Source organism: Chionomys nivalis, chromosome 17 (genome assembly GCF_950005125.1).
Source record: "Chionomys nivalis chromosome 17, mChiNiv1.1, whole genome shotgun sequence".
NCBI classification, from domain to species: Eukaryota; Metazoa; Chordata; class Mammalia; order Rodentia; family Cricetidae; genus Chionomys; species Chionomys nivalis.
In genome coordinates, this window is record NC_080102.1 from 25,901,461 (window position 1) to 25,973,288 (window position 71,828).

A 71,828-nucleotide genomic window follows, 5' to 3' on the forward strand; every position below is an offset into this window, starting at 1 on the left:
CAGATGTTTATGTCAGGGATTCTGGCATAGCCACAGAAAACTGACTGAAACTAACTACACATAGTCTATAGATTTTACAAGAACTACAAAATGCTTAATAAAGTGAGGAGTTAAAGCGTTTTCCTCTCATCACTATGGTGACCTGCTATGGGATGCCTAGTGTGGCCAGGCTGACTATACAGGGGGTTCCTTAGTACAGAAAAAGATGTGTCTGTCAGTTTGCATAGAAATGGTGATTGTTTAGATATATTGGGCTAAAGGGATGTAATATGTAAATTACCTTCACCTGTTTCTTCTTTCTTCAGTATTACTACCTGAAGTTTAGGAACCCGTATGACTGACAGTGCCATTTCTACTGGCCAGTACCAGTCTGTGGCAAAGAGCTCCAACAGTAAGGGGCACACAGGGGCTCTGAGTGTCAAGGGTAAAGCTCCACCCCTTCCTGTTTCACAGTGTCTCACACACCCTCACAGGGAAGGAAGGAAAAGACACAAGCCACTGCAAAGTTACAAATTTATTGGTCTGGAAATAAATACAAACATGTCATTAAGAAACTGCCCTGGAAAGACGTGTACAATGGTTTCTTGTCCTCTTTCAGGGACACTGTTCTGGATCCCCGATCTTCCTATACAAGGCTGGAGGAAGATTCCATGGTAGGAGTTGGTGGGTAAACTGGTCCTTGCCTCCCATGCCGCCTATAGAGTGTGACTACCTTCTTCTAGCAAGTCCAAGGTCCTGGAACTTGCCAGGCCTTGATAACTGACTCCCAACGGTCTGATCTGACCACATTTCCTATAGGGAAGTCCACGATTAGCCATGGTGAGAATCAAAAGACAGTAGTACAGGGCGTGGGCATTAGGCTGGCATTGCCACTAACCCGGTCAGCAGGAGGGGCAGGAAGAGGGGCAGCAGGAGAGGCAAGTGAGTTCCCATGGAATGTACAGCTTCTGGAACCACCTCTCAGCCCATCCCCCACCAGAGTACATGGTTTACCCTGAAGAACCAGCAATGGGCCAGTTGAGAGATATTTAGCTATTAAGCTTAGAGCCAACCCCCCAGATGTCAACAAAGGTAGATGAAGCTTGACTCGGTCACACAGAATTCCAGCTCACAGGCTGGCGTTCACTGAAATCACACCCACCAGATTCTAGCACTTGGGTTCTTCTATTAATCACCCAATCCTATACCTACTGCAACCCCAGCCCTTCCCAGTTTAGAGACTCATCCCAGACAAGGATCATTGTCACCTGTTGAGTTCTCTGTCTCAAGGAATGCAACTACAAATCAAAACCACCTTCCCCGGGGACAAAGGTGTTACCCACTCATTCACACTGTGCGATGGGAGCCAAGGACAGTGGGGCAGATAGGCTGTGGGGCAGGAGTCTTAAACCACTGTGGCGCCCAATATTTGCTGGATAGCTTTCTTTACATAGCCCTGTCTTTTTTTTTTGTTGTTTGTTTTAACCAGTCTCCCCTGCAAATTAAAAGGTTGTCAGAAAAACAGGCTGTGGGTTTTGGCATCCAGAACTTTAAATCCAATTCCTTCAAGTGAACTGTGTGGAGTTGGTTTCTTCTACCTGCTCTAGATCCCGCCTCTTTCCCTCCTCATCTTGTTTTTCCTTCTTAAAATAAGACTCCCAACTTCCCTGCCTCACTCCCCTTTCAAATCAGAAATAAGTCCTTGTTTCCAGGAATGAGTTTAGTGGGGGAGGAAACAGGAAGCAGGGGGGAGGGGCTGGCAAAATGCCCATGAACCAGGATGCTGCTGGTTCAGCCTGGGCTTGGGGCCAGGCAGTGTTACAGATCTACTTTTCTTAGTTTTGGCAGTTTGGTGTCTGAGGATAGAGAGAGGGGCCACCAGGGCCACTTGCTAGCAGAACAGAACTCTGAACTGCTTTTTCCTTTGTCCACCACCACCCACTCTGGTCCCGGGTAGCAGCCTGAACAGCTTGGGTCTGCCACCGCCAGAGTTCATTTGTAGAAAAGCAGCTTTGGATTAATACCGCATTAGCACAGGGTGGCGGGTGACAGGCAGGGGTTGAGTGCTAAGGGAGAGCCCACCAGTCCAGGACGACTGATGCGCAGACTGCCTAGCAGGACACTTCCATCGACTTGGGCCCGGCATTGTTTCCGGTGGCACCCGAGTTAGGGGTGATGTTGAGGCGGGCATCTTCACTGGTGTGGGAGCGGCTCCGGGACCCCTCGCTGGTGTGTGAGCGGCTGCGGGGGCCCTCGCTGGTATGGGAGCGACTGCGGGGGCCCTCCAGGGATGTAACGCTGGATCCAGAGGCTGTGCGGGACCGCATCAGGCGGGTCATGCTGGCAGAGGGCACTGGAAACATAGAACACAATGTGGTTAGGCTATGGGACGCCTCTACAGGTATGGGACCGTAGCCCTGTCTGAGCCATGGTGTCCTTCTAAGAACCCAAATGAGCTCCCTTTCCTTATTATTTTCATTCTTGGGGCTTCTATGCCACTAACAAAGAGCCTAGATGTGGGAAAGGCATACAATGATCACATGGCAAGAGACCAGAGCCATTATGCATATGAGCCACAGTTTGTTATGTGCTTCTTAGCCGGGTGGCTGCGGGAGAGTCACTTCTGAAGCTTTCCTGTGCCTGTCTGCAAAATGAAGACCTCCCTGTGGTCATAGAACCTTCTCTGCAACATACTGTTAGGAGGTAGAACTTGGAGGCCAGCAAGGCCTCTGCCCATCCCAGGGAGGACCCAAGGTCTCACCACATGGTTCCTGTGGAGACGTTAGCAGTCTGTCTACCTTCTAAGATCCTGCTAGCTCTCAAGCTCCAGCAAGACTCCAACTGCCCATGCCACAGCAGGGGACTGACAGAATAGGATAGAACAAAATGATCCTCACCCTGTCTGGACCAAATCCATGCCGGAATACACAACAAACAGGCTGTGATATACACCCAGCAAGGGAAACTGGACTACCCGACAGCTTTCACCCATTTCCACTAGGGAAAGCATGCTGGGTGGAGGAGGGGGTCCACAGGCAAATGTGTTCTGTTGGTGGATGGACAGCTGGGGACATGGACCTTATCTGAGGCACTCACATCAGGCTGCCTCACTGTGTCTTGCTGAGAAGCAAGTGTGGGTGAAGGCCCATGGGGAATTTATAGTGCTTCACCAAATAGGTCCATCTGTTTCTAAATGGGTGGGTGGTGTAGGGAAGAAACACGAGGTTAGACTTTTCCAGTTAAGAAGGTCGCATGGACGGTAACTCTAAGCAGCAGGCAGGAAGAGCCTCATGAACTGCTTTGGGCCAGAACCGGAACCAACACGTCAATCAACCAGTGTCAACCAAGGCAACCCAGCCAAACCTGTGTGTCCTGGTCACAGCTTGGCACTTCTGAAAAAAGAGGCCTCATGGATGACACACTCTAAGCTTGAAACGGGAAGAAAAAAGTCCCTAAAGCAGGCTGCTCAGTCCTTAAGTTCCCTAACTTAATGATCTAGCAAAAAGGTGTGATGCTTTTGGTCTCAGGCACTCTGGTCTCTGTTACATGGAGCTGGGGCTTCACCAGCTTTTGGGCCCTCCCATGTAGGATTATTGTGATGGTTAAAGGAAGGGAGTTGGAAGATGTACTTATCTTCCTCTCCACCTTTGCTATAACTCTGCTCTTTTGAGCAAGCATGTCAAAAATAGGGGCATTCCTTGTTCATCTGTTGGCCATTGTTTTTTGAAGGAGAGGGGGATTTAAAAGGATAGTCATAGCTTAGTATAGCGGTTCTTCTCTGTAATCCTAGTACTTGGAAAACTGAAGAAGGAAGATATTATGAGTTCAAGACCAGCCTGACCATTAGGGATATTCTGTCTCACTCCTGCCCCCAAATAATCATTAAATGATTCTCACGCAAAACTAAATAAATGTTGGATCCACTGTTCATGCATATATAATGGCGTCTCATTTAACGGTCTGGATACACGATGAGGTCTCCTGAGACCACACTGCTCAGAGACGCTGTCACCATCTTAGTTGTGTCAATGTCCTATGTGATGTGTGCTGCATGGAAACCAAATTGGTGACTGATTCATTCCTCATTCAGCCGTGTGTGGTTGTGATGGCTCCTTTCTCAGACCTGCCTAAATGCTTGAGAACTAAAGCCACCCTAGATGACAGAGCCCCCTCCACCCGCCCCATGCCGCTAGCTGTGACATTACCATCCCCACATCTGCCTGGTGCCCAAGGTGCCATACTCACTGTATCCCATGCCCTGCACAAAGTACTTGAAGGCCTCAGCAAGCTTGGCAGGCTGTAGGAAAAAGAGAATATGCGGTCAGTTTCTGGAGGTCAGTCATCATAGGCCACCTATTTCTGCAAGCCAGAGCTCTGTCCAAGACACAGCCACCACATTTTGGTGTCATAGTCTCTCTGTCCCTCTATTCTGGGCTTGAGCTCCCAGTAGCCCCTAGCTAGATGGAGCAAGACAACCAAGATTCTGACCCCACGGCCAAGCCAGGTTTATCTGGCAAATCTCTTAAGCCTGTGGACCTCAGAGTTACCCAATCCCCCAAAGCTGCTTGATAGAGATCTAGTAAATCCAGTTATAAAGCACATTTTATGAGACTATATGCATAAACTGCCATTAGATGCCACACAGAGGGAGTGGGGAAAAGGGAGTTCTTAGGTCACAAAGGTACACATGCCCCCACCAGTGGGAGGTGACAGGTGTTGAGTGAGAAAGTCACAGTTTCACTCACCTGAGAGATCTGCGGGAGGCCGCCACAGTCTGCCATCTAGAAGGGAGGGAGGCTGGTTAGCACTGAACACCTAGATCACAGTCTGTGCTCTGCCCCTGGATTACCCACCCGACTCTGCTCTGAGTAGGTTGACTGTGGTGGGGTGCTGCTGTTGACTGTAATCCATTATCTTCCTTGGGAACTACTCCTTGAAGCTTACACACAGCAACAAACCCCTACAGACCACTCCATGTAACCCCTAAAAGCATACCTGGCTCATCTACGTCATTTAGGAAGCCAGGGCAGCTTATGGAACTTTCAAGATCCTGGCCTCCAGAGTATACCAGTGGGGAGATCCTCAGGAAAGAGCCTGAGCCTGTGCCACAACCCAGGCACAGCTGCCACTCACAGGTGGCTTTAGGGGTGCAAACAGCCCTGACTGCATGCTGTGGGATTTCTGCCGAACTCTAACCCAGCGCAAGGTAGCAATCACACTGAACTCAGGAGACACTGCCAGAGGAGGCCGCCTGCCGAGCCTCGCACCCTCTCACTACACAGGGGTGTGGTGTATCCCCTGGTGCAGGGATGTCCTTGCCCCATCCTAGGAAAAGGAGTTCTGGTCCTGTGTCCCAGTCTATCTTCCCCCAGCTGCATGTACAGAAGTATGTAGCCCCCCTGCAGTATGGTCCCCCCTGCAGTATGGTCCCCCCTGCAGTATGGTCCCCCTGCAGTATGGTCCCCCCTGCAGTATGGTCCCCCTGCAGTATGGTCCCCCCTGCAGTATGGTCCCCCTGCAGTATGGTCCCCAGAATGAACCACTTTGTTTTGCAACCTCAAATTGGCTCCAAGCTTGCTTGCTTCCTTAACTAACTCCCTGTCTCCATGTATCCTTTCCTTCTTCCCTTTCAGAGGCAGGATCTCAAGTATGGTCTAGGCTAGCCTAGAAAAAAAAAAAAAGGTTGTGTCATCTGGGAGGGCCTCAAAGTTGAGATCCTCCTGCCTCTGCCTCTGGAGTGCTGGGAATACCGGGATATGCATGACACCCAACTTCAAATCCTTACTTTCAAGGTTCTAACAACAGTCCTGTGCTTCAACTAGCTCAGCTCAGGTCTGAAAACATTTGGAGGCCTCTAAACTATGCCAGCTGCAGACCCGCTGTTGCTCATACCTTGAGCAGGGTGGTCTTCGTAGGGTCCAACTTGGAGTTGCATTCCACCTGCACAAGAGGAAAGACTAGGTAAGTGCTTGACTCATAGCTGAAGTCAGGAGTACCCTGGTCTCCCCTGTACTCCGCCCCACCACCTGGAACACCCCTGTCCCCTCAGTCATGAAGAAAGAAGGTGGGCATTGGTTGGTTTGTTAAACACATGTGATTTTGGAGCCTGGCCCTGCCATGACTAGCTCTGCGACCGGGAGACAAGTCAAGCAGGTTGCATCCAGCTCTGTGGAGCACTGGAGAGGCAGAGCAACGGTCTGGACTCTTGAGTAACAACCTCATGTCACACATCTCCCCAGGTGTCAGGATATCAGAAAGCAGGCCATCCTCTCTGTGTCTCCCTAGCACTGCAGGTGGAAATTGGAGGGGAAACTGAGGCAGAAAGCTCTGTATAACCCAGCTGCCGGCATTGTTTTTCTGCTAAGGGAAAAGCCCACCTGTTGCCAAGACTGAGGGAGAACGCCTAGCCGTGAAACCTAGCCTTAATCCTGCCATGTAGATGAGGTGCCCATGGAAAGCAAGAGGGCAGGAGAGGCAGGTGGCAGGGCAGCCAGAACTGGGGGTCACGCTGAGAAGCTGACCTGAGCTCTGCTCCAAGGCTGGCATGGCATTTAAACAATATCCTTGCATTGGGAGGGAAAAACAGGGAGACTCATACAGATGAGCATCCAGGGTCTGCTGAACTGATACCTACCACAGCATCCACGGCAGGAGAGTTGTCCCCAACCACTAGCAGAGCAGGGCACCTGCACAGGAAAGGGAAAGAGGAGTCATCCCAGGATCCAGCTCCAGGTTCCCACATGCTAGACTCTGGGCTGCAGCAGGATTCTAAAAGGCTACTTAGGTTTCCTAGCACCTTTAGCATCTCGATGTCCCTACGCTACCATCCTCTGTTTTGAACTTTGAGTAGAGTGGGCTAGCAGGTTTTCTATCTTGGTAAAAAAAAAAAAATTCAGCCCAATAATTCCTGTGTCTTATTGCTTTCATTCCAATGCACCCTCTGTCTGGGGAAGGAGGAATAGGAATTTTCCAGGGATTAAGATGAACAAAAAAAAAAAAAAAAAAAAAAAACATCTGGCTGAATGACAAAGAAAATGACACATAGAAAGACACCATCACTGCCAGTAGAATGTGTCAGCTGCAACCACTGATTACAAGATACATAGAACTCTCTTATGCCAGGTCATGTATCTTTCATCTCTAGGCTTTGGGAAGCACAGCCTAACTCGGCCACTGGTGCTGAATGTGCTTAACAGAGGCAGTCAGCCTCCTGATTCAAAGGCTCCAGTTATGATCGCAAACTCCCTGCTCCAATGTTGACTCCAGCTACACAAGGAGAGGTTCAAGTCAGATCGCTTGGGTAAGAAATAGCCATCTCTCCCAAAGTGTTCTGCCCTACGAGGGCATTTCTGACACTCAGCAGAAGCCTGAACCAGCATCCCTGAGTGGAGCATGATTGTCTGGCCACAGAGGGGAAGGAAGCCACTCACTGCAGGGTGACGGTGTGGGTTCCAGGCATTGGCCTCTCAATCTCCAGGTCCCGTCGGCTGTAGACAACATGCACATTGTTAGCACTGGCAGACCTGTCCCAGGAGCCACTCCCACCATGCCAGTATTGGAGATCCCACCTGAGACCATTCTAGAAGAAGACCCACAGATCATCTTTATGAGGTCATGTAGCTCTCAAGACCCCAGGACCACTCAGTGTCCACAGAAGTAGTTAAGAGTCAGCAGGTCTCATCTGTTTCTAATGAAGCCTTCCTCATTTTTCCTGGAATTTATCGGTGTTAATATTATTTCTACAGGAAAACAAAGCAGGTCTAGGTGTCCCTGCCTCCCCTTCCCCCTAGCTAGAGCCCCCACCTACCACCCACCATTGCAAAATCTCCTCCTGGCATCCCTCCTCTCCCCTCCTAACTGGAGGCTGTCTCCAGCAGTTCTGAAGCCTCAACACAAGAAGCCATCTCTAAACTTAAATCTGCTCTCTATGTGTCCCACTGTGCTAGCAGAGGTCTAGGCTGGACCTGGTCCCTGCATGAGAACACTTGACCCCTCTGCCCTCTGAAGTTCTGAGACCAAAGCCAGCATTGCAGAATTCAAATCATACCATGCCATTTCCTAGCTGTGTGACCCTGAGAAGAACACTAAACCTTTCAGTGCTTTGCTTCCTCTCAGGAAATGGTCTCAGTAACAGCCCCTTTCCATTGGTTGCTGTGCAGGCACGAGTTCATTCCTGTGATTCCCACTGTCCAGCCCATCCCCCCTCTTCTTGGTACCAATTTGCATCTTCAGACAGCAGTGAGAATGCCACAGGTCTCCTGCACTGAGATGCTGACAGGATTGCAAAAAGGGCATCAAAGCCCATGAGAGATGCTAAGGTCATTGCAAATGCAAACTCACTGCGAGGAGGTTAAGTCCTAGGCCCTGTCCTAGGTTAGATGCATGCAAGGCTCACTCCTAGCCCCTGTGCTGGAAATGCAGCAGAGGTGCCTCTGCAGGCTGCATGAGTGCGCCTTCCAGAACCTGTCACTGATGCTAATAACCCTGTGTAGTCCCCTCCCCAGAAAAGCTCCGAACAAGGTCTTCAAGTTTCCCAGCAACCTCTAGAGTTCTACATGCCCACAGTATTTCGCTCTGTTGCCCAGGTCTACCCACAGCAGGTTTTACTCTTAGTCAGCCTTGGGCACAGGCTTCAACTCTCCACCCTGACTGCTCAGCTGGGTCCTATTCACCTCAGCTGGGTCCCACAGTCTGGATAGAAGCATCAGACAGATCCTGGCAGAGTCACTCAGTGCTAAGGATCAGGCAGCATCCACCCAGCCATCGTCCTCCTCGGACACCACTCTACTAACCTACAGCTGTACAGCCCTGACCTTCACTTCCACTGCAGGCCTGCTGCAGGAGGCAGATGAGGACCCCAGTTAGACATGGCCAAGGCACCCCTGCCCAAGGGCTCTTACCTGTTGTAGGCGCTGATGAACAGGTGTAGGTTGCTGGGGTTCATATCATTGAGGATGTGCTGGCGGTAAGTGTGCACCACCTCCACGTTGTTGTGCATCTCCTCCTGTAGGGACAGAGGGAAAGGCTTGTCATCGCTCAAGCCACAGCGGTAGGGAGGAAGAGCATGGCGGAGGCAGAGACAACTGTGATCTAGGTTCATGGCATGTCTGTGGTGGTCAGTGAAAACTATTGAGTGGCAGCAATGGGCACTCAGAGGATTCCACCAGGGAGGCCCAGCTTTCCCTCAGTAACCTCATCTAAACTCAGGATTCCTGCTTCACGGTAGACCTCTGAGCAACCTGTTCCTGTCACTTATAGGATCAGAAGGAACCTTTGTCAGCAAGGAGGCTAAGCCATGACAAAGACACCTGGGGGTCTGACCAAAATGAACAGCTCCAACTTGGAGGCATCAGCCAGCCTTCAGGGACTTGAGGACAGTCTGAACTGTGTGATGATACCCTCAGGTTGCTCTGAGTCATTTCAGTTACAAGCCCAGGGTGACACCAAAGCAAAGAGGGATGTTTTCTGCTGCCCTAAAACTCAGGGGGCATCAAAGTGTCATCACACTCATTACCTCAGCAGCAGAGAATGCCCCATTCAGTAAAGCGGTGCATCATGGAGTCTGGGCAACCAAGGGGCTTTCCAGACATTGAACTTGAATGTGAGCCAAAAGTATACATCCTCTCTCAGGGCTGCTGGCTCTGGGTGAGGCCAGCAATGTGACCCCAGACAGAGGCAAAGACCAGACCTCCTACCAGGACACTGCAAGGATGCCTGCTCTGTCTTCAGCCCATGAAAGAACTAAGCAAGGCCAGAGGCTTAGGAAGGCAGATGCTGCAGCCAAACCCACAAGTTCAAATCCCAGTCATGCGTCTCCTGGCTTGGGAGACCTTACACGAGTCACCCAGTGTCTGGTCTACATTTTCCCACCTCAAACTGGAATGAATGTATGGTCATGGAGCTTTGGAGCCAATTCTGTGAGCTAATCCCTGACAAATACTGGAGATGGGGCCCCACATAGACAAGAAGCTGATCCCAGAGCCATGGACACTGCAGACTTCATTCATAACAGCCCCAAACTATTACAAATAAAGGCCCAGCACAGGTCAATAGAAAAGCTACGGTATGTCCACTGAGTGAAGTATTACACAGTGCCAAATGGATGATGGCGTCCAAAAACGTAAGTAGCTTCTAACGTAATCATGCTACGGCCACAGAGAAGAGAGTATGGGACTCAAGAACAAATCTAGAGTGACAGAGAGCAAACCAAAGGTGCCTGGGAGGTGAAGAGGTTCAAGGATACAAGGGGGTGTGTGAAGGACACTTCTGCTGTCTTAGTCACTCTGAGGGCTGTCGGATTTGATCATATATATGTCGCACATTGTGCGTCAACAAAGACAGGTTATCAAGAAGCTCCACCCCGGCTGAGGAGCCATTGGCTGTTGATGGTTGCTGGAGGGAAGGAAGGGGATCAGTTTTCTTCAAGGATGGTGCCCCAGGTAGGCTGCCCATGCCAGCAAATAGCCCTATACTCTTGCTTATAATAGCAGCACCAGTAGGATTTAGTAATTTTTAAAAATGCACACATTAAATTGGGAGGAAAAGCTGAAGGGGAAAAACTCAGGGTACATTTGATCAAAAGACCTTGTACATATGTATGAAATTCTCCAAAGGGGGTCGGTAGAAAGCAGTGTGAATGGCTTGCTTACTGTGAGCCGATATTACACAATTCACAGACTCCAGCCTGGGTCACCCCTTGATTGTACCTTGTATGTGCCACCTGCCCATGTGGCCATCCTGTGCTGGGTGCCACATGGTTAACTGCTCATCGAGGACAGCAAGACACCCCCACCACTCACCTTGCCAAAGAGGTGGGACACGACCATGTCTGGCAGGGCTTGGGTCCATCCTGAGATCTGTGGAGGGAGAATGAAGAAAAATTGTTGGCATCTGGAACTCAGCAGTAGAGAAAGAAAGTCAGCCAGCCCAGGGCCCTCGGGACAGAGTAGCACCTGGCTCCCTGAGCCTCACCCAGGTCGCCATGACAGCCTGGCCAGAGCTTGGCTCTGGGATGGGTGCCACAGACCAATTTACTGCAGACCTGCTCACTAGCTTAGCACTATTGAGAGGTAAGGGGGAACTTTTAAAAGGTTGAGGCCCACAGTAGGCCTCCAGGGCAGTGAGGTAGTTTATTTTATTTCTGCCACCAGCCACAAGCTGGCCTGCTGCCATGACTTGGTCTTGCCACAGGGACCAAACCCTCCAAACCCGTGAGTCCACACAAACCTTCCCTCAGCAGAAGCTACAGAGCACCAGGCTGGCTGAAGGCCCTGAACCTCAGGTCTCTTGGCTATAACTGGAGGTGTAAAAAACCATGCCATCAGGACATAGCAAGGCTTCCACAGTAAGGATCCAATAAGGCAGCCTGGCATTTACTCCTGGCATACCAAAGCCCCTAGGTATGTCCGTCCCTCTGGCCTTGACAGGCATGGGGAATTCAATGAAACCACAGCCTGTCTCAGCTGGAGGTCAGTGCCCCAGCTGTCCTTGCTTGGCTCGGAACAGCTGAGCAGCAGTCAAGTGGGCACAAATGGAATGTCCCTCTCTCGGCTGGAAAATAAAATCAAAACCAGGGAGGAGGCTTTGTTTTTGGCTGCCCTACAGGCAGGGACAGGACTATCAATGCTTTAGGAAGACCCACAGTATCTAGTGGACAGGAAGGGGGGTGGGTACAGCTCATGCCCGCTTCCTCAACAGCTGCCCATACTAACAAAACCACCATCCCAATCAGAGACCAATCACTCCAGCCAGAGCAGCTTTATTCCACCCTGATTGGAAGCTCCTCCCTATCCTTGGAAATCACTGGGGACTTCACAGGAAAAAGAAAAGCAATCATTATTAAAAAAAAAAAGTCAACAGACTCAACAGGGACCCTTGGGACAGCAGCCAGGGCAGAGTTACTTAGCTCATCTGAGCAGCAGCAAATGGTTGCTAGCCTAAACAGGGCCAAGGAAGGTTTGCTCTCTTCGGCGGTGGGGAAAGGGACTAGTGGGGCCAACCTAAGGGGAGGCTGGGACCCCACCTGCCTGCCTTGCCCTGCCAAGTCTCACCTTGGAGGCAGCCCAGTCCATCCAGCCTTCCGCACAGGGGTTCACATTCATGAGCACGAGGCCCTCCACCATCTCAGGGTTGTTGAGCTGCAATCAGAGACACAACGTGAGCTATAACACTAAAGAGAGAAAAACACTGAGGCTTTGAAGCCAACAACGGGGGGAACTTGGAGCAGGTGTGGATGGCCCCTGGCCTTGTCAGTGCAGAACGGAGGGACTAGCTCAGGCAAAAGTGGATCAGGTCCTCACAAGAGCAGAAGGAAGAAGCCGCAGAAGAAGAAAGAACGCACTTACACTTTGAGGACCTGTCAATCATGTCCCTTCACCTCACAGAGCCTCGGCTATCTCAGATGTCAGTGGTGCAACAACCCAGCCACACTAGAGTGAGAAGGGCCCAGGAATGCCCTCTGGCTCTGTTACCTGGAATGCGTATGTATTTAGGACTCTAAGACCCATCCAGCATCTACTCGAAGCTGAGGCCCAAGGTCTTTGCAGTTTGACAGTATGCCTGAGCACTATCGAGGTGCTGCACTTAGCAGGCATCAAAATACCTTGCGTTGGATGACATGAACCACTTTAAGGAAACTGGCAAAGTCACAAAGGCTACCCATAGTGCCAGTAGTGGGCATGCCACATTTATGTGTCTGACTCTTACGTAGACTCTATCAGGATCCCAGAGGACCTGGGTTACAAAACCCTGAGCTAACACAATGCAGGATCAGAGGAAGCTATGAGTGGGAAACCATCCATATTTCCTGCTCAGGAAAAAAGGCCAGTGACCCTGTCTACCAGTGGTATTTCATCTGTTAGCATGAAAGGATGAGGTGCAGGAACAGGTACCCATGTGGCACATGCCACAATGGCCCCAGTGGCTCTCCCTGGGGAAATGGAAGCACAGCTCATTTCCTTTTCCTGTTTGTTTTTTTAACACTTTTAAAATTTTATTCATTATTTATTTGTGGGTCTGTGTGTGGATCACATACATGAGTGTGCAGATAGATACACAGAGCATAACCATGCAGAAGCCAGGGCAAGGCACAGGAGTCTATCTCTGTTTCTCTCCACTGTGTTCCCTTGAGACAGTCTCTCATCAAATAGGAAGCTCACCTTTTAGGCTAGGCTGGCCAGCCAGAGACCTCTCCAGAGTCTACCTATCTCCAATCCACTTCATACTGAGGTTACAGGCACCCCAGGCCTCAAGTCTCTACACTTGCATGATAACACTCTTTCCTACTGAGCTAGCTCCCCGACACCTAAATAATTTTTTAAAATATAATTTTACAAACTGTAGAGAAACTTACTGCAAAGCGGGTCAGGATGTAGGCACCAGCTCCTGTCCCCATGCCAATGACACTCTTGAGTCTAGAAACCAAACAGACATTCAGGTTGCTGAAGGGAGACATGATAGAGCCCCTGCTTACCCCTATCAGTTTCCCTCGTTTGCTCTGAAGAGCTCTGCCCCTTAGATATCTTTGCTGAGGATGCCAACAAGCTAGCTCATGCCATGAAAGGCAGGCGGCCCTGATGGGCCCTCCAAGTCCAGAGCTGTGACCTAAGGAGCCTCATCCGTCTTGCTCCTTTCCCCCTTGCTGCAGCCAGGCTTAGAGATGCCAAGCGTTTACAGGAAGCCCCATGAAGAATTTGCCTCACCCCACTTCCATGCTTTATTCTGGACTCTGAAACTTGGAGTGAGAACAAATTGGGGAGCCATGGGGTTTAACCCTAGGAGAGGCTGCAATGAGAATGGAAAGGGAGCTTGCAGGGGCACAATGAGAGTCTGGAGACAGAAGCCAAGCTCTCGAGAATACTATTCCAGAAGGTTCTATGGGATAAGAAAGCAAGGATGGAGTGGGCATTGGGGCCACTCAAGAAGCAAGACTATGGTCATAGGACAAAGAGGGATGCTGAGCTGGGAGAAGCAGTGGGTACCAGCCGCAGCAAGCTTCTTTTTGGACTCATCTGAGAATTCCAACCTGTATTTTAGTGGTCAGGCTAAGGAAGAGAAGGAGGCCAGCAGCTTCCCTTCTGACCAAGTTGACACGCTTAGAAGAAAAGTCCCTGGCTCTTACCCAAACTGGTGAAGGACTCCAGGAAGCATTTCAGCCAGCTGGTCCATTGAGGGGTACATGTACCTGTGAGAGACACGGAGAGACAGATATTGAGAGCCCAGACCCTTGAAGAAACAAGTTATCCGCATCGGGATATTCTGAAAGCCCAGACACCAGGTGGCCCTTTCACGGAGCAATACAGGCATCCACTGTGTGAGGACACTCCCCCCTAACCCTGCAGCTTCCTCTGCCTCGGTCCTACATGAGTCTTATCAGCTACTTGTGAATCACTTGGCCATCTAGACTCAGAAGATGACAAGCTGGGAGATCTGTCCTATCTCTGATGAATTTCAGGGAAAAGATGCTGGGAACAGATACAACACAGATCACATGGCATCTCACAGCTGTGCGTGATGTCAGGAAGAAGGATCTGAACCCATCCAGTAGTTCTGGATGGGCACATAGGTCAGGCCCTCTGTGGGGAAAGGGGCTCATGGGAGCCTAGAAGACAGATAATACGAAGACTCGGGTCAACAGAAAAAAGTGTAATGGGTAACCTAAGTTAGGAAAGGACACCAGGGAGGACATGGATGCTGGGAGGATACGAGAGCAAAGGGAGCCACTCCGTTCAAATGGTCAGGAAGGGCTTCCTAGAGGAAATGATGTTGAGACAGTGTCAAGCCCAGTGGGGAAATGGATCCTCCACAGGGAATGCATGTGGAGGACTCAGAAAGAGCTGAAAGGAGCTCAAATGGTGTGACTTTACTTAACTGGAGCCAGTTTTAGGGAAAGGAGCAAGGACATGGGGGCTGCTTTGAGAGTGGTCATACCTCAGCTTGGACTCTCGCAAGTACAAAATGGAAAAGCCATCTAACTACGAAGGATTCCACTTCCTGTCAGCTTCCTGGGGCTGGATAGACAAGAGATGAGTGGCAGATTCCCAAACAGGAAGTAGATCCCAAAAGGGAGGAGACAGCCACTTATCCCCAATCCTGCTTTGGTGACAACCAAGACAGGGAGTGTCACCTAGTCTCAACTTCAGAGGGCAGGGGGAAGCCACTTCCTGTTCCAACATGTTCTTTCTACCTCAGGCACACTGAAGTCGCCTGGTAAACTTGGGGGGGCACACACCTTACATCTCAATCTGTAGATAAACTTCACATTTTTCTCTGAGAAAGGCAAGCCTAGGAGCATCATGAGGCTTCACTTGGGGAGTAAGAGCCTCCGCATGACACCCCCCACCCAATCTTGCAGACACTTGTCCAGGCTGACTTAGCGGAGAAAGCCCTGGTATTGTCAGCTGATTAAGAGTTCACTGTACCCCATTGTTGAACAAGTTCTTTAGGCCTGGGCCTGACCCTGAGGGGCTAGATGTCCCTTCCCTTTGCTGATAAAAGTTGAAAGAACTGGAATCAGTGACAAAAGAGGGCATCTGTACCCTGGACAAGGAGATTGACCAGAGACAGAAGCCTCCAGTGCAGACCAGAAGTGAAGCCCAACTTTCTATCTCTACTGTATGGCCTTTCATAAGCTCTGAAGCCCTCTCCATGCCTTAGCATCTTCACCAAGAATAAGCTAATAACTCCAGCCATAGACTACTGGCTGATAAAAATTTGTCATTGGGAAGCATGGCAGTGGTCATGTCCCTCCCTCCCCTTTTCCTTTTCCCTGTCTAGGGTTTCTCTACTGCCCCTTTGGGTCTGCACAGGAGAGACACAACTGTCTCAAGCCAGCCTAGCTCGTATGTGGAGTCAGGGTTTACTGGACACAGTATCTCCATCTTGACAGAGGAGGAATCCTGAAGAATGAGGGCAGCCACACCATGTTACAATGTATCCCATTAAATAGGGCTGGAGAGATTGCTCAGCAGTTGTTACAATGTATCCCATTAAATAGGACTGGAGAGATTGCTCAGCAGTTGTTACAATGTATCCCATTAAATAGGGCTGGAGAGATTGCTCAGCAGTTGTTACAATGTATCCCATCAAATAGGACTGGAGAGATTGCTCAGCGGTTGTTACAATGTATCCCACCAAATAGAGCTGGAGAGCTTGCTCAGCGGTTGTTACAATGTATCCCACCAAATAGGGCTGGAGAGATTGCTCAGCGGTTGTTACAATGTATCCCACCAAATAGGGCTGGAGAGATTGTTCAATGGTTAAAGCTCTTGCCCCACACCATGTTACAATATATCCCATCAAATAGGGCTAGAGAAATTGCTCAATGGTTAGAGCTCTTGCCACACAAGCATGAGAACCAGGGTTTGGATCCTGAGAAACTCTGCAAATCCTGAGAAAGCATGGTGGCCTGCCTGTAATTCCAGCCACAGAGGGTGGAGACAGGGCATCCGTAAAGCAAAGCAGCTAGGGAGATTAACCATTATTAGTGAACTCAGGTTTCTATCAAACCCTGACTCAATGAATAAAGTAGACTTGGGAGTGATTCCCCAAATCAACTTTGGTTATCTACACATAAATGTACATAAATGCACATGCACCCACACATATAAAAATGTATACGCACATAAGTGCACAGCACATATACACAAATGGAAAAAGGAACAAGTTAAAGGGTAAATGGCATGTTAAACACACGGTAGCCATAAAAAATTGTTGAAATAAGCTATATTGTTTTGGGTTTTCTTTCTTTCTTTTCTTTATAAAAAAACTTTTTTGGAGATGGTTTTGTAATGAGCCCAAACTAACTTCAAACTAGTGAACCTCTGCCTCAGCTTCTTAAGCACTACGATTCCATGTACGTGTCACCATGCTCAGCTTAGAAATAATAAATCTAGTATTTTTACCATAGCTAATTTTTATTTTATGTTGATTGACATTTCCCACTCCACCTGCACCCCCACCTGCTCCTAGGGTGAAGGTCTCTGCTCTTACCCCACTGGGAAGGAAGGGGCACCATCCTGTTGCCCAGGGGCATCCACATGGCAGACAGCAAAATGTTGTGTGATCTCCTGCATGTCCTCAGAGTTGAAGAGGGGGTTGTAGCAGGTCTTGTCTGCAGGACATGAGAAAGAAGTTAGGAGAGGGGGCTACAGCAAAGCACACTCAGTTACTCCTTCACTTAGCAGCCACAGGGCAGAGCTCCCAAGAATGTGTGCCTCTATGAGTTCGAGGCTAACCTGGTCTACACACAGTTCTAGACCACAGTTTCACATACTGAAACCCTGTCTCAAAGAAAGATACAATTCTTCCCACCTCACCCCCAGGTCTCCCTCTGGTAACAGAGGCAGGAAGAAGTCAGAGCTAAGATCTGGTATAGGGTAGAACTGAGTGGGCTTTAAGTTCCTTGATTCGTCCTCTAAGGCATGATCACCATGGGGCTAGTATAAGGAATAACGACTTCTCTGGGACTTCCAGGCTGTAGGATCTAGGACATCTTTTAAGGCACACATGATTTTCAAACAAGAAGTATCCACTTGAATCTCCCGGAATGACCCCTCCATACACACACTTGCTAGGGGTCTGATGCAAAAACAGCCAGCTGTGTAACTGAGACTGCCCTTGAATTCCTGATCTTTATGCCTCTACCCATAAGGACTGGGACTACAGAGAGCTGCACCACCACCACCACACCTGGCTTTTTGTTGTTTTCTGTAGCTCAGGTGGACCTGTAACTTACTATGTAGTCTAGGTTGTCTCCAACTCGCAATGATCCCTTGCCTCAGCTTCCCAAATGCTGGGATGACAAGCATAGGCCGTCAAGTCTGTTACTTCCTGTCATCTTAAAAGTCAATGAGCCAACACTCACTACAACACTGTGTATAACACAGTTAAGTTCAAAGAGCCCTAATACCCACCATCCAGTGTGGTGATTTGAATAAAAACGGCCCCCACATGCTCATGTAGTTGAATGCATAGTCATCAGGAAGTGGGACTATTTTAAAAGATTAGAAGAATTTGGGAGTGGTCTTGTTGGAGTAGGTGTGGCCTTAGGGGAAGCTTAGGGGAAGGAATGTGTCACTGGGGGTGGGCTTTGAGGTTTCAAAAGTGCTAGCCAGGCCAAGTCTCTCTCTCTCTCTCTCTCTCTCTCTCTCTCTCTCTCTCTCTCTCTCTCTCTCTCTCTTCCCTGCAGATCAGGATGTAGCACTCAGCTAATTCTCCAACACCACTCCTGCCTGCCTCCATGCTCCCTGCCATGACCATGGACCAAGTCTCTAAAACTGTAGGCAAGCTCTCAACTAAATGCTTTTTTTCCTAAGAGTTGCCTTGGTCATGGCATCTCTTCACAGCAATGGAACAGTGACTTGGACATAAGCTGGTGCTGGAAGTGGGGTATTGCTATACAGGCCTGACCATGATATTTGCTGAAGAAATACAGACTAACAAGTATTGTTTCTATTCAGTAGGATTCAGAAGTGAAGTACTGCCAAAGTCCACAGCACATAAAAATCTTGAAAGCATGGACAAGACCAGTCATGAGCCAATCGTAAAGGACCACACACTGAAGGGGTGTGCTTATGTGAGAGTCTAGAGACATATAGGAGACAGAGTGTCCTCAGCAGGGCTGGAGAGTGTGGGAGATCTGAGCAGGGGAGAGAGGGTTCAAGGCTTCTTCTCAGAGTCACTATAGTGTCCTAAAGATGTTTATGCTGATGGCTGCACAGCTCTGTGGTGATATCGAAGTTTGATGCACGCATTTTTTAAGTCACTATAACAGGTTGTTAGGTGGCAGAGTCACTTGCTTCCTATCTCCAGAGCATCCTGTACTAATAGCTTTGGACCACACACAGTGTGACTCAGGATTTTCCAGGCTAAGGCAGGAGTTCCTTCTGGAATAGCTCCAAGAAGTCCCAAAAGCTGAAAGAGAAGCTGACTACCACCAGCCCTCCCTCACTGGCATTTCCCTCCCCAGGTAACTGGGCTCGCCAAACTCACGGTTCATGCCAATGTCGTGATACGTGAGAATGACTGGACGGTTGCCCTTGGGGGTCCCACACAGTGTGACGTGCAGGGATCCATGGAGAGTCTCAATGTCCTGCTCCTGAGGAGAGATCACAGACAGAGGCTCATCAGGTGAGATTCACAGCAGCAGTGTGGCTGATGCATTGGCGGTGAACACCTGCTATGCTCCCAGCTGTTCTGAGGATGCCCCAAGTACACACTCCTTTGGTCACCCAGAGCTCTGCACTGGCAACGGGAGATGTCTGAGGCCAAACGAGGTAGGGAAGGGAAGAGAAAGGGAGGGGAGGGCATGGGAGGGGAGGAGAAGGGAAGGGAGGAGAAGAGGAGGGAAGGGAAGGGAAGGGAAGGGAAGGGAAGGGAAGGGAAGGGAAGGGAGTGCAAAGCAAAGTTGTGTCAGGAAGCAGAGGACAGGGCGCCTGGGAGGTTGTGTACCACTCTCCAGGGACAGGTGGCCCCAGCCACCCTCCCTGAAAAGGACTTTGTTTTCTGCATCTGGCATGAGCTTCCTTGATTTTCTGTTCCTGGGTCTCCTCTATCCAACAGGCAATAAATACTTGTTTATTTGAGGTTTCCTAGAAGTCACTCCCATTTCAAAGGACAACCTCAGTTTCCTGTGGGAACACACAATATGGTATTTTGAGTAAGAATGGACTCCATAGGCTCAAATATTTGAATGCTAAATCAGCAGGAAATGGAACTCATTAATAGGATTAGAATTAGGAAATTAGGAGGCATGGCCTTGTTGGAAAACCACTGGGGAGCCGGGCGATGGTGGTGCACACCTTTAATCCCAGCACTTGGGAGGCAGAGGCAGGTGGATCTCTGTGAGTTCGAGACCAGCCTGGTCTACAGAGCTAGTTCCAGGACAGGCTCCAAAGCCACAGAGAAACCCTGTCTCGAAAAACCAAAAAAAAAAGAAAAAGAAAAAAAAAAAGAAAATCACTGGGGGTGGGCTTTGAGGCTTTCAAAAGCTGGCAAATGGCTTCCTATTGGTCTTTCTTTCTCCTGCTCCCTGTCCCATCCCTTGGCCTGTGGATCAGCTACTGGTCCACCACCATATGCACTGCTGTGTTCCTTGCCATGATGATAATGGACTAAGCATCTGAAACTGTAAACTAGCCCCAAATAAATGCTTGCGTTTTGTTTGTTTGTTTTAATACAAGTTGCCTTAGTTGTGGTGTCTCTTCACAGCAATAGAACAGTAGTAACACACACACACACACACACACACAAAGCAGTGGCTCCCTTGACTCTAGCATCTGTTGATGTTCTCCCTTCTTGTTTCACAGGCTGAGGTCAATTCCCACCTTGCACCTCTCAAATGTCATGTAATATTAGATGATACCAACCAGAGCCAACCTCACTCACTTTGTCAAGTTGGGTAACAGACTTGACCCAACAAAGCTTACCTAGCAGTCATCCTATAACCACAAGGCAAAGGTTTGCTTGAATTAAGCCATCATCCAAGGGATGATAAAGGCAGAAAGAAGCCTCAGCAGAGCAGCCACCTCCTGGGGCTGCCAGTTTGGTGGGCTAACAACTTCCCATTCTGAATTGACCACAGAACCTACAGTGGTCCACCCAAATCCCTTCTCTTTCCTGCTCCACTCTGAGGCCAGTCCTCAGTAATCCATAGTCCTCCCCATGCATTCCCATGAAAGCAAAGAACATGTCTATCCTTCTGCCCTCAAGAAGACAGGTTCTATCTTGGTTCCAAGCCATTGTCTTCTGAACCTCCCGTGTAGATGGTTGTGAGCCTCGATGACCTTCTGTGACCCTGCCTTTGTTCCATGCTGTCTGTCCTCTTTGCTGTCAATCAAGGCTTCTGAGGACCCAAGACACACATCTCCCAGGAGCAACAGCTTCCTCCTTAGATGTGGTTAGCTCTTGGCTGCCCTCCCTAGGTCATCTAGGGACATTGAGGCCTTCCTAGTAGCTGGAGCATTTCTCTCCAGGTCATCTCTTGCAAGAACCCTGTGGTGCTATGTGACACCTCCACCCACAACTGGTGATCAGAGACAGGTAAGTGACACAGAGGCAGGTGCACCAGTCAACCAGCTGTGTTTCCCTGAATCTTTCACTCCCTACACTCACAGAGGTTGGAAATATCAGAGCCCTCTCACAACCTCCAGGCCACTATAGACCGACGTGCAACAAATGTGAGACTAAAGGACACCAAAAATTCCAGGTGCCACCAACCTTCTCCCAGAATCTAGGACCCCCACAAGCCCCTTGAGGCGGGAGACAAGAAACAAGATTGGCACTCATGGTCTAATGTGAGAGGAGAAAGGATTGGGGAGTCACTCAGGAACCACGGTCTGGGAAGTCACCCTAATCTCTCTTGGGAGCAGCCTCCCTCCTGCAAGACTTTGGGAGACCAAAAAAGACTGTGAAGCCCATGGGGACAGGGATTCCCCGACTGGGGCACTCTTGGAGCACAAACAGACATTCATGCATATATAACAGAGTACAGGGGTGTGTACTTGTACCCCAGTGCTCACGCCTATACTAAAATAGCAGCCCACATGTGTGTGTAGGAGAACAAGCATCTGGGTGAACTAGATGGCACATGGATGGACAAGTACAGCGGCAAGCATGAATGCATGACTAATGCGGTTCGCATGAATGTACTGGAACTGCAGTGCTCACAGATTTACTGGTAAAGCAGCACACATAAAGATATTATTACAGCACTGCACACGGACATGCATGGACTCATTTTAAGTAGAGCAGGGAATGCTTGTGTCCTAGCATACAGTACACATGGATGGCTGTGAAGAGCAGTACACATGGATGTATTAGTACAGCAGCACACATGGGTGTACTAGTAAAGGAACATACATGAATTCACTAGTACAAAACAGAATGAGCCCCCATTCCAGGGTCCTACATCAGAGTACGGTGTTTGAGTGCTATGTTTTCTTTTTTGCTGTTTGCCCATACTGGAGATGGAACCCAGGGCCTCGTTTGCACCCACAAGCCAAGTACTCGACCACTGAGCTACATCCAAAGTTCCCAGTAAGCATTTCACCAAGGCTTCACCCGAGGTGATTGTGGTCATGCACATTTAAATCCCAGTGCTAAAGAGGGTGATGCAGGAGGATGGAGAGTTTGAAGACAGCTTGGACTACATACTCTCAAACACACATGAACACACATACACTCTCAAGGGCTGGGCCTGTCCCCACCAAGGCAGAGAGATGCAGGGGTCCTAACCCTGAAGATTTCTAAAGCGAGCAAGCCCAGAGCCCTCCGCTTCCCACTCTATGGAATAAGAATTTGAACCTGTGGCAGTGTCTATGTGGGAGTGATGATACACCCAGCACAGGCAGGCCTTGGCCCAGGCACAGGCAGGCACTGGCAGGCGCAGACAGACACAGCCAGGTACAGGCAGTCACAGGCAGCCAGCAGAAGACACAGTCAGGGATAGGTAGACACAGAAAAGCAGGGACACTTAGCTCCTTGTGTACCTAGCACAAGGGTCTCCTGATCCATTTTGTCACCCCAAAATGAGTCCCTTCCCCCCAGGGAACACAAAGTCCAGTCCTGCCTCCCTCCCCCCTTTAACTTCAGGCTCAGCACTTCTTTCCTGCCTAGAGCATGCTCTGGAAAAATTCATAGGACAGGAGCATCAGCCCAGCCCCATGGGACACGGGTCATCTGTCAGCCCTGAAGCCACCATGGTAACAATGGTCCATTGTGGGGCCACATTCTTTATTGTCTTCAGGGCTAACCCACATGGTTCATTCTAAAAATAGGCCAAGCCAGTCTCCCTGTGGCTACTACCCTTCAAGCCCTTGTCCCATTTGATAAGCCTTCAAGGCCTCAGCTCTCAGAAGGGAGAGCATGTCCCCAACACAGGAGACTCAGCAGCAGCAATGGGGAGGAGAGTTGGAGCCCGGCCAGGCAGAGGGGACCTCAGCACCCACTAGCACAAAGACCAGCTTTAGGGGTGGAGATGCACATCTGACTTTGGCTAACTTCTTCGGAAGCCTTACAGATTATTATTTTAACTCGAAGGGGTCTCTCCTCCACCCAGGAACAAAATACCACCCTGGTGTGGCTTCCTGTTCTACAGAGATTCTGCCTGTGCACAGCAGGCCTCGGGGCTGCAGGGACGTCAGAACTGTGTACTTTACCTGTCCCAGACAATAGGCAGTCCCTTGTGCTAGGAGTCATCAGGAGACACTTCTGGCTGGGATGCTGTGGGACCCGTCTCTTGTTCCTCCAACTCTAGAGTCTCACACTCAACACTACAGCAGGTCAGAGGCATGTGACCCAGCTCAGGTCACACAACCAGGAAGACATGAGACAAAGGCCACCTCTCACCTGCTCTGAAAAGTCTAGAAGCTCTTTTTCTTTGGGGCAGATGATATGAAGGTGTCAGGGAGGACCGTGGTAATCACTCCATCTACCGCAGACCCTGCCTTAAGCTTCTTCACATGTTCTCATGGAAACCACTGACTCCACTACCTAACGACTGCCACCATCCTGCCTAGATGAGGAAACCGGGGCTGAGAGAGGTTAAGTCACTTGCCTGAAGTCACACAGCTAGGATGGCAGCATAGCGTTTGGACTAATCTTGGATTAAAACAGCCTGGTTCAAAGCCTGGTCTCTGAAGGTCCAGGCTCTACTTTGTGCAGATGAAGGAGTTTAGCAACACAGTAAGCAACATCATAACACACCCTGTGACTTCCTGGGGGCCACCTGCAAGCTGGGTCCCTGTTTCTCTTCCCAGCAGTTTGGACCCATGTGTGGTTACATGAGCACACAGGAACTGGGAGTAACTAACACTGGTTCTCGCCATCCTGCTAAAGCGTGCACCTGTTCTCCCTGCAGGACACACACCTGTCCTCAACACACCTGTCCTCGCTGCCGGGCACGTGCCTTTGTGGATAGAGTATCAGACACAGAAAGATCTCACCACAGACCCCACCTGCCTAGAGAGGCCCTTCCCACCACCACACCATGCCCAGAACACACACACACACACACACACACACACACACACACACACCCTTGTTCTCTCGGCTGTACCTGATATCATCACAGGTACCCACTCATAGCTACCAACCTAAACCAGACTAGGGACTTCCAGAGAGAAGCCCTGGCCCTGAGACAGGGAGGGTCCAGTCTGGGTATTTAGAATTCAAAAGCCCATACAGCCAATGAGCCAGTGAAGAGACATGTTCTTGCCCCCAGTCTACACTGCCTGCAAGTAGGGAATTAGCACTTAGGGATATCTCCAAAGAAACATCCCTCTGGATGCCAGACCTGGCCTGAGAGGATGAACACTACGACAGATTCTCTTCTGGTGGCCTGAGATGGGGAGTATCTGATCTACATGTGAATCCCAATTGTGCACCAACCTAAATATGTCTAGCAAAACTCTCCTTTCTCCCAGCTCTTCTGTGTCCAAGGATGGTCAGGAAACACTGCTCTAGCATGAGAAATGCCAGCAGAACTCTCTGAGGTTTCCCGGGGACTTTGAAAACAAACAGATCAGTACTGGAACTTTTTTTTTTTTACTTTTATTTCTCGCCCTTTCACCTGCTTCCTGTCCAGAACATGTACGGGATGCTCGGTGAGTCAGCAGCTATGTTATAAACATGAGGTCAGAAGCTACATGCTTGGAATGGAGGAGCAGGAAGATGGAAGGAGTCTGGGGTTGTGTGATAGTCATTTCCTGCTAGTTATAAATAGCAACTATGCTTGTTTAGGGAGCTGTGATGTTAGAGATATTAACCCTAGTGCATGTCCACTATGTACCATTGTTATAAGTTATCAACCATATCTGAGAATCCCTGCCCTTAACTGTAAGCCTGAGGCTGCTCTAGTTTCATTTCTGCTGTGACAAACACCAAAAGCAGCTTTGTAAGAAAAAGGTTTATTTCAGCCTACAATTCCACATTACAGTCCATCCTGGAGGGAAGTCAAGACAGAAACTCGAAGGCAGGCCTTTTTGCTATTCTGTACAATGCTAAGTTTCCAAGAATCTTAGGCCACAGTAAAGACATGGCAGGAAACACAGAGAACACTGTTTGCAGGCTGGTCAGTGGTTTGCACTTAGCTAACTTTCTTATATGGCTCAGGACTACCAGCCTAGGGAACGGTACCACCCACTATGCACTGGAATGTCCTACATCAATTGACAATCAAGACAATCCCCCACAGACATGCTCATAGGATGAGATTCTCTTCCCAGATAATTCTATGCCATGTCAAGATGACAGTTCTAACTGAAACGGGGCAGGACAAACCTGCCTCTCCCCGGGCTGTCACCACGACTGAGACCCAGGAGTGCTTTGCACATTGCTACCTCTCTCCAGGTTGGTTGTTACGGCAACTACAAGAGAGGTGATTACTGAGGAGACAAGAGTGGCTTAAGTCACTGGCTGGATAATCTATGGCTCTAGACACCAGCTGCTGCAGCTGCCATAATCTCATTCTTCCCCAAAGGACCCGGGCAGATACTAGAGGATGTATTCTCCCAGATTCTAAGGTAGTTAGGGGTATGGACCACCCACCGCTTCCCCAGAGCAGCAAGCTGAGGGTCAAGTCACACCACAGGAGGGACACTGGTAGACGAGACTGCAAGGACTCAAGACTCAGCCACCCTTAGTGTCACCATCCCACCAAGACAGAGAAGAGAAACCACAGGTTATGGTTGTTCAGGCTTTGCGTCAGCCCAGGTCACAGAAAACACCTAGGGTCACAGTGAGAAGCCAGAGGCTCCAAGGAGGGTAGGCAGGGAAAAGAAAAGGAAGTGACCAACTGCTACCCACAATACAGTGGAGAAGCACAGTGGTCTGCGCACAGTGGTCTGTGCATAGGATCAAGGGACATGGATGGAAGTCTGGCCACACCCTTTGAGGTAGTGACTCCACCCCCTTGTTTCAGATAAGAACTAAGCCTCCGTGAAGAGAAGCAGGCAATTAAAGACAGGGGCCTTCTGTCCACGGCACTACAGTTACCAGATATTGGTCTACCTCGGTCAGCCTGGCAGATCCTGACCTGGGGCAGACATGTTGGCACAGCTCTAAGCCTTGGCCTAGATAGCTTTCCTTTACTGTTCCAGGAGGGTGTTGCTAGGAAATCCCAGAGCAGGCAGCTGTTTTGTCTCACCCATCCTGATGTGCATCCTGCCATCTGCCAATGGGGTTGGTTTCTGAATCCCAGAAGCTTTGTCGGGAAGTGAGACCAGGAAAAGGAAAAAAGGACAGGAAATGGGGGATTAAGAACTCTCAGCCTTCTGTGGGAGTTCTGCCCCCTCTACCCACAGGAAATGAAAACAAGAAACAAACCTGTAGAGAAAAAAAAAAACCTAGTCCAAGATGGCTGCTTGTTGGGCTTTCCCATGACCTAATGGGTTTGCAACAGAAGGGGAAAGACACAGACTCCAGTCTGGCTTGCTCCAGTGAGACAAGAAGCTGCAGGAAGTAGGAACTGAGCTCAGGCCTCCCCGAGGCCAGCCACCCTGTCTGGCCCTCTCCCCTCCAGGAGGCCCTGCAGGGAACAGCTGCTCATTTTCCATAGTGCTCCATATGCTGTGTGTGCCAACATATTTCCACGGAAACCAAATCAGATGAAGCCATTTGAACAAGCACAAGGCCTAGGTAGAAGGCATTAGCCACTGAAGACCTAATAGCAAAAGTCAATCAGTACGGAACCAGAAGTGAGAGAACGGACCTGAGCTCCCCCCCCCCTTTAGCCCCCAAAATACTTGCAGAGGAAACTCTGGCTCTGGATGTAGGCATTGAGTCAGCATCAACACCCATCTCACACGATGTGACTTCCCCAGGGTCGTATCTTAGACGTTCACACACAAAGAGCGGGGGTATTTCCTTTATCAGTTGTCATGAGACTCACATATGACCATTTGTGCAGAGCACAGGGCAGTTTCCAGATGACATTTTGTGTTAAGGAGTCCGCTCTTTCAACTGCGTTACCTTCCTGGACTACTGTGTTTTCAGGAGTCAACCTGGACTTAAACTTAGGACTATCCCAATAGTACCCCTGGGTGTCTTCACACAGATCTCTCTGCAGAGATAGGTGATAAAGAAGCCCTGGGATGGCCAATGACTTAGACTGGTCCATCTGGAGCACCGGGGCAGGGCTGGACCATCTCAAAGGCATCTGCCAGTTTTGATCACATTAAATTCCAGAATCGTCATCAAGGGAAATAAACTCAAGTCCCACACACTCACACAACCCCACTCATCAAACTTCACAGAGCCGTCATCCTCTGAGGACAGCTGTCCCAGCCGGACCAGATCAAACTATTTCCTTCCTGAAGGCACTGTAGGCTAGCGGCCATCAGCTGGCACACTTAGGGATCCAGACACCATTTAGCAAAGGGACATGCGTCAATACGAACTCAAACAGTGTCCAGCTCAGACAAGCAGACCACTCCAGGGTGACAATGACAGAGACATAAAGCCCACGCCATTTGGTCAGGCAGTCAAGCTCTCCCCAGAGAGAAGCTATCCTGCTTCTTGATGACGTGTTTTTTTTTGTTTTTTGTTTTTTGTTTTTTCTGGTTAGCTCTGAGCTACGGAGCATACATTTCTACTCACTAAAAGGTTATGTCAAAAAAAAAACTCTCAAGACCACGGGAAATAGAGTCGGCTAGGTTTACTGAAAATGCCAAAGTAGGAGCCGTTCCACATGTAGGATCCCAGACTGCCTTCTAATGGGCCCAGTAGGCAGCTGAGTTCCTCAAGCCAACTCCCATGAGATGGGAGGAATAGGAAGTGGATGAAGGTACTGAGTGGTTGCCAAGAAGGCCCAGACATCCTAAGCCTCATACCACCTCCACTACCCCAAAGACCTAACAAGAAATCAATGGAATAGTGCCAGCCATATGGTTGGCCAGACAGACTCAAGAGGTATGGCAGGGGTGAGCCATAGTGCAGTCTTAAGGACAGGGGATCCCCAAGTCTAGAACTACAGGAAAGTTCTTCTGGGGAGAGTTCCAGCCAAGGTGGACTCATGGAACCACCTGACCGATGCTGGCATGGTCTCATCAGCCATTATGATGATGATAGCACAGGTCCCTGAGTTTTCGTCAAGAGCACAAGGCACCTGCCCTGCTTGTCCAAGGACATCGTGGCAGATAAGTGGCATCATTTTACCACAGTATGACAAGCTTCGGGGTTATGAAGCTATATAAAATTAGCTACAGCTGTTATGTGTCGCCATTTACACAAGGAGCTTGGAAACAACAAACTTAAGCAAAGAGAAATGGAGGTGGAATGGCGGGGAAGGGGGAACGTGGACTTTTAAATTTTATGCATTTACTGCCACCAGACCTCACACTTAAAAGTAGTAAATATGTCACCTAGTCTGTGTATTTTACCACAATGAAAATCAGAGGAAACCTACAATATACGTTGGGGTGTGTTCCGCTTGAAATGGCATTGTCGTTATAGCCCCAACTTTATCCTCTCTATAACACAAAGTCACTTTACAAAGGCTATAGACTTTCCTGTTTCACAAATGAGGAAACTGAGGCTGGAGGGACTGGGTTGATAACCAGAAAAGGACAACTGGTCCTTGCATCCCACTCTTTCTGAGACACACACAGCCTTTACTCTGAGAACAGATAAACACTAGACTAATCACGCACTGAGCAGGAAGGCCCACAGAGCAAAGAAAGCAAGTCACCAGGCTCTTATCAGGGAGAGGCTTGTATGGCTCAGCCCTGACTGCACAGGTGGGCCCCCAGGACTCTTACTCACAGCTATGCTCAGCCCACACAGCCAATTAAATAACCAAGGTCTCAGGGGACAGTTTCATGGCTCTTACTACCCTGGGATAAGAGAACATAATGATTAAAAACAAAGTCACAATCTTAGCCACCACCAATATAGAACTTCCACTCTTACTCAGTCTCTCTATGTCTCCAGCAGGACAGAGCAGGACTGAATAAGATTAAACCAAAATCCTCAGGATATTCCATTGACCTCCGGCTCAACACAGTACCTGTCCATCCCTGAGTCCTAGAGAGTGAGATGGGAAGTGTGGAGTTCTGGACATTGCATACAAAGCAAGGAGAGCAAACACACAAGCTTAATACCTGGAAACAATGAGACAAAAAATGTGCACTTCTGCCTGTGTGGTGAAACGTGGACCTGGTGAGACACCCAGTGAGACTTTGACCTCTGTCTGAGCTAGGTGGACACAATGCTTCTCCTGATTGTTGAGGAGCTAAATGAGGTACTGGCTGGGCAGCCTTTGGTATGGTACCTCGCATATGAGAACAGGCAGTGGCTTTATCAATACCACCCAGACATCTGTGGGTCTGAGACAGGAAAGGACAGGCTGTGACACTGCCTCCTACAGCAACCACAGAGTGGCCTCTGGCAAGCCACTCTCCAGAACTGTCTCTCCCCTTCTTAACAAGAATGTGGGTGGAACTGGGGGCACCAGGAGCTCCGCTCTCCTTGGAAACCAAGATATGTGTTCTGGGTGCTGGGCACAGCCAATGAAATGATTCTCCCAAAACCTCAGCTATCCGATGAGCAATGGACCAGATCACAGGGAGTCAGATGGGATATATGTAATCAGGAAGTGGTGGGGTGGAGTGACAAGCAGTCCTCAGTGGGCCTTCAATACTCTAAGCCCCTGCCTAGATCCTTTGCACCCAAGGAGCTGCCCCAATCCCATGCATAGCCCTCTCCCGCTTCTGCAGGCAACGCCAGTGGACCTGTCTACTTGTTTGTCTCCCATATCTGATGGGATGAATACTGAATTCATACTACCTTACTAATTTGGGGGGAAGGGGTTTCTCCTGATGTCCCCACCCGTGATCCTTAGAAGCATGTTTCTGGCCTGACCTCATGTCTTTTCACCACCAGGAACATGCAGATAAGGAAACTGGTGGCTACAAAGGCCTGGATCTTAAAGGCCACTTCTGCCCACTCTTCCTTGCAGGTCACAGCCTTTTCTTCGAGCCACTACTGGGAGTCCTACTGGTATCTTAGCTGTCACAGGATGGGAGGCACAGCCAGGAGAGCTCCACCATAGCCCCAGGCATGTGTCTCGGCAACATCAGTCATCACCCAGACAACATGGAGTCTCCCAGCAAGAAATGACACAGAGCCCATCAATTCTTGGCCTTCTGACTGAGAATAAGTGGGGATTAGAAATTTGTACCCAGGGCTCTTGTGGAGATTGGATGAGCACTTCTCACAGTTGAAGTATCAAAGTAAGACTCAGAGTGCTCGTTAACGATGCTTAGTACACAGTTAAATACTAGAACGTTCTTATGTTCATTGGACGAAGCTTACTCAGCAAGGTAAAGTAACTCATCAAAGGCACAGAGTTTGACAAGTAAGCTAAAACTAACAGCATTGCATACTCTTAAAAAGGTCAGTTTCTTCAAGATGCTGAGGTCTGAGCTCTGTTCTAACCTCAGACAAGTCTCAGTTTAGGAGGATTCTACATAGTATGCAGAGATGACAGCCGTACTGGGAATTTATCAACTACAGACAGAGACTGGGGCAGCCAGGGTGCTGGGAACTGGGGCTGTGTGTCCAGGAGACTCCTCTGGAGGGGAGAAGGCTAAGCTGCTTCGAAACAGGAGCCCTGGGTGAATACCACAACATGATCCTCAAGGCATTCTCGTTTTTCTGAGGGTACAGGCTTGTGAAAGCTCATAATTTCATGGGCATCACCCTCCAATGGAAGCAAGTGTCATCTCTGTATAGCCTTCAGATGGTCACTGTCCTTGGGTCAGGGCTCCTGCTCAAGAGCCAAGATGAGCGTATGCTTGTATGATAATACCCCTCAGCATTTCCCATCAGTTGCACAGGTGTGGGCTAGACTATTTATCTCTGCTTTGGAGACAGACATGTCCCCTGATTTACAGCATTATTGGGGTTCAAAGGGAAATCTCTGCGCTGTGAAGGTGCTACCTTTCTTAGTGGACTCCAAGGCTTGTACAGAGTAATAGCTTAATACTCCCTTCCTGTTGCCAGCTACATGGGATAGGTTATCCTCATGGGAGAACAGGCAGAAGCCATGGCCTCAGACCTATGCCGGGAGTCCCTAGAACCCCAAAGGCAGAGTACCCTCCAATCAGACTGATGCTACACCCTCAAAAGCCTACCTCATACCTTCATACAATTTATGGGGACCAATGATGGAACTAAGCAAACCTCTAACCCTTGTTCTAATTTTTCCATTTCCTTCTAGAGTCAAGGTCAGAATCCCCACCTCTATGTGGAAGGACGAGTGTATATCAGAGAAGGAGACCCAGAAGGATGTCACAAATGTTTCCTCTGCTGGAATGTGTCAAAGTCAAGATGTGTGGGTGGGAACTGGTGGAGATCTAGGTGAGCATGCCTGCAGACAACCTACATGTGCCTATCCCACCCTCCATGGTACTCATGCTTGGGAGAATGGCACAGGGCATGTTCAGACCTGGGTTTCTCCACTCTCGAGAGATGACTCTTAGGTGAAGCTGGAAACACAGCCCTGACTGGCACTCTAGCTAGTTCTGAGTGGGCTAGATACTCCAACCTTGGGTAAAGGACCCCAGTTTCAGATTTGCTAACACAGCCAAGATTAGTACATCTCCATCTCACAGGGTCCCAAGTCCACTGGACTTCTATTATTTCCCACACACACCCCAGCTCTCCAGGGTCACACAGCAGTATGTCTGTCTGCCCTCCTGGGGGCTGCTCAGCTCTCGCCTCCCTGGCTGGAACTCAGACTTGCTTCTCTCAGGAGAAGCTACAAAGTGTGGAGACTGGCTGAGCTCATTCCCTGCTCTCTGCTGGCTCCACATATAAACAGCAATCCACTTCACACTGATGGGAAGAAAAAAGGAAAGGCATAGGCAGACCAGTGGATATAAATGGAGACCCACACCCTCTACTTGCCTGGACATCGAACTCTTGCAGGAGGCCAGTGATGGTCTGTGAAGAGATGACAGAGTCACGGTTAGTTTCCTTGGTTAGAGACCAACATTGGCACTCACCGTCCTCTCTGGTGCCTGAATCTGAACTCTGCTCAGTGGGCTTCCCTTAGTCCTTGCAAAGAGAGACTGTTTCATCTCAGGGAGCAGCAGCCCCGTGGACAATTGGCCCATCTGCTAGGTCCTTTTCTGAAGACAGTTGGCCAAAAGAGACCTAATGTAGACATGGGGCACAAACCCAAGTGACAGACACTGCAAGTGGCTATCCAGTTTATACGGACACCCATGTGCTGGACTCCTGGGACACAAATGGGACCTTGTCACTTCTGTGCTTGCAATTTCCTCCTGCCTGTCAAGGTTTGTACTCTGTATTTAAATACCGTCTTTTGTGGGGACAAAGGGATAAGGGAAACTTCAAAGCCTTTCCCTCAATCTATACATAATAAATTTCAGCCCAAACAGCTTTCATCCTTGAACAGTTTTCTGTGACAGGAAGGTCTTGACTCCACTGAAGCCAGGGCAGTGTGGTTCTGGGAGGACCTGGAGCTTCACTGGTCCAGCCAGCATCTGTTAAGGATTGCTACCGGCTTATTTTCTGAGAGGACTGAACGCAAAGCATAGAATGCCAGGTGCCAGTCGGAGCCATGAGCCTCCAGTACTGAAGATGGCACAGCAGTGTCTAATGCCCAAGAGGCCAGGGAAACAAAGCAGGGTTCAGAGGGCCACAGGGGCTGGAAAACTGTAAGCCAATCATAACAGATGCCCTGCTGCAGGGGCTGTGACTGGGTGGTAGACAAGAGCATCGAGAGTCACTAAATGCGGATTGAAACAAAGAGGATCAATGCCTATACTCTGTGTGTGTGTGTGTGTGCGTATGTGTGTGTGTGTACATGTGTGTTTTCCATAGATTTGTTTACATGCTATGCTCTTGTTCACATGTATGTATGTTATGTACAATAAATGTATATGCATAGCTGTGACTGTGTATGCCATGGATGTGTGTGTCTACTACAAGCACAATATGGAGCAGTATAAAGCAGCTTCACTCACCTCCCCTTTCTCCACCAGAGGCTTCACCTCGGCGAGGTCCACGTCCTGTAGCTCACGGGACATGTCCCTGCTATTACAGACCTACCAGGAGAGAAAGGCCAGGAGGTCAGCACTTCCCAGTAGGATAACTTTTTTGGAATAAGCTAATACACGAATGAAACAAACAGAAAGGCCAGGCCTCCCCACTGCCCCCCCAGCTCTTCCCACCCACAGCCATGTCCATGCTGTGGGCTACAAGGACGCCCTCCTGCCCTCATCCTTTCCCAGGCTTCCTAGCGGAACTGGGTAGGAGATTTCTGAAAGAGGAAACAGGTTTACAGTCACAGCCACAACTAAGCAGGTGGATGGAGAACCAAGATCAGGTGCCACATCTAGTCCAGACCCATCAAGTACACCCCATGCTTCATGATACATTCTAGAAGGAGACCCCTTTACCGATCCCAAAGCCAGACATCCTCAGATTAACCATCAAGGGACCAAAAGGCGCCTGGGTATCACCATGTACAGGTGCTATACCGATCCCAAAGCCAGACATCCTCAGATTAACCATCAAGGGACCAAAAGGCGCCTGGGTATCACCATGTACAGGTGCTATATACACCTATGGGCAGGAGGACTCTAGGTAGTCTGACCATAGTGGAAAAATAGGACATGGGGACAAACCCAGGCCAAGGGTCTGGCAGGCACTGAGTACTCAGTAGGATGTGGAAAAAGGAATCTAACACAAATGATACTTCCTGGGCCAGACCCCACCAGGGTAAACAAGAATGGCAATAGGGATCTCCTTGGCTCGCACTGGGACACATACTCCTGTAGGTCAATAAATAAGGGCTACAGAAATAGACAGGCGCAGAGTTCAGAGCTGCTGGAAAGTCTGGCCTAATGGGCTTGTGGGGAGAAGAGAGGGCAGAGGGTGATACCCACAGACCTAGGAGATAAATACACAGACTTCTAGATCCACGATCAAGTTGGAAAAGTAAATGCCCATGAGAGCAGGCATGGATGAGGCTCAAAGAATTCTGGAAAACAGAATGGAAGTGTCCCAGAAGGTACACAGAGTTCTGGGACGGAGGAGAAAGCCAAGACTCAGGTCCAGGATATGGTCTTCTAACCACCTACAGGCAGAGTCTGAGTTAGAAAGAACCCCAGCTGCTCAAGGACCTGTAGATTTTGCAGCAAAGGCAGTTAAAGTCTCCAAAATTCCTGAGAACCAGCTGCCCAAGCCCACAGGAACCCTGTGACCCTCATCTAGAGGTCATCCTGCAAGAGCAGCCACTCTAATACATATCCAAGCCAAAACATGGCATGCCGTGGGTGGATGGGGTGTGCTGGTCTGGGGCCCCAACGTGACTCTCCCCAGTAGATAACTACCTCACAAGAATGTCTTTATGCAGCCTTTGGGGTGTGGGATCCAGAACATTTCAAAAACAAAATCAGTTTTATGTCTGTGAACATTCCTGGGCCTCGGCCAGCTCAGAGGCAGCAGGCATGAAAAGCTACAGTCTGAGAGTCTTGCTAAATCAGCATGTTCACAGTCCCGAGACCTTAGCTGTGGGATGCCTCGCCTACACAGCCTAGAGAGACCTTCCAAAGGCCCTGAGCTCCGGCAACACCAGCTCTCATGCTGAGAGTGGAGGACTTCACAGTTCACAGGGATCCTGATATAACTCTGCTCAGCAGAGAGCCCAGGGAGAAGCTGAGGTCTTCAACTTGCCCACAGGGAGGGTTCTGACAAGCCCTCTTTGGTCCTTGACTGTGTGAGCAACACCCATCAGATAGCACCCTGCCTTGGGCTCTAGCTTCCCACCTCCAGCAGCGGGAAGCTTCAATTCCCCTTGGTTGGTCACTGACCCATAGAACAAAATGCCCTGCGCACTTTCTCTGTGCTTACAAAGACTCATCACACACCGTAGCCTAGCTCAGTTTGGTCAGTTCTCCCAGGTTCTGGAACATAATGCCAGCCTCTACCATCTCTCTCCTCCTTCAGAAACTAAAGGAGATCAAAGCATAGCCTCTGGTTCCCTCACTGAACTTCCTGATTCACCCACCTTACACCCTTTCCTCTTTCCCAAGACCACAGGATGAGAAGAACTGAAAGATGGAACAGTCTCCCAACACCTCAAGCACTTGCCAGTCTGCTCCTTGGAGCCATAGAGCCCTCTTCCGACAAAGCTTCAACCAACTCAAGGCCTGATGGAAGCCCAAAGGTGAAGGACACTGAATATCGTCTCTACTCTGATTGATTTGTCTCCAAGAGACCCTTTCGCAGTACTTTAAGACCTTTTGTTTTTGTTTTTGTTTTTTCAAGACAGGGTTTCTCTGTGTAACAGCCCTTGCTATCCTGGAACAAGCTTTGTAGGGGAGCCTCTGCCTCCCGAGTGCTGGAATTAAAGGCGCGTGCCACCACTTCTTTTGATTCTCATAATAAGAAGATGACACAATCCAGCAGGCCAGGGGGCATGCTTGGGGAATAGAATGCTCTGAGTGTGAAAATACCTGTGCTATCCAGGTCACTGTTTCCCAGGACTACAGACACTGGGCTACCACAGGCTACCCCTGTTCCATATCTCCATCAGCTGCTGGGACCCAGAGTATCATCCTTCTCCATTCTCTCTCCGCTCAGGACCAATGTGGCGGGTGGGCGGCTGCATTCCCTAACTGGCTTTGGCAGCCCAGCAAAAGCATCTTCTAAATGTTTATTTTTCCGTGTGCTTCTGTACAAAGATGGTCTCTTTAGGACACTCAGTGTAGAAAAACAAGATTAAAAAGCAACAACAGGAGTCTTGGATACAGCTAGGGCTATAGGTATGGCCATTCTGTGGACCCTTGTCCTCCTCTCCATCCCTACCCATTCTGCTTTGCTCCTCCAAAGTTGCCTTTAGTCAGCAGCTGAATGCCATGAGCAACTTACAAGGTCCATAACATAGTCTTCGTTTCTTTTTGAAGGACATTATTAAGACGCCCTCACAGGACGAGGAACAAAAGCAACTGCAATGTTGAGGAGAATTTTCCATGTGATGGGTCTGCGGATAGAGCCATGACTGCTCCTACGTCCTCAGTGTGTGGCCCTCAGGCTTCCTCTGTAGCCAAGTGGCCCATCTGTCTGTCCCTACACGACCTGACTCCCCAGGATCATGAACAACTGACCCTTCAGTGTGTTTTAGCACTAAGACATTCAGACCCTAAGGATCTTATGATGTACAGAAATATCCCTGGCCCTGGCTAGCCACCCTCTCAAGCTGTGACAACCCCAGATGCCTGCTGACATGGCCAAATGTTTCCTGGATGCAAAATCAAATCTGCCCAGGACTGGCTAAGCGTGGAAGTTCCTGGTATGAAGTTGGCATTCAGAAACGTCAATTAGACACAATTCTTTAATCCAGTACACATTCAGAACCACGTACTCTTGCCTCCAAGTCTAATAACTTCCGCTCACACAACCAGCTGCAGGGATTAGAGGAGGAAGAATCTCCTCCCAGTGAGAGTCTCCTACAGAGGTGGGGACCCAGGTCATACCACCAGCTGGCATCCTGGCTGGCATGGCTTCTTCCTGCCCCACCTGCCTGCCCCAGGAGTTAAGGCCACCTGGAGTTAAATAGCAAGCTGTGGAGCAGACTCTAGCATTACCACCAGCCTCAAAACCCACGTTGTCTGGAGCTGGAGCTCCACCTCTGTGTGCTCATCGATGTGTGCATGATGCCAGGGACATTGTAAGACCTGCCCCCAGCAAGCAGCAAGGCTTATCCTCAACAATGGATCTGCAAACAGCTGTTAAATGAGCCAGTGTCTCTTCCTTCCCGAGATGCTGGGGAGTCCCTGGGGGCATTATGAGGACACAGCCTGTGCTTTACACGTTGTTAGTCCCGGAGTGGCCCAAGAGGGAGAAGAACATGTAAAAAATGTTCAGTAAATGCCAAACAGGTCTCAACGCAGCACCATGAGGTCCCTCTCATATCAGCAATGTTTGACCATGAGTGACAAGGCTCTAGAAGGCTGGGCAAACACATCTTGGTCAGCAATGAACAAGAACTCAAGGTCTCCTGGTGCAGCCAGGCCAACATTTGCTGGGAGCAGGTAGAAATGCAGCCTTGGGCTCAAAGGGCAATGTGTTGCCCCCCTCCCCAACCCAAAGTCACTTGAGAGTGATTAGACAATCTCTGAGGATGGTGGGGACAGAGTCTGGGAGTCTCAAGAACCCTCAGAGAAGTAGCAAGACATGATTAAGAGTTCCTAGCATGGGAAGCATGTCACCTTCTTGCCTTATGACTCCAAGTCATCACCCCTAGGAGCCTCAGTGTGTCTACTTGCCAAGGACTGACAGGGCCCATAGGTACAGGTCCATCCCACCTTGATTTAGAGCAGAGAGTTCTGCTCTCTCTAGGTTGTTGTCAATAGGTGTGGCTAATATCCAGACCTGATATTTCAGGTATTGAGAAGTAGATCTGTTTTTACCTCAAACAAAAGTCTAAGGATCCAACTAGGTCCCTACTCCCTTAGGGAGATAAGTATGGATTCCACCCAGGGAGTGGTTTGCCTGTAGAATGTTTTGGGTGTGAGCGTTACTTGTCTTGTTCTGGCAAAAGAATTTTTAAGATTGTAGACCATAATCCTTCAACTGGTCTGTTCATTCCCTTGTATCATGTTAATGTAGTTGTTTTTTTTTTGTTTTTTTTTTTTTTTTAATCTTAGTCCTACCTTTTGGGGTCAGGGTATTTAAGCAAATGGAAATTAAACACGGGTGATCTTTCAGTATTCACTGGAACTCCCTCCCAGTGCTATCCAATGCTTCTGCTTTATGATTTTCACTCGTGTCTTCGTTCTCTTATTTTTCTAATCGCCATCCGCTACCCTGGTAAGTGGTATCATTGTCTTCATATATTGCACAGTTGTTTATTCTTTTAGTTGATCTTTGTTGATCTCCAACAAAGGACGCATATCTGTCCTTTGGACACGGCATAAGTCTTTAACAAATTTGGTACCCATGGGGACCCAGGGAGGAAGGCATAGACCTGAGACCAGAGTGCCACAGGCACTGTGTGCAGCGCTGGCTGAATGGCCCCGCCTCACTCGCCCTCTTCTTCATAAGCCCTCGGATCCCTCACCGCTGACACTGAGTTTTCTACTTAATTCTATCACTCCTTGCAGCTGAAGCCACTCTGTGGAGCTCAGCCTTCTGCTGCTTACCCTCTTGGCCAAGTTCTTCCAGATCCCGTAGATTCCCCAAGGGATGAAACAAGAGGCATCCAGCAAAGACCCATTCATGAACTGTTCCAGCACTTCCAGGACCCAGTCTCCCAGGAAGAGCATCCACGGGAGCTAGACAGCATGAAACCCCACATGGCCACACCATAGTAAGTGCCATAAGTGCCATGGGTCACTTCCATGGCACCCCACTCATTCCTGTGTTCAAAGAAGTCCTTGGCAGGGACATTGCCAACTTCACAGAAAGGAATCAGGAGCCCTGTCAATGTCCCTCATGTGGCTTGCCAACAATTCCGCGTCTCAGTCCTCCAGCCTGGAGAAGGATGGCCACATCTCACTCCTTTGCTGGAGGCAGACAACAGGCCCTTGGAGTCCTGTACTGAAGCAGAGAAAGGAAAACCAGAGGGGACCATGGCTGGCTCAGCATTGACTGTTACGTCAGCAGCTGGCCCAGATTCTGCCCTTCAGGTAACACTCACAGAAGCATGGGTATTCCCAGCCTGCCCTTTACCGAGCCTGAGTTGGAGATCAGTGTGTGCTACCAAGGGTTGCATAGCATATGGTAACCCCAGAAAGGTCTGGAAGGCTGTCTCACTTCTGTGTTAACCCAGGAAAAACTACCGTGGGACATGCTCGGGTTTCCCCCATATGCCTGTTGGGACATTCCTATGTCAATTGAAAGTCACTCTGAAGTCACTTTGTGAAGCACTGGCTCTCCTGGTGTTTTCTGGACTTTTGGAAGTAAAGGCTTTGGTAAGGCGGTGGAGCCCTGAACTAGTTTTCTTATGTAATCCAGCTCACCAAGACTGCTGTGGATGGTGTAGTGGATGGGCTAGAGCTTAGGAACAGTTTAGAATGGGGTGGAAGATCTCAGAGAGATCCAAACATCCTTCCCAGAAATTTCCAGACCAGGGTTCTTTCAGGGCCTTGGGACTCGGCACAATACTGGGCATCACTGACTGGGTCCATGTTGGAAAAATGAGACAAGGGTAATAAGGAGAAATCATCTGTTGCCAGGCAACCAAAGCTCCTCCATCCCCCATGCATCTGTGGGGACTGGAACTTTTGTTTTTTAGATTGAACCTAGTATGTGGCCAAGGCCTCTACCACTATGCTGCCCGCCATCTTTTTCTTCTGAGACAGTCTCAAGTTGCACAGGCTGGCCTTGAACTCACAACCCTCTTGCCTCTTTATCCCAAGCAGGAGTGCACTACCTGCTGAAAAGGTGTGTGTACACATCAATCAGAGTAATGGAGCAACCAGTAGTGAGGTGGGGCAGAGTAGAGGGCGAGCTAGAACAGAACAGTAGGAAGAGTGAGTGCCTGGAACCTGCCCGCCGTGATCTTCCCACAGTGCTCAGTGGTGTCTTGGCACCGGAATTCTGGCAGTTAGTGGCTTGGCAGACGGCTGTCTGAGGCATAAGCCAGTAACTGGAAGTCCGAAGAAGGACATTGGTCGCACTAGAGGACTATTCTGTGAATCCGTGGGATGGGTGTAAGCTGTGCTGGCAAGGCTGAGACACTTTATTGACATCATAGAGCCAGTGTTAGCCTAGGACGGAAATGGATCCTCATACCAAGCCCTTTGTCCCCAAGATCAGACAGCATGCTGGTCACCCTCCCTAATTAGATCCTTCCCCCAAACGGCTCTATCACTTCCACACTCCAGAACAGTCCCTTGTAGTTTTTCCTGTACAGATGGGCTTGTTTATTGCCCTCATCAGTGGAGATTTCCCTCGGATGCACATGGAGAGAGTACTCAATGAGTGCCAGACTGTTGGGCCCTGGGAGGGGGGATGGGAGAGAGATAGATGACAGGACAGTGTGGTCCCACAGGACAAATGGGAGCAGGGTGGGCACTCAACCCAACTGCTAGCCATGGGAGGGTCTGGAAGGAAGGGCAGAGGCTGGCTAGCTGAGGAAGGCTTAACGGTTTCTTCAGATTTAATGGTTTCTTCAGATTTAAGGAAAGGGTGAACCTATTTTTAAAAAATCAACTGTTTCAGGTAGTGGTGATACACTTCTTTAATCCCAGTACTCAGGAGGCAGAGGCAGGAGGATATCTGTAAGTTTTAGGCCAGCCTGGTCTACAAAGCAAGTTCCAGGACAGCCAGAGCTGTTACACAGAGAAACCCTCTCTAGAAAAAATTAAAACAAAGAAACAACAACAACAACAACAACAAAACAAACAAACAAAACATGAACTGTGAGTCCCCAGGTTCATGAGCCTTTTTTTTGGCCCCCTTGGGTAGGGAAGGGCTGGCTAGACTAACAGTCCTGGACAGTCAAGGGGTAGGCAGTGGACACAGGTCTACAAAACAGATAGGAAAATAAAACTCTCAGTCCAAAGAGGCTGCTTGTGGGCCTCATTTTGTAAGCATGATCTTATTCTGGGGTGCCAAGGCAGACTTCCTCATGTTCTCCTTAAGGGCTTGAGCTCTCCCCACCCTAGAGAATTAAGCTCCATGCTAACACCTAAACCCAAATGCTGCCCTCCACCTCTGAAGTCAACCTTCAGTGGGACCACAGTGCTCCCATCTGCATCTCTACAAACCCCCTTCCAATAAAACAACTGGTGGCCAGATTTAGCACCTCCACTTCCTAAGAAGAGAAAGAGCAAGTGAGAAGGGCTAGCCTAGAATCGGAAGCGACCAAGAAGGCCCCAGGGCCTGCAGTGTATCCAACCAGGTTGACCACCCACCCCAGAGGCTCTCTGTGGCCTGAGGGGCAGGGGTAGGGTTTGGACGTAGCCAGGGGTGAATGCATTTGGCCCAGATCCACTCACCTGATTTTGAACAAGTGCCCAACCTGTTTTCTAACCTGAGAATAAAAGACTCTCCAACCTCAATTGTCTAAGCCAATATGCTAGACCACAAGGCAACCAAGGTAGGCAAGGACTAGGAATTGAGCAACTATGAATTTCCAGACCCAGGGGGGCATGAAGGCATGACAGGTATGGCCTCCTTGTGCTGTCCTCCAGCCTCCTGGAGCAAAATGCTCCTGGGGGCAGTGCCTAGTACCTTCAACCTAATCCTATTGTTTAGCTTTTTGAAGACTCTCAAAAAGAAAAGTCTGGGTCCATTGGGAGTATTCAGTCCTGGCTAGGGTTATAACAAACAGTGATCCAGACCCATTGTCAAGGAAGTGGCTCTTTAGTGCCCTTTGCAGTTGTTATGGGAAACATCCACACAGTCCCTGCCCCCCACGTGCTGAGCCCTGGCCTCACTTCACACAAATTAGCCTAACCAAGTTCTAGACAGCCAGATGAGATTGTTTGGGTTATTCTCCCTTTATAGAAGGGGAAACCTAAGGCACAAAGCTCCTGCGTGTTTCATTCTGCCCTGCTTTCACCAGGCACCTGGAGATATTTATACACACACACACACACACACACACACACACATATTTATGTGTATATATATATATATAGTTAGGCTAGAACACATGTTTTTGAGGACTGACTCAAAGGGTTCATTCCGTCTGGTTCTCCCATTTTTAGACATATAGCTTCACACAAGCCTTTGGGTTCCACATTGACTCAATAGAGATAATACAGCCCAGGCAGCATTTCTGTGGAGACTGGAAGAACTAAAGGGATCCCAGGATACTCTGTTCATCCCATCGCAAACTTCCTTCCTAGCCTATATTCTCCCTGCTCGGGCTAGATCCAAGGATGCTAGTTATCATGGTGGCTTAGCTCCGAAGCCACAGGACCTTTGAGGCACACCTTAAATGGCGCCTCTGGAACTAGGTCTTAAGGGAAGCCCCGCAGCTGTGGGAACATCAGAAAAACACATTGCCTTCTTTCTGCTCTCTGCTGGGATGAGCTCAGGCCACCAGGGGCCAATGTACCCAGGGGCCCTAGTGCTGTTGGGGAGGGGGGCAGCAAACTCAGAAAGCCACCAGAAAAGTACCCATCAGTTCACTCTGCCCCTTGTCTCGTCCTCACTAAACTGACTTGGCTTCAACCTCAGCACCTGATTTAAATGCTTTTAAAGAAAACAAACAAAACAAAAACAAAAACCACTTCTACTCTGCCTTTCCCTCCAGGTGGCCTCACCTGAAACTTAGTAAAAAGACAAATTTTCATTCACATTCTGCAGCATACAGGCAAAAATCATATTCCATGCCAACCAAGAGACCTCTGAGAAGGGACCCTGGATGCAGTTCTGGCTCACGCTGACATCGACACTGATCTCTGATCTCAGGTCACATCTCTAAAGAGGCAAGAGATGGGACAGGATGGTGAATGAGCTTGGTTGGACTAAGGAAGTCCAAACAGCCCAGCCAGTCAGTGGTTAGCCATCTCTGGTTTGCCTTCATCAGGAGACGGCTTGCCAGGGCAGGAGACCCTACAGGAACCAAGTAATTCCTTCAGGCATAGGATTGCGTCAGATGCCTACCTGGGACCAAAGGAAGTCAGAGCAGAAGGCAGGGTTGTCCCACTCATTTTTAATGTATGTGTGTACCCTTCCTGTGAGCCAGGCTACTGTCCTGGGTGTAGCAAGCTTCCTTACCCAAGTACCTGGTGCTGCTGACTACTGGGAAACCAAGCCCCACCAAGCCAAGAAGGTATAGGTGGGATTAACTCCCTGACATCATCAACTATAAAGTTCCACCCCTTGAAGCTTCTCCAGCCCTTCCTGAAAAGTCTCCCTCACACCTCTTCTTAGCACCCCACTTAGTATCCATCCTGGCCTGGAGTTGGTTGACCCACCCACCCCACACACCAACAGTGGTCTGTCCCTTCCCTGCCACTGCCCCCCAAGTTGAAACTAACAAAATGCTAGGATTTCTAACTGGAAGAAGCAACCTGGAAGATTTGCCTTGAAACTCATTTCACTTGGGGGTAGTGTAAGAGAACATGGGGAGGGGAAGTGCATTGGCAGCTGAATTTCCCACCTTCTACAGGACACTAACAGGCTGGCAAGGAAGAGCTGTGAGGAAGAGCTGAAGGCTGTTCTAGGACATGGACCACTGGACTTCCCTCTTTCAAGCCCAAGGGGTGGTGCTTTGGGGATCTGTGACAACTGCCAGCAGGGGCGACCGATAGGGAAGAGGGAAGGTGGCAGAGTAAGGAAGCTATCTCCGAATCCCAGCTTCAGCTACTAATTTGACAGAGGCGGTGACAGCGTGTTTCCCCCGAGTCTGCAGCATTCCGCACGCCCCTCCCGAATCTCCCCCAACAGGCTGAATCAGAGACCGCGAAGGGTCCCCCTGGAACAGACGAGCAGTTCCAGCTGCACTCCAAGTTAGAACAGCAGGGAGAACTGCCTAAGAGAAAGAAAGGGGAAGGGGTGTAGGCGGAGGCGAAAATGACGGCACTCGGAGCTCCAGCCGACTTGGGGGCTGCCAGGTGCCCAAGCGACCCTGCGGCACCAGCCACCTCTCCCACGCAGCCACAGCGCCAACCCCGGAATACCTAGAGGGCCGCACCCTGCCCGTGCAGCGCTCGCCGCGGACACTCGCTTTGGCGCGTGCAGCACGCGCCGGGACACACCCCGGACTCTCCCCCAGCGCACACATGTTCTCTCACACGCACAGCTTGGAAAGCACGCGGCTCTGCGACGGGATGGGAACCTGGGCTCAGATCACATTGGTTCGGGACCAGGCTCCGAAGCAGACATACCCCCTTCGGCAGAATACCCCTCCCCGAGCCCCAACACTACTCACCCCGCGGGAACACGCTGTACAGTCAGTCACTCTTTTCCTGGCCATCCCAACACCCATCCACACCCCTTCACACTCTCAACGCACAAGGTGTTCACATGAGCCTACTGGACAGAAGAGTCAGCTGTGACTTGGGGGTGACACCAGGAAGAAGGACCCAGGTGTTCCTAGGCTCTCCGCTCCAATTTCGACCCCTTTCCCCAGTTAGAAAGAAAGCGAGACAGAACATGTTTTTCCCCATTATAGTAATCGAAACGCCCTCCAGTGATGCCAAGAGTCCCTCTCCCGCGCCGGCGCCATGAGGTCCTCGCAAGGGCCACCAAGGCAGACGGGGAGTCTAACAGCACCTCGAAGGCAAGCCTCCTGAGGGTCCTTGTTGTGCCCCGGAGGAAGAAGGCTGGGGGTGGGGGGGCTTACCTAATGAGCGAGCACGGAAAGATGCCAACAAGGTTGGCGGCGAGGTGCCCAGCGGGAGGTGAAGAGATAGTCGAGGATGAGTGAGCGAGCAATCAGCTGCGGGAGAGGGTGGCCTGGCAAGATTTGTTTATGTCCGGGCGTAGGGCGATTTTATAGGCGCACGGGCCCCGCCCCCAGGGCCTTGCCCCTCCCCGACCCTCGGCTCCCTGCGCAGCGGGGGGACACACCCCTTTCCCCGGCTCGCCCCACACTGCACCCTGCCTGGGCTGGGCTGGGCGGGCTGGAGCCGCCGCCTGTTGCGCAAGCCTTTGCAGGGGCGCGGCGGGAGGGACTGCCAGGCCCGGGCTGTGGCTCCTCCCTGCAATCCCCTCTAGGGGCCGCGGCGTGCGCTGCGGACGTGTGTGCACCGAGTGGTTGTGTGTGTTCCCGTGCGCGCTCGTGTGTATGCCTGCGGGCTTCCTTGTGTCTCTGCGCGGCCGCGTGGCCCCCATCGCCTTCTTGGAGTTTCCTAAGCTTTATGTCGGCGCCACACCCTACTGGGCGGCACCCCCATTTCCTGCGGGTCTCCACGTAGTCACTCGGGAGCCCCATTTACAGCCAAGACTCCAGACTTTCTCTCCAGGTTCCTTCCCCGCGTAGCCTAAGCTCTCTTCATTCTCTAGGATCCTGGCGGCCCACGACTGGGCCCTTTCCAATTCTATACACAGCAACCGTTCCCGAGCTGCGGTCTCCCTGCTACACCAACCTGCATGGTCAGCAGTGAGAACTCTACAGGTGGCCTTCGTGGTCACCAGAATTTGCAGAGTTTCAACCTTTCCAACCGTGGCTGGCCCTGGCGTTGGTGCTGTTCTAAAAAAAAAAAAACCTTGACCTGCCTGTTAACAGATTTTCAGCCCTGACCTCCACCGGAGACTCTCTTGGGAGATTTGAGACTCTCTAGGGGGGCCTTTCTTAAGCAGGTGGATATCTGGCTACACCTCAGAGCAGCTTAGTCAGAATCTTGGGGAGTGCTCACCAACACCGGGGCTTTTTAAAAAACTCCCCAATGGGTGCAGCATGATGGCTCACATGGTGAAGGTGCTTGCCTGCCAAACCTGAGAACCTAATTTCCATGCCCAGAAACCAAAATGTAAGAGAACCCACTACCATATGTTTTCCTCAGAACCCACATTCCCCATCCCTACTAAATAAACAAATACTACCCGATTGGCTCTAATATGAAGCCACATTGAGAACCTCAGCACCCAGCACCGAGGAAACATTGTGAATAGAGAGACTGAGTCACAACTAGGTGCAGTCTAGTCATTGTCTCAAGGCCACCTGTTCAACCTCTCTGTCCCAAGTGACCTTCTCCTCCCACTCCTACTAAACCATAACCTCAAGGCTCAGTACCCACACTTCTCTTTGCTCTAGATACCCTGGCCCTCATTCTGTTGGTCTAGGAATATCTAGGAATCTGCTTTTTGAGCCTGGCCTGTGCAAAGGCACTGGAAAAGAACTTTTAAAAGGAAAGCCCTTTGTTTTGAGAGTATAGCAAAATTAAGCCCTAAGATTTCAGTGTCCCAGGACATCGGTGGGAGATGGCTAACCTGAGATTATTCAGTAGGTAGCTGTACTAAGCACCTACTATATTCAAGAACGCCCTGGACCCCAGGGCCATGAGAGTGAACACTGGCATCCTTGGGAGCCATCCTACTGGTTAACAAACCCCACTAACATCCATTTCCCCAGAATCTTCCGTTTTGTCTTTCAACAAACATTTATTGAGTACCGACAGTTTGCTCCCTGTCAACGAGTGCCTGTCCCATTTGAAATGCTGACAGTGTTGTCGACCTTCCCAGCAATGGGAAATGTAGCATCAGTGTGGACTAAAGGAAGGCATTTTGCCAGTAGAAGCCATTTCCTGTCCATTTGAGGAAGTCTTCATTTGGGACACAGCGTGTAGAACAGCCCAGACCTGCAGCTCAAGTCTTGAGTATGTTGCATGCGGGAGCTAGGTCTGTGTGGAGGAAGCCAGACCTTCTAGGCAACCTGCAGCACTAAATTCTCAGCTGGACAAGCTGGGCCATAGTGGCACCACCTGCAATTCCAGCCCTCGGGAGGTTACAGCAGAGGCATTGCCAAGGCCAGCGTGGGCTATGTAGGAAAACCTCGCCTCAAAACAACAACAGTAAGAAAACAGGGTCAGGAGAGTGGAAGAGAGAAGGGCAGAGGTAGGAGGAACCACTGGACCCTGATGCAGAATTTTCATAGCAGTGACCTTCTAGCCCCATATCCAAGTCACCTTGGGAATGTTCTGAGTAAGGGCCATTTGAAATTCAACATACTGTAAGTTGCCCTATGTATCATTTCCATTCCTGATACAATTGATTGGTTCATTGAGTACTGGGGGAAGCAAATGTGTGTGGCTACAACACAAAAGCATAGGTAAGAGACTTCCCTAATGCCGTTGTGAAGGCACACCCAGGACAGGAGAGGCTTGCTCTCAACGTAGGTCACCCACCAGGGAGCTGAGCCCTGCCTGGACACCCACCTCCCCAGCCCAGGCCAGCTGAGGCAGCAGAGTCCGTTGAGCTGAATGTGACTCTCACTGTACTGAGCTGTTGGAATGAGTCCTCTTTCTCGCTGGTCAGCAAGAGAATTGGATTTGCTTAGCGAATACACACAGGCTGCCAGCCCTGCACAGGGCAAGATTAGATTTTCTAGATTAATATGCACTAGAAATTTCTATTGGGGTACACCTTAGATTTCTAGATGGCTAAGGACTCACCTATTTCTGACTTTCTTGTAGTCTGTGTGTACTGGGATTGGGAGAGACCCCAGAGCTAGCTGGTCTCCTGGGGAAAAATGTGGAGATCTCTGGTGTCTTGTGTACCTTCCTTTCTATCTTGGGTTCTAGGAAAATGACCCCGTACTCTGTGATGAACAACTGTGAGTCACTAAGAAATCTGTGAAAGAAAACTGAACTTAAACTGGGCAAAACAGAGGCTTCTCTTCCAACACAGAGTAAATATTTCGAGCATAAATGAAGAAGTGGCATTTGGTCCCCAGGAAGGTAGTAATGTCTCTTGGCTCCTGACTTAGATGAGCTTGCTAAAACAGCTATAACCAAGTCTCACAAGCTGGGGGAAATAAAGCCACCAAGGCTATTGTCCCTCAGTTCCAGAGAACTGAGGCAAGTGTCAAGGCACAAAATGGGGCCTACTCCTTGGGAAACCTTGCCTGGGGTCTGGTGCTACTGATGGTCCTTGCTGTTCTTCCCTCTGACTTCGGGTCTCCTCTTCTTAAGTGTTCTTCCAGAATGACTTCTATTATAGTTATGTGATGATTCTTACATGTATGTGTATGTGCATATATGCAATGTGTATGGGCACATCTGCTACAGTGATTGAACTGTAGTCAAGGGACAGTTTTTATATGTGGTTCTCTCTGTGTGTGTGCATGTGTGTGTGTGTGTGTGTGTGCTTCATGTGTCTAAGCACCTAAGGGAACTCAAAAAGTGTGCCAGATCCCTTGGAGCCAAAGTTACAAATATTTGTGAGCTGCCTGACAAGGTTCTCTCTGGCCCCAGAGGACAACTTTGTGGAGCCAATTGTCTCCTTCCATCTTTTTATAGATTCTGCAGATGGAACTCAAGTTGACAAGCTTACATCGAGTGACATCTGCCTTTACCTGCTGAGCCAGCTTGCTGGCCCTATCTGTGGTGGTTAATTGTGATTGCTCACTCGACTGGATCTGAACTCAACTAAGAGACAGCCTCTGATTCCATCTGTGATGTGTTTCTAAGAATTATCTGACAGAAGAAAACTCTCCCTGAGCCTTTTTTGCTTCTGGCTGGCCAGTGAGTCTATCCCACTGTTTCTGTTCCCGACCTCTCTCTGACGCTAGAAGCCAGTTTCTTAGGCCTTCAGTGTAGACTGAAGAGCTCTCCAGGAGTCCTACAGGTCTTCATCAGCAGATCAGGACTGTTGAGGTGTTTAGCTGTGTAGCCTGAGCACCAACTAGGCTCTCAGCCTCTCCAGCACACAGCCAGCCATTTTATAAGGCTTATTCTATGAGGTCTGTCCCTCTAGAGAAGTGTGACTAATGCAATCTCATTTCAACTAATCATCAGAAAATGAAAACAAGCCACACCAGCTATTTCCCAATGCAATACTGTTCGCAAAGTCTGGGGAAGTGTACGTTTGGAGGTTACTATTCAACCCAGCATATGGTTAACATGGAAGGAATCTAAAGAAGATTCCTGGGAGACCTGCTCAGTAGTCTGCTCAGAAAACCATGAGGTTGGTACAGACCTTGGTGGCCAAAGAGGAAGTAAGAAGAATGGAAGAGTGTAGTCCCAACACTCTTGGAACTATGACCCAGACGTTGGTTATGACCTTTCCTACCTGGAAGCTGGGTCATCTCCACTCACCTTTCACCTACTGTGTCATGCTCCTATGCCTCACTTCAAGGAGGGAGGAGCAGGAAGCAGGGAACTGTTAACTTCAGGTGTGGATAAGGGGAGTGGTGGACAAGAGAAGTGTCCCTGGAGGAAGGATGTGGGTGGAGCAACATCTTGTAGGGATGCTGGGGAGGGGGGTGAGGAAGATATTTGCAGAGAAACGGCTAGAGAAGCATGCAGATAGGGAGGGAAAAGCTTGGGTTACTGGGGGTGGCCCCATTGCCCCAAAAGGGGAGAGGGCGGCAGTCTTGATAGGAAACAAGAACCAGGGAATGTGTATGAGGCAGAACCTATTATTTAAGTGACAGCTGGGAATGGATGTTACCGGAAGATCTCTACCTGGAGGGAAGAAACTCAGAGCAGAGCTCCAGACCACACCAAATAGACATGTTAGGTGGTGTCTTCTTCCAGTGACTCAAAAACAGGGACAATAGAACCCTCCTCAGCTGAGCATGGTGGTGAGGAACTGGAAATCCAACACTGAGAAGACTCAAGTAGGAGGTCTGTTATGAGCTTGAGGGTAGCCTGATCTACATGGTAAGATTCCCATAGCCTGAGCTAGCCCTGTCTGACCAGTTAGTCTTCCTCCAGAATCTATACAGAATGAGGGTTTCCCCAGCAAACCTTCCTCCATCTCTGCCAAGCAGGCTTTTATTTAACTCCACACCTGTCTAGTGATAATTTACAACTCACCTGGTATAGTATGATGGGAACGGAGAATAACGGGATTAACAAAAATACACATTTCTTGCCTTTATGGCATGACTATCAGAAAAGCAGTCACTGAATCTTCTGAGGTAAGACTCCAACACCCTAGACAAAAAGACCTAAGAATCTCTCCTGCCGTGGAGATGGAGGGAGAGGCCTCTGGAAAACAACCTCTGAAGCTGCCTGGGTAAGAGCAGGTAGTTGTGCCTTTTCCACTGATCCCAGAGGCCAGTGGTTCCCAACCTTCCTAATGCTGCCACCACCTTTTAATACAGTTCCTCATGTTGTGGTGACCCCTCCCCACCATAAAATTACTTCATTGCCACTTCATAACTATAATTTTGCTACTGCTGTGAATTATAATGTAAATTTCTGATATGAAGAATTTCTGATATGCAACCCCCAAAGGGGCCTCAACCCACAGATGTTCAACATTACTGTCTCGTTATTTAGAATCACTTAGTGCACACCAGACATAAACGTAATTTCAACTGTCCTGAGCAACAAAGACGGGGGTGTTCGGGGTGTTATTTGTTTGTCTTATTCTTAGTGATAAAGTCCCGGCCAGATCTTTCTAGGCCTCTGTCTCTGTAGGACTCCCTGATTCTCCCATCAGTTTTACTTGGCATTGGCTTTCTTCTCAGGCACCTCCTTTAGGTGATTTCAAGTCAGTTAGAGCCTTCCTGATCTCTGCTGAAGGTAGAGCCCCAGGCTTTGTAACCTAGACACCCATCTATCCAGAGCTCACTGACTTCGTGCTCTCCCTACCTAGCTGGCCTCGATGGTCCGTCTCCAACAACTGTCCCTTCTAGCTGAACATGACTGCCTGCTACAGTCAGCCATGACAATATCGTTTGACACCTCCGCCCTATGCCTCTACAGGGTGGAGCTTACTTACTCTGAAACAGTGTCTCTGCCACCCTGGAAACTAATGGGCATATGTAAGGTGAGTATTTCGTGATGTTGGTTAGTTTAACGGAAAGAATGCAGGGAACAAAAAAAAGAAGGGAAGGTAGAAGAAAGGGAGAGAAGAAAGCAGGAAAAGGAAGAGAGGAAGAAGAAAAGGATAGAAGAAGGAAGGAAAGGATAGAGGAAGGAGGGAGAGACATAGAAGGAAGAGGAAGAGAAAGAAGAAAAGAGGGGGAGAAAAGGGAAGGAATGAAGGAGAAAATAAGAAAGGATGGAAAGAGGGAGAAAGGAAAGGAGATAGAGAGTAAATGAAAGGGGTGGGCGGGGTAGGAAAAGAAAGGGGATGCTTGGAGTCTCATTACACCTATGATTGACTTAGAGTTACCCCCAGTCACCCAGGTTCCTAGATGTCACCACTCTGTGGCATTTCCCAGGTTTTAGCCTATTCTTTGTCTCCAGGATTGGCTTTATTGTATCCATGGAGACGCTGCCCATTGAGTCCCAGGAGTTAATGACTGTCTTTGTAAGCAGAGAAGTTTATTCTAGCCTGACTATTGTCCCACCTGGTTCCAAGGGCAAGGTTACTAGCTCTCCCTAACCTGGGGCCTGGCCCAAGAAACAGAAAAGGATTTTCACAGCAAACAGGTAACAGGAACTCCCCACCCTGATCACAAGGCAAATGTCACCTGACTGCATGCCTTGTGATGAGTTACAGGTCAGGCAGACCTAGTAGTAAATTCCATCTTGGTCAATAAGGCATCCTGCAGGATGTTCTCAGACCTGGGGAGTCTGGTGTCTTTACTCCCCTTTCCCCCACCACACTCATTTATTTCATTTGACTTCATTCATTCAGTCTGTGTGTGCTTCTGAGTATGTGGCCTGTAAGCCTCGGGGATCCGCCAATCTCTGCTCCCCTAGCACGCAACACCATATCTAGCTTTCGTTTCTTTGTTTGTTTAACGTGACTTGTGGGGACTAAACTCAGGTCCTCATGCTTGCATGGGAAAAGGCTTCAGTGACTGAGCCATCCCTGCAGCACATCCCTCGCCATGCTTTCTGAAGCTAGGTGTGAATGGCTGTAAGAGTCACCACGGCCAGGAGCCTCAAGACCAGCATCTTCCCTGGATAGGCATGGTGGCACTCATCTCACCAGACACTGATGCAGTGTGTGCTTTTGATACCTACTAGGGTCAAAGATCGTAGAAAAGGGTTTCTGTGCACATTACCCATACCGAGCAACAGGAGCAGAATACTCACCCCTGCCAGCAATAAGAAGTAACACACAGCAAACATCTTTGTCCGGGGCATAGTGCTGGGGCCTTGGCCGCTCTGAACATAGGCAAAAGTAGGAGTGACCAGAGGAGAAAGCATCAACCTTTATCACAAACTCCAGCAGAGATTTAATGAAGTGGGTGAGTTCAGTTTTCAGCCCATTGCAAAAATGGGGAAACTGAGGACCACGTCTCTAAGATGACCAGGAAGTGTAATTCTTTGCCAGGGAAGGTGATACAGAGGACTTCAAGGCACCGCAGTTGCTAAGCAGCCATCTGAGGATGTGATCAGGTGACTTGGTCAAATAGCAAATCCAACCAACAACCCTGTTGATGGCAGAGGGAGACAAGCCAGGAGCCACTGAGAAGAAGAAACATGTCATACGGGCACTACCGTCTGTGTCCTACCAGGGTCATGCCCAGGAGAGGAGTGGCCCCATTTGCCTAGAACACATGACTGTCCCCACTTTATTGCAGGTCCAAGCTCATATTTGTACAGGCAGACGGTGACTTTGCCTCTAGCACACAGAATGTCAATAGAGCTTGCCTTTAATCCAAAGCTTCCCTTAAACCAGGAAGTGCTGTAAAAACAGTGGATAAATTCATCTTAGAAAGTCTAAAGGTTTCAGGAGGAAATTCTTTGTGTGTAATTACAGCAAATGCTACATAACTTACATACACACAAATGTATACATATGTAAGCATATACATAAATAAATACAGCACATACATATACATACGTCTGAAAAATAAATAACAACAAATTATAAAACATAAAACACACAATAAAACATAAAACAACCTATCACATAGAAATAATCTTTATTACATTTCTGAGTTGCTCCTTCTAGAATTTTTTCTATAGCCTGGCATGTGTGTTTGTGTGTAAACTATTTACACTTTCATGATATTTAAATGAATTCTTAGAGAATTTCATGCAATGTATCTTGATCATCTTCAGCCCCAACTTCTCCAGACAAACATCTAATTGTGTGATTTTTTTTTTTCGTGACAGGGTCTCACATAGCTTAGGCGGCCTTGAACTTCAGATCCTCTTGGCTGCACTTGCCCTGTGCTGAGATTACAGGCATGTGTCACCACCCCCAGTTTGTGCAGTGCTGGAGATCAAACCATGGCTTTGTGTGTAATGAAATAGCTCTCTCTAAACCAAGCCACACTTTCAACCAAAGTATATATAGCTTTTTTTTTTTTTTGTAACTCCCCCGTTCCCTATAACCACACATTAGGTGTGTGATTTATATTTAACGAATCTACCCACACATCCTTTGCACTTATTACAAAATAGTCTGTGCATAAAATAAAAAAAAGGCATCACATTTGGGTGTGCGGTGTAATGAAAACTTTAGGTGAGGAACATCAGGATGCAGCAGCCTCCTGGGAGAGACAGAGAGCAACGCAACCCCCAACCACGGTGTCTGCAGACACCCTCAGGGACTTGTGACCTTCCTAGGGACATATAGAGTCTGGGTACCCCACAGTCCATTTCTTGTGTCTCTTGCTGTCAAACCTTTGACTGTTTCTGCTTCTGGGCTGGCATGCCTAGTCCTGCGTACTCCCACAAATACTTTAAAAGAGTATCTAGAAACTTCTTGAGGTAGACTCCTAAAAGGGAAATCTTTGAGTCAAAGGATCTATATGACTTTTGAGACATTGTTGCACTCAGCTTTCCAAAAGCCACTGGAGGGCTGTGCCTGCAGGCTGGGCCATCCCTGTCTCCACCCAGATGCCTGCTTTCTTGAGAGGGGAGAGCCAGCTGGGCAGTGGTGGTGCATGCCTTAATCCCAGCACTTGGAAGGCAGAAGCAGGCAGATCTGGGGTGAGTTAGAGGCCAGACTGGTCTACAGAGTGAGTTCCAGGGCAGCCAGTGCTACACAGAGAACCCCTATCCTCTCTCAGCCTGTTTCCTCTGTCTGAAAACCAAAACCAAACCAAAACAAAAAAAGATGGGGGTGGGAGAGCCAGAATCCTCCTTTTGACTCAGTACACTTAATTGTCTTCTTTGCTGGGGAAGTTAATGATGTTATTTACTTCCTGTATTTATAGTTGACCCTCACAGATTGCAAATGAGAGGCCCTGCTACCAAGATGTACGTTCTCAAGAGCTGGTCCTATCTCTGTGAACTAAAGCCCCCATCCCAGCCCTCTTCTCCATTCCACACTTGGAAGTCACCGATCAGCTCCCAGACAGGAAGTCAGACTGAACCTGAATATCAAGCCATTAATTCTAGCTGGGAAGATGGGGGTAGGGACGAGTGCTGTGGAAGCTAGACCACAACATTGCTCCCATCTCTGAACTGATAAGAGGCTAGCCAAGGAGAAAATCAGGAAAGTAGGAGATAATTATGGCTTTAGCTATAAAGAAACCAGCACTTGTGCCACACCTGGTGACCGCTGGATGTGGCCTTAGAGATCCAGGGCGTCTTGCTGCTGACTTTCTCCAACCACCCTAATGGAGCAAGAATGCAGTCCTCAGACCAAGGAAGCAGGCTGAGAGAGGACAGGCAGGTGACTTGCAGGAAGCCTCCGAGTTAATTTCTAGAACCTGTTAGCTGGGCAGACAGATATCCTCAGCATCTCTAGTTGTCATGTGGAATGAGTGTCACTAAATAGTGCCCAGAATGCTTCCCCAGATGATTCTCAGATGATCTTGCTCTATTCCTTCCCCTTCCCCTATCAGTGCTAACACTGCTTGTCACACACAGCTAGAACTAGATGAATGTTCCTCGTTCTGTGATGGCAACTCAGAAGGCCTGAACTGAAGGGCTTTCAGAAACAAAGGATTTACAGGCTTGCCATCATTAAATGTCTGCCAGGAACTCCAAACACTCAACACCCACAGGAAGCCGCCTGACCACCAAGGAAGGGTTGCAACATCACCCTTACTTAGATAGGGAAGCTGAGCCGCAGACAATGCAGGCCTTGGCCCACCAAAAATTCTCTATGGAATGTAGAAATAGCTCAATAACACACAGTACCAAGGATGCTGTAAGCCATTTTCATGTCATCATCATAATCTTTATACCTAAGAAGTGAGAATTCCTTTTTTTTTTTTAAAATCATCCCCACCTTATGAATGGAAACACCAAGGCTGGAAGCAAACAAACACAAATCAAAGACAAACAAGCCGAAGGTCATTTGCTCAAAAAGTCCCAGATAGCAGCAAAGCTGGAACTGGGAGTCAGGTATTCTACAAACTCCCTGGCAGTCATGTCTTATGATTCCTAAGCCCACAGCCAGTCACCAAGTCCTCAACTCCTATGCACACCTGACTCTGAGCACGTTCTTGTAGGTAGAGTCAGTGGGAACTCGCTTGGAGCCTGTACTCTCCCTGCCACCTGGGGAACCTGACACCCACACAGAGTACACCTGGCCCCAGGGACCCATGACTAAATCCGGTCCTGCAAGAATTCAGGCTGCTCCTACCTCCTCCCTGGCCCCTGGGCAGACATGGGCCTGGACTCTGAAAAATGATACAGGCTTAGTCACCAGGTGAGTAACCCTGGGAGCTTCTTTGAGTTGCTTATTAATAGAATGGGGGCGGGGTGCATGCTCAGGGCTAGTCTGGCTGCTTGGGAAGCAGGGCTGTCTTGCTGTCTAAATTCATGATGTCACTTGGATGAATCAGTCTTTGCGTCACCCCCCTTGATCCTCTTCTGGCAGAGGGCTTGGCCTGCCACTTCCAGCACACCTCACTTCCAGAGCAAATCAGTGCTTCACCTGCCCCTTCCTGCTCACTGACATCATCTGTTCCCAGGCTGGCTGCGGCACCTGAAGCCTCTAGAGGCAGACTTGGACTGAATCCTAGGAGACCCTGACTGTACTGTCCAACACCTTTAGACTTCGGTTTTCTTGTCTTTGTAATGGATTTACCAAGAAAGAACTGCACATAGGCACACTGTAAGTCACCAGTCACCACCGTGATGGGTATGACTAGGTGACTGTCAGATTAGAACTGTTGTCATAGGAGGACCTTGCCCTTTTCTTTATTTTTATTTATTTTATTTGTTATTGCTTCTTTTATTTTTTGAGATCATAATGTAATTATATCATTCCTCCTTTCCCTTTCCTCTTTCTTCATTAATTATTGCTATGTGCATACATATATGCATATACACATATATTCCTAAATATAGCATCAATCTGCATAATATTATTTAAATGTATCTGTTTTCTGAACATTTGGTATTAGATAACACCTGGTGTGCTTTTCCCTGAGGAAGACTGGTTCTCCCGCTCTCAACTTTTCCTCGTTGCCTGTAGTGCTTTGTATAGGGTTGAGGCCTCCTGGGTTTTCTCCCACCCACTTTCGCAAGCCTACTGTGTGTAGGCAGCCATATTGTGAGACTATGGGTATAGCTTCTGACACTATAAGGAAATACAATCCCACAGCAAATTCCCTGACCCTCAGGCTAGTCTTTCTTTCCCCTCATCTTTTTCTTTTGCTATGAATGTTTTTTGTTTGTTTTTTTTTTATTTTTATTTTTTTGCATCTCCAACAGTCCTCAAACCAAGGGGGATGACAGACCGATGAGAGATGGCGAAGTAACACAGTATTCAACAGTGGAGTTCATCTTATTTTTAGTAGAGACCTCCACCCAAAGATTAGAGTTACCGAGCACCAATCAAGACACAGCTCTTGCTGGCTTTTGTTTTGGTAAAACCAGAGGCATGAAAGATTTGAGCCAAGAATACCAGAATGGAAGGAAGGAAAAGTGAAGTGGAAAGAATACCACGCTGTTCTGGGATGGGTCAGGACCCAGGTTCTGGGAGCAACTAGGTCATCTCTTCTGTCTTCCATAGCAAGCCAGGGGAGGGCTGCTGTGTCCCCAGCCTCCTTTCCTTGTTTCTTGAGACCCTTTAGGAAGCAGCCCTGCCCTGAGGCCTTGGATACGTTCTGGTTCCTCTTGCATAGTCTTGGGATCTTAGCATTAGTTGGAGAGCTGCAGTGTTCCATTCCTGACTCCGCTTTAACTTGCCACTGAGTCAGCAAAACACGAACACACGTCCACACTGACTTCAAGAAAACAAAGGAATGGAGGTTATCTGTGTTTTTGTTGGTTATAGTGGTGGTAGTATAATGAGATTCTTTATAAAAAAAGAAATTTATCTTGGCTCAGGATTCTGCAGGCTATTTGGGGGGGGGGGGGGCGTGCATCCAAGAACAGAGCCTGCATCTGGGGAGGAACTGGTACTGCCTCAGTCTGTGCTGAACACAGACTAAGTACACAGGCATGGAAGAGTGCACCTGCTTTTAAACAGCCTGCTCTGAAGGCAGGTACAGGGGTTGACATCAGTAATTCCACCATTAAAGACATGAGACAGAGGGATTAACAAAAGCTGCCAGCCAGTTTTATATATGGTCCGAGAGCCTGTTTCAACTTTAGCACCTCCAGAATAACCCAACCTGATCCAGAGGTAATCGGTTCATTCCCATACAGCTAGAACTTACTCCTTCCTACGAAACACTAACAATCCATTCTTGAGGTTCTATCCTGAGATGGGGCAGGTTTCTGGGTGCTATGAGCAGCTGGGAGTCTTCTCACTTCCACGAGGCTGAACTTGAGGGTGATTCTGGGTCCTGAGGAGGGCATAAGCTATCATGACCAAACACCTCCCACTAGGCTCCTCTTTTGAGATTGCATTTAAGACTGAGCTGTTGTTGTCACGGATATGAGCCATAGTCACACCGTAGCAGATGTTTCCTGAACATCAGACTTGGAGGCCCAAATTCTGCGTTCCCCACACCTGCTACAGGGTCCTGCATCCCTGCGTAAGACAACTGCCATTAGTCCATGAGGTCCACACAGAAAGGGGAGATCAGAGGATTTTTGGGCTGCAAGAATAGTGCCGGGGGCCAGGAGGGAGTATTGTTCTCCATGGCTAGACGTGGACTGCCTCACTCAGCAGCCAGTTGTCACGTGCTTTGGTCAGATAAAATGAAGAGATGACACTTTAGCATCCTTTCCATGGATTAATAACGCAGGTGGTCATAGGCTGCTGGACTCGTCAAAACATATTTTGAACATTGAAGAAAGTTGTACTAGTTTATAGGCTCAAGAGCCTAGAAAATTCTATCTAGAATAGCACAGAACAATTCTTTAGTAGGCTCTGCAGAAAGGGGCGAATACGAACAAAGGACTTCATTCCATTAGACAAAGGCAAAGGCTCCCATTTTTAGGGGCAGTTTTATTCCCAACCATTACGGTTAAAGAAGAAGCCTTAAAAAGATGACGCTGGGCAAAAGTTACCTGACGGAAGAAAGCATGTGTCAATCATTTCCTGGAGTAGGAGGTCTGGGCTGCTGTGTTCTCACAGACATTTCCCTCCACAGGTCCCTTCTTTGGAGGCTTTCGGGGACATTATCATGGGTGGAATCTCCACTGCCCTGGTGTCTCTGCAGGCTTTTCTAGGACAACGTCACATAGTCATTGCATTTTCATTCTGAGGTCTACTCTGCCCCAAGGGTGCTGGCTCTTGGAGAAAAGTCTCTGGGTCAGGAGAGGAACCTACCATCCCCAGTCAATGTGCTTGTTAGCCTAGAGTCACCTGAGAAAAGTCTCAATGAGGGATTGTCGACATTGTGTTGACTCGTGGGCATGTCTAGGAGGAAGTATCTTAACTAAGTTCATTGATGTGTTGTAGGACAACCCAGGCTCCTATTTGCAAGCCTCATTCCCTAGGCAGACCGTCCTAGACTGTATAAAGGTGGGGAAATCGAGGTGAGCATAAACAAACAAGCAAGCAACATGTGTGTGTTCATTTTTCTCTGCTCTTGACTGTAGAAGTTATGACCAGCTGTCCCAGGTTCCTGCATCTGAGACTTCCCCACAGCAATGGGCTGTCATCAAGAACAAAGAGCTAAGATGAACTCCTTTTTTTTCCTATGTTGCTTGTTGTCAGGATATACTTGACCACGGCAGCAGTGCAGCTAGCATGGTCACGCTGCACCATAGAGGCTTAACAAATGTTGGCTTGGAATGGCTGCCTATGACCTACACTGCTCATTGCAAAAACCCTATCTTCTCTAGGAATTACCAGCTTTGGACACAATCCTCCTCCGTGATTTCCAGATTGCTTTCTAAACAGGACCAGACGCTGAGAACAGAGCAATTCAGGGCTGAGCAGAGCTACACAGCTGTCTTTGTAGTTATAAACCAGAGCTGAGTGTTCAGTGACCAGAAAGGAGGAAAAGAGGGTTTAGGTGAGAAGTTGATAGCCCATACAGAACAAGGAAAACCCATGCAGGGATTTGAAGTTGATAGACCCTTCTGTCCTAAGGTTTTTTTCATCAGTGACTGGAAATCATGTGGAGATGAATGTGCGCTAATCCACATGGGCCTTTTATTAGGATATTGAGAATCCTGTAACAGACAAGTTCAGGGAAAGCCCGTGGGAAAGCAGTCCTACAGGACAGTGTGAAGAGGAGCTCTGCTTGGAGCCCAGGCCCTGAAGAAAGCCAGACCCTGAAAGGTGGACAGATTCTGAAAGGTCAGAAGTCCCCCGCCTGGAGGTCGCTCTCTGGCTGACCACCTAGTCCTGGGTACCACTCAGCCTCAGTATGATGTGATCCCAACTTTAGAGACATCTCATCTGCCTCTCAGGCTGTAGGCTCTGTCTGCCCTGGCAGCTCAGCTCCACAGGTAGCTGCCAGCTCCCTGGGCAGGGCCAGTACTGTGCACTGGCTTGCCCGTGTGCTCCCTCACGTCCCTCTCGTCTGCCTCGTTCCCCACACAGTCTACACAGCCTCCTGACTTGCACATAACCTCTGGCCTGAAGCCAGGTGTGTCTGGTCTGGCTGCCGGCTGGGCGGGTGACTGTTAGCATCCCTGCCCCCACACTCAAAAGAAACCCGTCATTTCCACACACAAGCATTCACTTACAGTTTAGCTCTGGTTTCAAACATTGGTAAGTTCCCTAGCCTGGGTAGATCACTCTGTCAGTGAAGTACTTGTAGGAACATGGTCGCCCATGTTTGTAATCCCAGCGCTGAGGTGGTGGAGACAGGCATATCCCTGGGCCTCACTGACCACCTGCCCTAGCTTACGTGATGAACCCCAGGACAGCGAAAGAGAGACTTTGCCTCAACAAACAAGGTACGTGGTATCTGAGGAACAACACTTGATGCTGCCTTCTGGTTTCCACATGCACACACACACGCACACACACACACACACTCATACACACACACAGGCAAGTATACTCCAGCACACATGTGCATCCACACGTATGTGAATACACATGTACACACACAACTCACTAGCTATGCAGGGACTTTAGCTCCCATCTCTTCCATTGAACACTGAAGAAGCATTCATTGGCTCGTTATTCATTCAATCAGGCAATTGTCCAATAGGATCCCTACAATGACTGAAGTAGTCTATCCTCCTGAACAGCAGAGAAAGGGAACGGAGGATAAGCCTTGACTAAGTCAGGAGGCCAAACTGGGAGGTATCAATTGGCATAATTATAGTGTGTGCCCACAGAAGCCAGACCCTACACCAAGAGCCTCGCATACCTGAAGTCACAGAACATTCTGAGGAAGGTGATGTTATGACTCTAATTATAAATAGGGAGAGTGGGAAAGTGTGCTGCTTGTCGGCTCCTAGGGCAGGGGTGACTTAGTATCTGCAGCGGTGGTGTAATCCTGGGGACAGATTTCCTCAGTTCTTAAGGCTGGAGTCCGAGGCCAAGGTGTCCGCAGCGCCGCCGACAACTCCTAAAGCTTCAGGGTGGTCCTTGCTTCTTGACTCTTCAGTCTTTGCTCTGCATCTGACAGTGTCCAAATGGCATTCTTTAGAGACCCCACCCCCACCAATCCTGTTGGATTAGCTTACACCATTAACCTCACTTTAACTGGGTTTGCTTTTGGAAGACCATACAGCAGTCACGTTCTGAGGTCCTGGGAGTTAGACTTTATTCATGGATTTAAGGGACACACAGTTCAGCTCATATCACAGTTAGCAGGTGGGAGAGCCCAGATTTGACCCCAGGATGGAACCCCCAAAGTCCATGTACTGCCTGTCACAGAGAGGTCTCCATAGGCTGAAAGTGTCACTGAGGTCTGAGACCCTGGACCTGCAGAAGGGTGCCTGTTCTGGCTAGTTTTTATGTCAACTTGACACAAGCTAAAGTAATTTTGGAAGAAGGAACTTCAACTGAGAAAAATGTTCCCATCAAATTGGCATATGGGAAAGAAAGCATACAGTACATTTTCTTGATTGGTATGTGAAGCCCCAGCCCACTGTGGATGGTACCACACCTGAACTGGTGGTCCTAGGTGATAAAAGGTGATAAAAATAAGTCATGGAGAACAAGCCAGGAAGCAGCATCCTCCATGGTCTCTGCATCAGTTCCCGACTCCAGGTACCTGTCTTGAGTTCCTGCCCTGACATCCCTAGATTATGGACTATTAGCTGTAAGAGGCAATAAACCTTTTCCTCCCCAAGTTGGTTTTGGTGTGGTGTTTCATTACAGTAATAGAAACTCTAACTAAGACAGTACCCAAAGCAAAGACTTTGAGGAGGTGTAGATTTCTGTGACTATAGGTGGCCCTCAGATTCCCCCAACAGTCCACATGTCGGAGTATCCCAAACTCCCCACATGTTCTGGTGCCCGAATCTGTATCTTTTCCCATGATCAAGGAGGTCAGGGATCTTCCCCTTTGCTCATCTGTAGCAGGAAGGCAGACAGAGTGCTTAAAAAGACAAGGGTCCCTTTTCACCCATGCCTGGTAGCCACTTCACCTGGGACTCACCCAGTGAGAAGAACAGAAATATGGTCAGTGACTGTTATCTCTAAGAAGAAAGACTAGGCAGTCCTTCCTGTAGACCTCAGAGACATCCGGTTATAGTCCAGCTGAGAGCCCTCCTGGTAAACGTATCTAAGGACGAAGTCAGCTCTAGGCTTCCACAAGGCTTGTAGGCCACCAAAGCCACAAAGCCAAAGCCCATTCAGGACAGAATCTGGTCACCCTGGATTCCAGGATGGTGACTCAGAGGAGTGCAGGTAAGCCCTCTGTCTAAATTTGTTTTAGGAAGAATGAATATATTAGTAGGGAATGAATGAATGAGTTCCAAGCACAAACCCTCGGTTTTGGATCGAGATCACTTAGGAAAATATCACTAACCTTCTTTCATTCTCCTGCCCCTGTAAACACTTGATCTTTAAACTCATTCCCATCTAGAATAAATATGCTTCTGAGAGCCCTGACATGTGAATATATTTTGACTAATAATTAACTAGAAAGGGTTAAAGGCTAGGAAATACACTTAAGAGACAGGAATGCAACTATCAATCTATTTCCTGATTAATTCTGGCAAAGATAAGATGCCATGGTTGGAGCCCTCATAGCCATGATGGAGCATGAAATGACTTTAGGTAACAAACCAAAGGAACAGAAGCAACAGAGATGGAATGTAGTTGCTCGATACCGTAAGGCACCGTGGCTACCATGGGCAGCTAGCTCCTCTTTGCATTTGGAACACAGGAAAGAAGTATTATAAACTACTGTTATTTTGGAGTTGTTTCTTTTGAAAGTGTTCACAACTGATAATCTGAAATCCTCTGGGGAAATTAGCATGGCTCTCAAGTGGCAGGGGAGCCACATAGTCACAGGCTCAGGCTAGATGCATGCAAGCTCTTGATAGGGTGTGTCCTTTTTTTTCTCTGCCTTCACTGAGCTTGCCAGGCAGTCTCCCTGGATTGACAGGGTTTGGGCTTTTATCGCAGATAGGTGGGTGGCTCCCGCTAGGGTTAGAGAACCTGTGATTTGCAGCAGACAGGCCATCCCAGACCAGCAGCACGTTCATCACGGCCTCACCTTTGCAAGCTGTTTCTGCATGCAGGGGCAGGGCTGCTGCTGACTCAGACTTCCTGGCCTCTGGGTTGCTGACTGCAGTAGAACAGCACTGTTAGGACCGGCATCTGTCCACTAGCCCCAGACAAGGACGCAGAAAATCTGAGGGCCTGGGCAGGCTCGTGTCAGAGCAGAGGAACCAGCTTTCCCTCTGACTTGTACTGATCTCTTCCCACTGCCCGTGTACTGAAGCTGGCAACGCTCCCACATTCATTTGTGTAGGGGAAATTTTAATAGCTTGCCGAACAGACAATGTGAAACAGAATACAGCAAGGCAGAAGTCAAGGTGTAAACCCTGTCATCCCAGCTCATGGGAGACTGAGACAGGAGACCGGAGTTCTAGGCCAGCCTAGGCTGTATAGCAAGTTCTAGGACATCCTGAGGGAGATCTTGTCTCAAAGTAATAACAGTAATAATAACGTAATATTGATGATAAAGATACGTACACCGAAAAAAAAATGTCTTATTGTTATAGTCTTATTGTTCTTATTCTCTGTGTTCCTCCAGTCTTTGAGTTCCCTGCCCCCATCATCATTCATTTTGCACATTCCTTTCCTGAGTGTCCCACAGAAAATAAACTCGTGAATACACATTGGCCACTTCTGTTAGGTAGAGTTCAGCATATGGTTGCCCAGACCCACAGCCCTTCCGTCACATAACCAACATCCCAGAGCTCTCCCAGTTCACGCTGTGAAAGGCTTCAGTCTTTGGGGTATTTGAATATATTTTTCTGAATGAATGTGCCAGAATCATTTCATCTCCTCTCAACAGACATCCTGTGTGTCTCCAGCTTGCACACAATGCTGCAACTAAGCAAGATGAACAAGTATCTCTGTGGGTTCAAAGGGTATGCACACACTCGCAACTTTGCCAGTGCAGATGGTTCTGACTCACGACCGTCTAATTTGTTTGGTTTGATTTTCTGGATATGTGGTCTTTTTCTGGGTTAGCAATGTGTGGTGAGATCTGCTCTAGGGCAGCCCAGAGCCAGCTATGGGATATCTTCCTCTATCTCTGTCTAATTGCCTCAAGATGCAGTTTCTCAGTGAGCTGGAAACACACTGTTCTGACCAGGGTAGCTGGTCAGGGCGCTCTCAGGATCTGCTTGTCTTGTCCATCAATGCTGGGATTCTAGGTAGGCACAGCCTTGCCTGGCTTCTTAACCCGAGTGTCCAGAATTTGAATTCATACCCTCATGCCTTTACCAAATGAGTTGTTCTTGTAGCCTCTTTCTTAGTTTTTAACGGATTTATTGGACCATTATACCCTCACAGGTTAGGAAGTATCTCTCTGGACCAGTGCTTTCCAAAGGACTTATCCTAATTTATACGTTCACCAGCATTTGACTGATATCTACCCAACTTTAACACGAAAATGCATCACGAATATATTTTAATTAATCTTCTGGTTTTCATTATTTTATGTCTTGTACCAAGCTATAGATACTCTTTACATTTTAAAAAAATTATTTGATTTTTACATCTTTCTTCTTTAGCTATGTAGCCTCGGCTAACCTTGAACCTCAGAGCTTCTTGCAATGGCCTTCCAAGTGCTAGGATTATCAGTATGTGCTACCATGCCTAGCTTTGTTTGCAAACTTTTGTGTCTTCAGCCACATTCCTTTTGATTTACTAGTCCTTTTTAGTTTATTGCCATGAGTTCCTAGCATATTAGGAATATTAAAATATTAGTGTGCAATAAGAATTATGAATATTTTTCCCAGTCTGTTTATCTATGATTTGCTAACGGCTTTTGGTTTGCTATTAGATTTTGTTTAGCTGTTTAAAATATTAAGGGAATTTTTTGTGTGCTAAAATTTATCAAGAGAATGTTTTATGAGCATTGGATTGGAAGCTACTACGTTTTGTAAATGATTTACATGTTTCTTCTTAAAAGCCCACTCTGTAGCAATGTGAGTGGAGTCATATGGGAGGTCCTTAGGTCTCTCCGGGCATACTACCAGAAAGGCATACTCTCCTGTTTCAAAATGATCTTTCACTCTTGTAGATGCTTTCCCATCCACCATGTGACCTCATCATGTCTCTACACTGTTTATACTTGAAACTTCCCAAACTCGGAGCTACACAAGCTGCTTGACTGTATAACGTCATCTCTATACTGTTTATACTTTAAACTTTCCAAACTATGAGCTAAGCAAGCTGCTTGACTGTAAAGTTAGCCTGTCTCAGGTTTGTCACTATAGCCAAGGGAAATGGACCAATCCATCTTCAGCAGGACCTCATGCCCTGTGTTTCCTTTGTGTAGCACAATTTGTAATTGGTCTTAATAGTAAAATCCCGGAGTTAGATATTGGGGTAAATGTTGAAAGAGCAGAGAAGTAAAGGAGCCAGTCACTAGAGAGACTTTTTACCTCTACCAAATCCTCAGATCGAAGAAGATAAGATTCTGTCTCCACGAATCCTCAGATTGAATGGCGTACTCTGCCCAGCTATATGCCTTCCTGTCTCCACTCCCCTAGTGTTGGAATTAAAGGCATGTGATTCCCAAGTGCTGGGATTAAAGGTGTGAACCATCACCACCTGGCTCTGTTTCTCTTTGAGACTGGATCTCTAGTGTAGCCCAGGGTGGTCTTGAGCACAGAGATATATCTGCTTCTGCCTCCTGAGTGCTGGGATTAAAGGTGTATGCCACCACTGCCTGGCCTCTATGGCTAACTAGTGGCTCACTCAAAACTCTGATCCTCTAGGTAAGCTTGATTTGTTTTAGCACAAACAAAACATCACCACACCTTTCAAATATTTATGGTTCTGATTTTAAAAAGTTTTATCTGCTTGTACATAGTTAACCTGTTACCACTTTCCCCATTATCTTTTCTAAGATTCACTTGTTTTTATTTTGTGTTTATGAGTGTTTGCCCGCATGTGTATTTGTGCACCACATGTGTGCCTGGTTCCTACAGAAACCAGAAGAGGGTTTGACTCCCTTTGAAACTAGAATGACAGATGGTTGCGAGATGCCATGTGGGTGCTAGGAATCGAACCCAGGCCCTCTGCAAGAGCAACCAGTGCTCTTAACCACAGCTGCTCAGCTCTTAGCTCTCCCCTGTTGTTATATCTTTCAGTTCCTTTCTCTTTTCCCTAATGGCCTCGGAGGCTACTTTTATTTTTACACTAAGGATTGTGCTTAGTTCTATTTTCTTTCTATTCTATTACATTGGATGATTTCTGTATCCATGTCATGACAATTTAATAACAATTAACTGATCATCAAACTTCATGCCATACTTAAATACCTGCCATCATTCCTTCTTTAGATTTTAGAAGCCTTGAACTCACTATGTAGATGAGGATGTGCTGAACTTCAAATCCTCCTGTCTCTGCCTCTAATGTGCTAGCATTGCATGACATGGGCTGCTATGCCTGCCTTTATGAGGTGAAGGGGCTTTCACTCCGTCTTTCCAGCATGCTAGGCGAGCACTCCTCAGGTCTCCCTGCAGTGGAGTGTGAAAATCACCAAGTCTGCCTCTAAAACAAAAACAAAAGCTTGGATTTTCTTTTTTTTTTTTAAATATTTATTTATTTATTATGTATACAATATTCTGTCTGTCTGTATGTCTGCAGGCCAGAAGAGGGCACCAGACCTCATTACAGATGGTTGTGAGCCACCATGTGGTTGCCGGGAATTGAACTCAGGACCTTTGGAAGAGCAGGCAATGCTCTTAACCACTGAGCCATCTCTCCAGCCCAAAGCTTGGATTTTCTTGTTGAGGTGACACTACGTTTAGAATACAACCTCCATAAAATCTGCCGCTGTTGTGTGACCGAGTCTTCCTGGCCAAGGTCAGGTTTCGTGCTGTCTTTGGTTCGTGTCCACCATTATGCCCTTTGGCAATGTCTTACAGTTTCCTCCACAGCAAACCTTATTTCCACTAAAGTTTATTCCTAGACACATAAACATTTTATAGCTGCTGTTCTTGTGTGTTCATCCACTATATCTGTTTGATCAGTCCGTCAGTAAAAAGAGATCCCGTTAGGGCTTTCATTCTGAGGAGACAGAATACAGGCATTGACTTCAAAGTTGCTGGAAGTGCTGGGGAACAAAAGAGAAGTGGGGTTACCTTGGACCAGAGAGGTGTTTGCATACCCATTAAGGACCATTAAGGTACTGCCAGTGCAATGGGGTCCCTGGAGTTTCCAGTGGTCACACCAAGCTGATGCCACTCTCTGGAGTAACTGCCAAAGAGTTTGAGGCCCCTCACCACCCCCACTGCATCTCTAATCCTCCTGCCCTTTCTCTCTGATTCAAATGCAAGGCCTTATATATGCTAGGTCAGTGTTCTACCATTGAGCTAGGCCACAACCCAATTAATTTTATTCTTAGTTTATTTGCAACCATCTTTCCAAAACCTTAATTACTGGGAAATAAACCTTATGTATTATATTTTCTTGTCCATGGACATTTCAGTATTAATCATTAATACTGAGGAGACAGCTCAGTCAGTCAAGTACTCGCCTTGCAAGCATGAGGACCTGAGCTTCCTCATCAGAACCCACAGAGAAAAACCAGGGAGGCAGGGACAGGTGACTCCCTGAGGCTTGCTGACTCACCAGGCTACCCTACTTAACCAGTTTTGGGACAGGGAGAGAACCTGTCTCCGAAAGAAGGTGGCTCACATTGGAGGCATGACATCCAAGTTTGTTGTCCAACATCCTGTAACCTCGCTGTGCCTCGGTTTCCTCCTCTATGGAATGAGGATAATAATATATCCCCAGAATCCTTGGGAGGAGTCAGTGAGCTATCGCGTACGAGAAATACTAGGACTGCCCAGCACATAGTAAATATACAGGTGTCAGAAATTATTTTATTCTCGTTATTACCTCCAGCCTTCCTATATATTCCTCACTCTGCTGTGTGTTACATGAAAAGACACATGTTGCCCAGATGTGCACCCTATCCCTGCCCACATCCTTCACTTGCTTACTGTACAACAATCCACCTGTAACTTGCTAAAAATGTGCCACCATTGTCCATGTGAGAAAACCATTTCTATGGTTTTCTAGCCAAGGACCTAATTTGGAGACACTCAGTGGGGTTTTTGCATGTGGTTCTGGGCTTCATAAAGTTGTAACAGAATACCCAAGGCTGGCTAAATTATAAAGAAAAGAAATACATGTCTCACCATCCTGGAGACCACAGTCAGGAAGCTGGTGAGAGCCTTTTCAGAGCATCAGAACACGTTGGAGGACATCACGTGATCAAGGCAGTGAGTCACTCTCTCATGATAATGACGTCAACAATGAGGTCAGAGCTTCCATGATCTGATCCGTTTAAACTTCCCAATGACCAACACTGAAGCACTGACCACAGGCCTCCAACACATAAACTTTGGGGAGCCCACAAACCATACCAGTATGGTATTAGGATTGCCTGGGTTTACTAAGAAGTAAACACAGGGTAGGTGGAGAGAAGCTTGTGCTGCACTCTCTTGGGAGGGTCACATGACTCAGGAGAATGCTGATCAAGAGCTGAGTCATGCCAAGCACACCCCCGTCTATCTGTTTATAAACAATTCAGGGCAGTTCTGATTTTAGGTGTTTTAACCTGACTGCTATTTGCATCTTCCAACATGGCCATACCAAAGCACTACAAATCATCTGGCCTTGTTTGTTTCTCTTTACATGTGAAAGCTTGAACATACTGTATGTCATCTTAATACTACATGCATAGGAAGATCACCCTCTACAATTTTGGTTGCCTTCAATGACATATTTGGAGATGTGGAATAACCAGTGTTGAGTTTAAGGCACGTGAAGACCCCTTCCTTTAGAGAAGTGACTCCACCCAGTTGCCTCCCTGACTTTTACACTGCATTTTCATCTGTCCTCTATAAAACAGACAGTATACACACTTCTTTGGTTTGTTTAGTGCATATTCCTTGTACAAAAGAGCAGGCTTCGTGCTAACCTTTGCATTTGTGTGTGTCATGTACTTCGGTCACTCTTCCTTCCCTTCCTTCTCTCCTCCAGCTGGTCCCTCTCACTTCCCAAAGACCTACACATCTGCTCTCATGGCTTATTGTTTCTGGACTCTACACATGAAACAAGTCGCTGGACTTTCATTTGTCTTTCTTAATGCAGTGCTTTCTAGTTCCCCTCAGTTTCCTTCAAATGTCAATATTTCACCGTTCTTTTTGGCAGTATAAAACTCCCCCAGAATACATTCAAGATTGTCTTCATCCACTCATTTGTTGATGGGCATCCAGGTTGTTTCTCTTTCTAGACTGTAGCAATTAATGCAGCAATAAGCATGGCTGGGCATGTATCATTTGGTGGGTTGACTTAGAGGCCTCTGGGTATGTATTTAGGAGTATCAGAGCTGAGTCATATGGCATGTTTTTGATTTCCATAGTGACTGTAATTTATATTCATGACAGTAGTGTGTTAGGACCAACCCCATCCTTGCCAGCATTTGGTGTTTAATTTCTTGATGATAATACCTCTTAGCCTCTTTCCCTCTAAGCCAGTGGTTCTCAACCCTCCTAATGCTACCACCCTTTAGTAGAGTTCCTCATGCTGTGGTGACTCCCAACCATAAGATTATCTTTATTGCTACTTCATAGCTGTCATTTTGCTACTATTATGAATCATAATATAAACATCTGTGCTTTCTGATGGTTTGGGTTGACCCCTGTGAAAGGGCTTTTGGTGCCTTCCAAGGTTGAAAAACCATTATTGAGAAAGCATTGTTCTAAAGGGTCTAAGGCTAAAAAAGTTTCTATGTCCTTCCATCCTGGCTGAGTTTTATCTTTCAGAGTGAAAGACAAGGGAGACATGTTTGAATCTTCTTTTCATCGACACTGTGCTTCTCTGGGCCTTCGTCTCTTCATCTGTCAAAGTGAGAGGAGGGTGTTTGGAGATCCTTCTGGCTATAGGAACACACGGCAGCAAGACCACATTCTCTGGGAGAATAACTCAGTCTGGGCCCAGAAATTCAGGCAAATTAGGAAGAGCTCGGAACCAGCTCTGCCCACTAGCCCATCCCATTCCCACTGACTGTTTTCCTTTCCCCAAGTACAAAGCAGATGTGGGCAGAGCTTACTAATGAGTGGTAGACTGAGGCCCATCTACCCTCAGAATCACTCAAGAAACCTGTTAAAGGTTGGATCTACTGAGAAAGGGAAAACACCTCCATGCAGAAGAAACTTTCTATGAAGGCTGAATTTTATGAGCTGACTTGCGTTGATGAAGTATTCAGGGATCGAACACCCTGTGAAGTCTACAACTGTAAATCTGGATGAGAGTCACACTCCACATAGCTGATACTCTCCCCGGGGGGGCTGGGAACCCTCCAGTTATTTGAGTAAAGGAGGAAGGAGGAGAGATTTGCTCCCTTTTATACACCTCACTGCCAGGGAGGCAGCACTTTGCTTCCTCTCCTCTTGCCCATGAACTGAGCCTTGCCTTGTGCTATCCATCCCTTGGCACTTCAACTTCTGTGCACAGTCCACAACCACACTCTTGGTTCCTCAGACCCCCTTCCCTGGCTAACAAGGATGGATCACTGCACTTCTCAAATTCCAGGACTGCAGGAGCCAAGCCTTGTAATAAATCTTATGGTTATGAGTTAGCTGTCTAAGGAAGTTGGTTATTGTGAGAAAGAAACTAGATTACACGAGGACTTATCTGCAGGAATCTAGAAGCATTCACAAATGCCTTATTGGCTGGGACTCTGAATGATAGAAATTCCAGAAGCCCTTGCTAAAACCTCAGTGTCCTGTGCTGGGTTATTGAAATTCATCTCAGCATCAGCATCAGTTACTTGCCCTGTTGCTATGACAGCATCATTTCACTTGCCCTGTTGCTATGACAGCATCAGTTCACTTGCCCTTTTGCTATGACAGCGTCAGTTCACTTGCCCTGTTGCTATGACAAAAATACCTGGCAAAAATGAGTCAAAAAGGAAGGTTTTACTTTTGCTCACACAGGTCTCAGTACTGTCCATAATGGTAGGAAGAGAGGGTAAAAAAGCTTGAGGCAGCTGCTCACACATTCTTAGTCAGTGCTGTGAAGAGACACCATGGTCATGACAGTTCTTATAGAAAAAGGTATTTAACTGGGGCTTGCTTACAGTTTCAGAGGTTTAGTCCATCACTATCATGCCAGGGAGCATTGGCAGTACACAGGCAGACATGGTGCTGGAGAAGCAGCTGAGAGTCCTCTGGCAGCAGGAAGAGAAAGACATTGGGTCTGGCCTGGGCCCTTGAAACCTCAGCTTACCTGCAGTGACAGACTTCCTACAACAAGGGCCACACCTCCTAATCCTTTCAAATAGTGCCACTTCCTGGAGACTAAGCATTCAAACCTATGAGCCTGGGTGGAGGTGGGGGAGCATTCTTATTCAAAGCACAGCACATAGCCACATAAGAAACAAACTAAGATGAATACTCACACCCAACTTTATTTCCTGCTTCTGTCTAGTGTGGGGATCACAGTCCACATTTTGATCGTCTTCCCATCTCAACCTAATCTAGGAACTCCCTCACAGACCTACCTAGATGTTGTTGTTTGCTTTTTTGTTTGTTTGCTTGAACATGACAATTCTAAGTCAGATGAAGTTGACAGTCAAGATTAACCATCAAGGAATCTACGGAAGGATGTGAATGGTCTCCATGGCACCTCAGGATCAGATATCATAGCAACCTAGAAACCCTGGGAGAAGGTAGGCCCATCCAAGTCCATCATTCTTCGAGTCTTTGGTTACCACGGTGTCTAGAAATGGAGAGAGACGTTTCCATTTCTCTCCGTGCCAAACAAGGCACTGCTGCTTCTGTGATGCGCTTTCATCTACCTCACAGGTCACCCCAACCCTGTTACCCCAGGAACCTCTGCTCCCTGCGTTCTTCTCTTGGTCTTTGTGGGTGTCTCATTCCTGCTGAACCGGTTATGGCGGGTAAGAATTGCTCCCCGTGAGCTTTGAGAGAAACCAAAGTTCCCACTTGGCCTCTCTCAATGAACCCACATTTTTTTGTCATCCTCAGCTCAGCTCAGGTTGAATGTTCCAACGTCTCTGCTCCCCCATTCCATGGTCCCCGAAACATGCCAGAGATGTTGGTTTTGAACCCATCCTCAGCTCGGAGGAACTCCCTGGGTCTTCCTCCTGCAGCCTTCCCAGTTAGACAGCGAGCAATCCTCCTGAAGAGTCAGCCTTCTAGCTCTGCATCTCCTCATCTGTCTTTTCCATCCTGGAGTGTGACTGCCACCCTGCTGTTGCTCGACTCCTGGTAAGTGGAGGAAGGTGCAAGTGATTTTACAAGATATTGGTAAGACAACGGGTGGTTAAAATGGGCCTTTGGCAACTTAAAATGTTTGAATAACTTATTTTTATACAGTACACTCCTGGGCCC

At 48.4% G+C, this 71,828-nt stretch overlaps 1 protein-coding gene across 1 annotated transcript; it reads right to left on the reverse strand.

Moving 5' to 3' along the window:
• Positions 1 to 496: 496 nt before the first annotated feature.
• Positions 497 to 44,373, reverse strand: Ndrg1 (N-myc downstream regulated 1). The gene is made up of 16 exons (XM_057792436.1): positions 44,258 to 44,373; positions 32,970 to 33,050; positions 31,885 to 31,920; positions 18,970 to 19,075; positions 16,969 to 17,089; positions 14,099 to 14,161; positions 13,331 to 13,391; positions 12,030 to 12,116; positions 10,779 to 10,835; positions 8,880 to 8,983; positions 7,410 to 7,466; positions 6,614 to 6,665; positions 5,872 to 5,919; positions 4,725 to 4,760; positions 4,225 to 4,276; positions 497 to 2,332 (listed from the first exon to the last, which is right to left on the reverse strand). Exons 2-16 carry the CDS (start codon positions 33,030 to 33,032, stop codon positions 2,091 to 2,093), a joined length of 1,185 nt encoding a protein of 394 aa, XP_057648419.1. The 5' UTR covers positions 33,033 to 33,050; positions 44,258 to 44,373; the 3' UTR covers positions 497 to 2,090.
• Between the last annotated feature and the right edge of the window lie 27,455 nt (positions 44,374 to 71,828).

Excerpts from the sequence above, each read along its gene's own strand:
- Ndrg1 (XM_057792436.1), bottom strand. The coding sequence starts at position 33,032 with ATGTCCCGTGAGCTACAGGACGTGGACCTCGCCGAGGTGAAGCCTCTG. Across the intron at positions 17,090-18,969 it reads TCACGACATTGGCATGAACC|ACAAGACCTGCTACAACCCC; the intron begins GTGAGTTTGGCG and ends CATGTCCTGCAG. Across the intron at positions 4,277-4,724 it reads GCCTCCCGCAGATCTCTCAG|CCTGCCAAGCTTGCTGAGGC; the intron begins GTGAGTGAAACT and ends TTTTTCCTACAG.